Source organism: Arachis ipaensis, chromosome B4, assembly GCF_059453495.1.
Source record: "Arachis ipaensis isolate K30076 ecotype BB chromosome B4, ASM5945349v1, whole genome shotgun sequence".
Lineage (NCBI taxonomy): Eukaryota > Viridiplantae > Streptophyta > Magnoliopsida > Fabales > Fabaceae > Arachis > Arachis ipaensis.
This window is the reverse complement of record NC_142439.1, coordinates 72,987,074-73,059,162: the sequence shown is the minus strand read 5'-3', so window position 1 is coordinate 73,059,162 and position 72,089 is coordinate 72,987,074. Positions and strand designations below refer to the sequence as shown.

At 38.8% G+C, this 72,089-nt stretch overlaps 2 non-coding genes across 2 annotated transcripts; one reads left to right on the top strand and one right to left on the bottom strand.

Annotated features, from left to right (window-relative positions):
- Window positions 1-35,042: 35,042 nt before the first annotated feature.
- Window positions 35,043-35,149, top strand: LOC148567912 (small nucleolar RNA R71). The gene has a single exon (XR_015882819.1). It is a non-coding gene; the product is annotated as a small nucleolar RNA R71 (small nucleolar RNA).
- A 14,637-nt stretch (window positions 35,150-49,786) lies between these two features.
- LOC148567911 (small nucleolar RNA R71) lies at window positions 49,787-49,895 on the bottom strand. The gene has a single exon (XR_015882623.1). It is a non-coding gene; the product is annotated as a small nucleolar RNA R71 (small nucleolar RNA).
- Window positions 49,896-72,089: the final 22,194 nt, after the last annotated feature.

Below are 72,089 nucleotides of genomic sequence, written 5' to 3'. Positions count from 1 at the left end.
TCTGTTCCTGGCGCCTGAACGCCAGAAATGTGCCCATGTTGGGCGTTCAACGCTGGATTCTGCCCCATTTGGGCGTTCAACGCTAGATTCTTGCCCATTTCTGGCGTTGAACGCCAATCTTGCCTTGTTTCTGGCGCTGAACGCCAGTTTTGGGCATGGTCTGGGCGTTCAGCGCCAGCCTTCCACCCATTTTCTGGCGTTTTAGTGCCAGAATTATTTTTCCCTGGGCTCTTACTGTCCTCAGGTGAATCTTTGGTGGGTCGCTCATTTCTTGAATTTTTGATGCCTTGAGGTGGGGTATTTAATGTTTTCCCACTTCTTAATTGAACTGCTTGGCATTCTTCTGCTATTTGCCTTGATAGCTGCTGCTTTGTTTGCTTAAACTGTTCGTCCATATGTATATTAGCTATCCTTGTCTCCTGTAGCCTGTCCTTGAATTCAGCTAACTGCTTTGTTAGAAAATCCAATTGCTGATTGAATTCAGCAGCTTGTTTTACAGTACTGAATTCAACAGTTACTGTTTTAACCTCTTCATTCATGGAAGGGTTGCTGCTTAGATACAGATGCTGATTCCTGGCAACTGTATCAATGAGCTCTTGAGCCTCTTCAATTGTCTTTCTCATATGGATAGATCCTCCAGCTGAGTAATCTAGAGATATCTGAGCTCCTTCTGCAAGCCCATAGTAGAAGATGTCTAACTGATCCCACTCTGAAAACATTTCAGAGGGGCATTTTCGTAGCATCTCTCTGTATCTCTCCCAGGCATCATAAAGAGATTCATTATCTCCTTGTTTAAAGCCTTGGATGTCCAGCCTTAGCTGTGTCATCCTTTTTGGAGGAAAATACTGATTCAGGAATTTTTCTGTCAGCTGTTTCCATGTTCTTATGCTGGCCTTAGGTTGGTTATTTAACCACCTCTTAGCTTGATCTTTTACAGCAAATGGGAACAGTAATAGTCTGTAGACATCCTGATCTATTTCCTTATCATGTACTGTGTCAGCAATTTGTAGAAATTGTGCCAGAAACTCTGTAGGTTCTTCCTGTGGAAGACCGGAATACTGGCAACTTTGCTGCACCATGATAATGAGCTGAGGATTCAACTCAAAGCTACTAACTCCAATGGAGGGTATGCATATGCTACTCCCATATGAAGCAGTAGAGGGGTTAGAATATGACCCCAGAGTCCTCCTGGACTGTTCATTTCCACTTATGTCCATGATGGATATAACTTGGACTGATTTACCTTTTTATTTATTTTATTTTATAAGAAGTAAATACTTAAATAAAATAAAATAACTAAAAAGAATTTGAATTTTGAAATTAAAATTTTTTTTTTGTATATAATTTTCGAAAATTTGTTTTTAAAAATAGAGAGAAAAGATATTTTTAAATTTAGTGAGGAGAGAGAAAAATAATAAGATAGTACAAGATTTAAAAATTTTTAGATCTAATGCTCCTTGTTTTTGAAAATTTTGGAGGGAAAACCCCAAGGAACACCAAACTTAAAAATTTTAAGATCAAGACACAAGGAAAACTCAAGAACACTTTGAAGACTCACAAGAACACAAGAACATGAAGAAAGAACACCAAACTTAAAATTTTTAGAAAACCACCAAAATTTTCGAAAACCAAAGGGAATTCAACAAGAAAACACCAAACTTAAAGTTTGGCACACAATTTAATAGAGAAAATATTATTTATGAAAAAGAAGGTTTTGAAAAGAGTATAAAAGACTCTAACCCAATTACCAAGAACACAGATTAACGCTCTAGCCAAATGAGTTATGGAATTTTCGAAAATTTTAAGAAAGATTATTTTTGAAAACACCAAACTTAAAGTTTGGCACAGGATTTAATAGAAAAATTATTTTTGAAAAAGGTTTTAAAAAAATTATGATAGCCAATTACCATGAACATAAACACCACGTTCTAACTAACTGAGTTATAAATTTAAAGTGTTTTAACAAGGGATAAATAATAAAAGACTCTAAACCAAAAAGAAAGATTTTTTTCCTAATCTAAGCAACAAAATAATCCGTCAGTTGTTCAAACACGAACAATCCCCGGCAACGGCGCCAAAAACTTGGTGCACGAATTGTGAATCACACTTTTCACAACGCGTACCACTAACCAGCAAGTGCACTGGGTCGTCCAAGTAATACCTCACGTGAGTAAGGGTCGAATCCCACGGAGATTGTTGGTTTGAAGCAATCTATGGTTATCTTGTAAATCTTAGTTAGGAAGTCAATTATGTTTATCAGTTGAATTGTGAATAACCAAGAGAGCATAAATTAAAGGTTACTTGTTGTGCAGTAATGGAGAATATGTTGGAGTTTTGGAGATGCTTTGTCTTCTGAATCTCTGCTTTCCTCTGTCTTCTGATTCACGCACGCACGTCCTCCTATGGCAAGCTGTGTGTTGGTGGATCACCGTTGTCAATGGCTACCTTCCATCCTTCCAGTGAAAACTACGCTCACGCGCTCTGTTACAGCACGGCTAATCACCGGTTGGTTCTCGATCCGGTTGGAATAGGATTTACTATCCTTTTGCGTCTGTCACTAACGCCCAGCCTTCAGAAGTTTGAAGCTCGTCACAGTCATTCAATCCTTGAATCCTACTCGGAATACCACAGACAAGGTTTAGACTTTCCGGATTCTCATGAATGCTGCCATCAGTTCTAGCTTATACCACGGAGATTCTGATTAAGGAATCTAAGAGATACTCATTCAATCGGATATAGAACGGAGGTGGTTGTCAGGCACACATTCGTGGTTTGAGGAAGGTGATGAATGTCACAGATCATCACCTTCATCACAGTTAAGCGCGAATGAACATCTTAGATAGGAACAAGCGTGTTTGAATGGAAAACAGAAATACTTGCATTAATTCATCGAGACACAGCAGAGCTCCTCACCCCCAACTATGGGGTTTAGAGACTCATGCCGTCAGAGAATACAAAGTTTAGATCTGAAATGTTATGAGATACAAAATAAGTCTCTAAAAGTTGTTTAAATATTAAACTAGTAGCCTAGGTTTACAAAAATTGGATAAACTATGATGGATGATGCAGAGATCCACTTCTGGGGCCCACTTGGTGTGTGCTGGGGCCCACTTGGTGTGTGCTGGGGCTGAGACTTAAGCAATTCACGTGCAGAGGCCATTTGTGGAGTTGAACGCCAGTTTTTATGCCAGTTTGGGCGTTCAACTCCAGCTTTTGATCCTTTTCTGGCGCTGGATGCCAGAATTGGGCAGAGGACTGGCGTTGAACGCCAGTTTACGTCGTGTATCCTTGTGCAAAGTATGGACTATTATATATTTCTGGAAAGCCCTAGATGTCTACTTTCCAACGCAATTGGAAGCACGCCATTTCGAGTTCTGTAGCTCCAGAAAATCCACTTTGAGTGCAGGGAGGTCAGAATCCAACAGCATCAGCAGTCCTTTTTCAGCCTGAATCAGATTTTTGCTCAGCTCCTTCAATTTCAGCCAGAAAAATACCTGAAATTACAGAAAAACACACAACTCATAGTAAAGTCCAGAAATATGAATTTTTCCTAAAAACTAATGGAAATAAACTAAAAACTAACTAACACATACTCAAAACTATATGAAATTAACCCCAAAAAGCGTATAAAATATCCGCTCATCAGTTACATTCATTTCAACACCAATCATTTATTTTCCTTATTAGTTGTTGCATTTGCATGTTTGTTTGCATGTATGTCTTGCTTAGTTAAAGTAATGAGTTTCTCTTCAAGACCCTTTTTACAGTACTTCACTAATTTAAGTTGAAAATTTTTGTTAAACTTGTTTGAGGATTGTAATTTGGAACATAGTTTTTTAGCTAAGAACACACAACCTGTGAGATTTTGAGCTTTATTATATGGTTACACTATTTAACCATAATATTTTTTCTTGTATGTTTTCTTCTCTATGATTGCAATCTCTGCTTTGTTCCATTCTATATGTCCATTGTTTGGTGTATTTACATACTTGCATATGATTGAGGCCATCATTTGTTACTAGCTCACTTATCCCAAATAGCCTACCCTTTCAATCACCTTTGTTTTCCACCTTGAACCTTTTAATCCCTGTTTGTTCTATATTTTACCACATCACTAGCCTTAAGCGGAAAAATAATTAACTACCCCAAATGAATCTTTGGTTAGCTTAAGATAGAGATTGTGTATTAATTAAGTGTGGGGAACAGTAGGAACTTAGGTTGATGAAAGTGTACAGTGTTTCATTGACAAAATATTGGGAATTTGGGTACCTACTCATGTAAGACCAGAAAAATTAAAAAACTCATGTGCATTGATATGTTATGTTTGCTTTTATGATTCAAAAAAAAAAGAAATAATAAAAAAAAATATCTAAATTTAGGGGAATGAAAGCACCCCAATGTTAAGTTCAATAAAAAGATTAATGCATGTGAGATAAAATAGAAGAACATTTAAATACATGAGTAGGTGAAAAGCACAAAAGTGAGACTATGGGTAGTTAGGCATGATTTTAGAAGCATAGGGAATATGTGTGCATTAGGTGAGAACTTAGGTTAATCAAGGATTCAATTCTTAGCTCACTTGGCCATACATGTATCCTCACCCTTACCTAAGCCCCATTACAACCTTGAAAAAGACCTCATGATGTTTGCATGTGTGTACTAAATATTTGTTGATTGGTTAGATGAAGAACAAATTTTAGAACGCATGAATAGAGAAGACTAGAGTGGATTACCCTATACACTTGAGTGATCAGAGTGCATATACACTTCCTGTGAGGGTTCAATGCTTGATTCTATATTCCCTACTTTCATGAGCTGTTTTCTTACAAGTTTACATATCTTTATTGTATGATTTGAATTAGTGAAATCAGATTTATATTTGACTTGGAGACCTTGTTTACTTTAAACCAAGTGGACAGAAGCATCTTAGCATATAGTTGCATTCATATCTAGGTTGCATCTCATGAGTCTTACTTTCCCCTATTCGTTCTTTCTGTCTCCTTGAGCTTAGCATGAGGACATGCTAATGTTTAAGTGTGGGGAGATTTGATGTACCACTATTTCGTGGTATATTTTGTACTTAATTGAGTGGATTTTATCCACTAAACTCACACTTATTCATTGAATTCGCATGTTTTACATTTTCCTTCCTAATTCTGTGCTTTGATTGAAAACATGCTTCCATGGCCTTAAATCACTAATTTTAATCCTCTCTTATTACCATTCGATGCCGTGATCTGTGCGTTAAGTGTTTTCAGGCTTTATAGGGCAGGAATGATTTAGAAGATGGAAAGGAAGCTTGAAAAAATGGAAGGAATACAAGAAACTAAGGAGCTGACCAGCGAGGAACGATGCGCGCGTGTACCTCACGCGTGCGCGTGACTTGGAGCTTTCCATGGAGACGCTTGCGCGGACCTGACGCGTACGCGTGAAAGGAGAAAGAGCACAATGCCGCATGCGCATACCTGACGCGTACACGTGACTGACGCGTACGCGTGACATGCGCCATGTGCAGAAAACGTAGAAAATGCTGGGGGTGATTTTAGGCTGAGTTTGGACAAGTTTTCGGCCCAGAAACGTAGACTAAAGCCAGGGGACAAGCAGAGACTCAACACAACATTCACACTTTTCATAACACACATTAGTTAGGTTTTAGATGTAGTTTTCTAGAGAGAGAGAGGCTCTCTCCTCTCTCTAGGTTTTAGGATTCTTAGTTTATCCCTTTTAATTTCAAATTTTTATCTTAGTTTAGTTTAGTTTTCTCTTCTACTTTTAATGGTTATAGTCCTTTAGTTTATTTATCTTCTCTTGTTGATTTGTTTATTTCCCCAATTTGGTTTATGAACTCCATGTTAGATTCAATTTCTTATTTAATGCAATTTGAGGTATTTCAGATTTATGATTGCTTTCTTCTATTTATTTTATTGATGCTTTCAATTGGTTATTTGGATTTTAATATTCCTTGCTAGTTTTCTATGTTTTATTGTTGTGCCTTCCAAGTGTTTGACAATATGCTTGGGAGGATTTTAAGTTAGATTTTTATATCCTTGGCTTTGGTTGAGTAATTGGAGACTCTTGAGTTATCAAACTCTATTGTGGATTGATAATTGTAAGTTGCTGGTTGATTTGGATCCCTCTAAAGCTAGTCTTTCCTTAGGAGTTCACTAGGACTTGAGGAATCAAATTGATTGGTCCACTTGACTTTCCTTCATAGTTAGAGGTTAACTAAGTGGGAGTAACGAGCAATTCTCATCACAATTGATAAGGATAACTAGGATAGGATGTCCAGTTCTCATACCTTGCCAAGAGCTTCTTTAGTCATTAATTTACTTTCTTGCCTTTTTATTTTCTTGTTCCTTATTCAAAACAAAAAAAAAAGATACTTTTCCATAACCAATAATAAATACACCTCCCTGCAATACCTTGAGAGACGACCCGAGGTTTGAATACTTTGGTTATTATTTTTATTGGGTTTGCTTAAGTGACAAACAAGTTTTTGTATGAAAGGATTATTATTAGTTTAGAAACTATACTTGCAACGAGAATTTATTTGTGAATTCTAGACCACACAAAAATCCGTTCATCAACTACCAATTGCATGAGAATAATAATAAAAATTCATCAAGCATCCAAGAAACATAAAATATCAAAATTGCATTAATGGAATCAAAATTGACAAAAGTATATATAACTAAGAGTAGCAAAATTAAGAAAATAACAAAAGACTAAAATTAAAGTGAAACTAAGTTGAAAATCCTAATTTCTAGAGAGAAGAGAGAGCCTCTCTCTCTAGAATTCTAACCTAAAACATGATAAAACTAACTAAGAATGATGTATGTGGGTTGTGGTATGTTGCCCCCTTGAATAACCTTCCAATTCAGCTTCACGTCTCTCAAAATTTGGCCAAGAGGCTCCCAAAATCACGAGCCACGTGCTTCATTAATGAGGTCACGTGCCCAAGTTTGTGTGTACGCATAGGTGTGTGCGTATCAACATTTGTTGAATTCTTCACTTGTGCGTACGCATAGAAGGTTGTGCGTATGCACACTTGAGTGTGCTCTTCCCCTTTGTTTTCTTCATGAAATCTCCCATTTTGCTTGCTTCCTTCCACTTCTACCAAGCTATTCTTGCCTATTTGACCTGAAATCACTTAACAAAATATATCATGGCATCAAATGGAATAAAAGTGGAACAAAATTGCTCAATTTAGGTACAAAAAAGTATGTTTTCACATTTAAGTGCATTTTAGAGAGAAAACACAAAAGTATGCTATTTTGGTGAAAAAGTGTGAGTTTATGTGATGAAATCCAATCAATTAAGGCTGGGTTTGGTAAAGCTTTTTGAAGAGGTGCTTGTGCTTTTTAAAAGTACAAGTACCTCATTTTGCATTTGGTAAATTAAAAAGCCCAAGTGCTTGTGCTTGCGGCTTTTAAAAGTTAGGGGTGCTTTTGAAAGCACCTAAGAGGAAGCTTTTTAAAGTTGGCTTGTGCTTATCAAAATTAAAAAAAAAATCTAATATAATAAATATTCAAAATTATCATTATTAATTATTAACACCAGATTTCATTTATTTTCCCACACATATTTTCCGCCATTATATTGCGATTGAAATAGTCATATATTTCTAATTTCTCAACCTAACCTTCACAAATTCTAACACAATCTTCATATATTTTTTATTTTTCAATCTAATCTTCACAATTTCAACACAAATACATCTCTATCATGTATTAGGCATGAACTTCTATATATTTATATTATTTTGTGCGTTGTTTTTGTATTTTTTAGTAGATGTTTGTTTTTCTCTGTTCTTTAAAACGTGAATGAGACCTGATTTATGAAAACCAATCATAAAATTTTCGTACACCAACTTCATGAACATTAGTCAAAATTATAATAACAACATATATATACATATGTAAATATAGATATATAATTTTACTTGAGATATGTGTCCCAGTTTTTATGATTTGTAAAAGTGAGTCAATATATAGTAATAGACGTATCAGTACTAACATTGGATTACATACAAGTTTTATTATTGACTAATGATAACTCTATTTATATTAATATAGAGAGTAAATCAAATAAATATTTAAATTATTGGTCTCTAAAATTTGAAAAAAAATTATTCTTCGTTATAAATATGTTTATTATAATTTTTTTAATTTTTAAAAGCTGTTTTACCAAACACAATTGCAGTGCTTGTGCTTATTAAAAGCTGTTTTTAACGTGATTTTACTAAACGCAAGTGCTGCGGCTTTTAAAAAGCTGTCTTTTAAAAGACAGCTTTCATAAGCTACTTTCAAAAAGTAAAAGCTTTACCAAACCAAGCCTAAATCTAAAATTTACCATAAAATATGAATTCATCAAGGATATTTACATAAGTATATACAAACCCAAGTTTCCAAAATACTCGAATAAACCTTAGTTCTCTATCAAAGTCTCTATGAGGTACAAGATTGACATATACAAAAAAGGAGAAGTCTAGACATATATATATATATATATATATATATATATATATATATATATATATATATATATATATATATATATATATATATATATATATATATATATATATATATATATATATATATATAAGTTCTCTATCAAAGTCTCTATGACGTACAAGATTGACATATACAAAAAAGGAAAAGTCTAGACATATATATATGTATATATATATAATAACATAGCAAAAGGCGTAAGCCAAAATCCCATCTTCGCAACAAATGAAACTCCAGACGCCTATCGAGGTGCCTTGATAGGTCGAATTTATGCCGGTTTAGAATTTCTCAATAGAAAATAACTGTTTCATTGTAAGAATAGTCCAAACTGGCAATCGATCCTCACATCAAAGTTTAGAATAAAGATGTCACAATTAAATCAAATAACCGGGAGTTTTACTTTCCGGGTCGTCTTCCCAAGGAGTTAGCAATTACGAGTGCACAAGTTTGGTTGTGTAGTAGGGGTTTCCAATCATAGAGCGGAAATTAAGGAATTAAAGAATCAACAACTCAAACAATGAATTAATAGGAACCAAAATTAACAAACAAGCAATGGAATAATAGTAACTAAGTAATAATATTGCAAACAATAAATCAAAAATGAATCAAAGAACAATTAATACTAAATAGGAGAGAATAAGGTCAAAACTAGTGAAAATGAGGTTCAAAACATAAGGGAACCTTGACTTGGTGTAAGGGATTAAGGAATTCTTTTCTTGTCATAACCACAACTATGACAATTAAAATGAGTTAATCCCACTTAGTCAACTCTTAACATCGAGAGTAAGGTAAGTGAGCATAATTGTCCTTAATCCATAAATCCTAGCTAACTTACTAATTAACTTAGTAAAAAGCTACCGTTAGTGAAAACAAGAGCAACTAACAACCTAAAATCACCACTAAATGTTGGACATTATGACTCTAGTATCCTATATATCCATTTTCCCATGCCAAGAAGTGAAAATCTACTTCATATTCAAAATTGACATTTTCGCAAACACTTGGTGGGCATAATAACTAAACATAGTGATATTGCAAAAATACTTGAAATTATGACCAACCAATGAGTAAAATCAACAAAGGTAACTCAATCAAACGTATAATAACCAACAAACATCAAATTAATCACCAAGAACTTAAAGATTCAAAAGGTATAAAGTATAACTTCAACTATAAGAAAGTGTGACAAAAGTGGTATAATTAAAGAGAAAATTGAGTATTACTTATAATGATGGTAGCTAGAATCCAAGATCAAAAATAGAAATTGTAGACTTCTAACATAAACCCTAATTAAACCCTAAGAGAGTTGAGAGAAAATACTAAGAGAAACTAATAATAAAGCTTCCTAAAACTATCTAAATATTGTATGAATAAATGTTGTATGTTGCCCCCTTGCTAGCCCTTCCATATGAGCTTCAGACTTTGTAGGATTGGACCAAAAAGCCTCTAAAATTGCGAGCCATGTGACTTTTTAATGAAGTCACGCGTCAGTACTTTTGCATACGCACAGGGTTGTGTGCGTACGCACACTTGCTGAATCTCGTCTTGTGTGTACATACAGGAGGTTTTGCGTATGCACACATTGGAGTGCTATTCTCCTTTGTTTCTCCATGTGTTCTCTCATTTGCATGCTTTCCTTCCACTTTTCCCAAGCCATTCCTGCCTATTTAACCTGAAATCACTCAACAAAGTATATCAAGGCATCGAATGGAATAAAAGTAGAATTAAATTGATCAATTAAGGCACAAAAAAGCATGTTTTTATGTTTAGGTACAATTTAGGGAGAAATCACAATATTATGCTATTGAGGTGAATAAGTGTGAGTTTAAATGATGAAATTCACTCAATTTAAGCTAAAATTTACCATCGAATATAGGCTCATCAATTTTTTCACACTTAAAGAATAGAATGTCCTCATGCTAATCACAATCAAAGGAGAAGGATACACGGGTATGCAACTTATGGAATGAAACTACTTACATACATGTAACTATGCTAAATGCTAGCTACTTTCTATGTATACTACGAGTTCCTATTGATTTGGTAAAACAAGCAAACAATTTTTAATTAAACAAAATAGAGAATTAGGTCCAAAACAAAGAAATAGTGCAATGTGATCAAAATCCAAAGAATTGATTCGAATTTCAATATTAAGCAACTTACAAGAAAACACCAGACAAGAGGTGGAGACATAGAATTGAGCAATCGAACCCCTCTCCGGATGTGTTTACACTTTAATCGCTTAGTGTTTAGGGTTTAACCACTCAATTCTCCTCTAATCATGCTCTCTAGGATTTGCTCTTCATCTAACAATCAACAAGTACTTGATGCATGTATGCAAATATCATGAGGTCTTTAGAGGGCTGTAATGGGTTATGGTTAAGGTAGGATGAATATGGTTAAGTGGACTAATAAACTGAATCTTTGATTAGCTTAAGTATCCACCTAAGTTATTTCAAATTAATCACAAAATGCAATTCTAAGTACCCACTACTTTCTTTTTACACACAATATTTCTTTTCTTTGGAGTAACCTTTGTCCCCTTTTTGTTATTTTTCTCATTTTATTTTTTTCATTTTTTTATCTATATCTTTTTCCTTTTTAGAATTAACACACACACACACACAACAAATCCATATGGTTTAAGCAATAGACACATGATCCAAAATTTTCAGTGAATACTCCAAATAACCTTTTTTTTTCTTTACCAATGCTTTCCAAAATTCCTCCATACTTAAATGGCACACACACCTCAATTTAAGCTAATCAAAGTTGAAAATTAAGGTAATTCATAGTTTTTTACTTAGGGTTGGTGATGTGGTAACAATAAGAACCAAATGGGATTAAAAAGCTCAAAGATGGTTCACAAAGGTAGATATACCGATATGGCTATATGGATGAGTAAGCTTAACTTCAAAAATGGCCTCAATCATGCTAAATGCATTCAAACATCAAATATCGGAAATAAATAATTAAGCAAACCCAAGATTACATTCATAGAAGGAGTATATCACACAATGAACAAAATTTGTGGTTAGAATACACAACCATACATTAAAAGCCTAACAACTCATAAGGTTGTTTGTTCTATCTCTTTTCATGCTCCACAAAATAATTCAAGCAAGTTCAAAAATAATTTTCGAATTAATTCAATGGAATGCCCTAAAAGAGATTTTTTGGAAATTTTTGCTATTCTTACCAAATTTATTATCTACACAAATATGCATGATGTATTGGATGCATTTCAAAACATCTAGCTCATTTTCCAATTTCACTATCCAAAGAAATTATCAAGAATATTTAGAAAAACATGAACTAGATACTATTTACTATTCACACATCCAATCATATTTACCATCTATAACATATATACTAAGCAAAATGCACATGCAATAACTACAATAAGACTAAAAATAGACTAAGATATATATATATATATAAACAAAATAAGAGATGTACGGTGCAAAAGTCAAGAGTATCAACAAATATCCACAAAACATAGTAGCTAAAGAAAAACAAAATGAAGTGCAAAAGTGTTCAGAAGATATTTACGCCCCATAATTGCGAATCCTCTCCCACAGTCAATCGCTGCACGGTCCTCCATGCATGCACACAATCTGGGGGGAATAGAAGCTATGAAGCTCTACCTTCAGCTGGTGGAGGCTGGGGCTCTGGATGGTGATAGACAATCAAATCCAAAATCGGCTCGGCCTCTCCCTCCTCATCATCCTCCTCCTCTACAACCAACTCAGGTGAAGCAGTAGGAACTGGGCCAAGATCTCTTCCCTCGAACTTCACCACTAACCAGTCGAAATGTCTTGCATTAAGGCGCTCATTGCGGCGGACTTCTTACAGTAGCTCCTGAACCATCTCATATAGAGGTCGGGCAGAAGGTGTGGGTGCTGATGAAGATGGTGGTCCTGACGATGATGCGGGCTTGGATGCCTTCCTATTCTTGGATGTCTTCTTGGAATGTTAAACTTCTACTTCTGGTTCACCTTCCACATCAAATCACGACACAAGGGCATGATAGCTATCTTCTTACACTCCAGAATAGCCTAAATGAGCACAGCAACTTTGACTCAGATGTGGGTAGCGTAGGTGCTAGGGAGCATGTAGTCAGCCAGTATCTGCTGCCAAATCCTCGTCTCGGGAGTAAGATCAGAACATGCAATGTTAATGGGGTGGCTTTTTCCCCATACTATACTCCCAACAGGCTTCAAGATAGCCAATCTTCTTCAAAATGGGATCCAAAGAGACCTTACCCTTAATCACATCCGCCTTAATCTTCTGATATGCATCTCGTCGGTAGGTGGGATGTGAGGGATGTTCTGGAGGGCTTCAAAATCTTGATTGGAAGTATCCAATCGCTTCCTTTGGAAGAATATCGTCTCAACTTCCCAAGCCAAAAGATTGGCATAGAACTCCCACACTATAGATTCATTGATTTCCATGGGGTCTTGCTCAAAAAACCCCCACTGAAAGGAGGCAATTCTGTCATGGATGCCAGCCGCATACTTTTCTAGTATATTGAGCTTCCTCTCCCAATGTATGGCTCTTTTCTCAAGCTTTCCAAACTGAATGTCGGCTTTTTTATTTGCAAAGGTGTTCCGCGTGTCGCTCCGGCAATCGGAGGGACATGGAATAATGCCTCGAGGACCCACTGAGGGTGTAGCTGGCTCCTTGCCTTTGTGACGCATCCTAAAAAGGAACAAAAGAATAGAATTCAAGATCACAAGATAAGTGGCATAAGAAGACAAATGAGGAAGCAACAACAATATAAAAAAATATCAAACACTTAATTTAGGAATATTGCATATGAGTGTGGTTTAACAAAAGACAATGTGTTTATTCTAAGTGTGCGCGCAATTAGAACACACACATTGCCGGTTAAAATGACAACCACACAACTAGAAATTTAAAGTCCAAGTTTCTCAATTAAGCGGCTTAAGTTGCGATTCACATGATAAGCAAAACTTAAGGCGTAAGCAAGCTTAAGCAAATACAACATAAAAGGAATTGAATTCTTTAAAAAAATTGGTATTGAAGTTGTGCCAATAAATGTGCAAGTTTATATAAGGTAGCATAACAACAATAACCAAGTCAAACAAGAAAAAGACCATTTATTCATCTCAATAATAAAGAAATCACATTAGCAAAGCACTTGAGTTGAAGTAAGATGAGTTTGATTAAAACATCAAATAATAAGCACTTTGTTATGTGATTATAATGATTTGAAAATCATGATGAACAACGAGTCAATTCAATTCACTTAAGCTCAATGCATTTATAAAAAATTTACCCATTATGTAACAAAGTATGAATGTTCAACTATATGGGTGTTTGCAAGTTCAACAAACTAAGAAATGCATTGCCAAATTCAAGTTCAAGCATCATTAAAATCTTTTCAAAATTGCACCTCGGCTTGCCCATTAGTCTGGGGATGGTACGTTGTTACTACTTTGTGAACAATCTCATAATTCTTCAGTAATCCTGCTAATCTCCTGTTACAGAAGTGAGTGCCTTGATCACTCACGATTGCTCGTGGTGATCCAAAGCAATAGATAATATGGTTTCTAATAAAGGAAACAACAGTGTTAGCATCATCAATGCGGGTAGAAATTGCTTCCACCCATTTAGAAACATAATCTACAGCTAACAGTATATAAAGGTAACCACTAGAGTTTGGAAATGGACCCATGAAGTCAATGCCCCCAAACATCAAAAATTTCACAGAATAGCATAATCTGTTGGAGCATCTCATCCCTCTTAGTTATATTACCAAATCTATGGCATGGGGAACAAGATTTACAAAAGGCAGCAACATCTTTAAAAAGAGTAGGCCACCAGAATCCACAGTCTAAAATTTTTCTAGCTGTTCTTTGAGGGCCAAAATGTCCTCCACTCTCAGATGAGTGGCAGGCCTCTAAAATGGACTAGAATTCTGATTGGGGCACACACCTTCTAATTACCTGGTCAGCACCATACCTCCATAAATATGGGTCATCCCATATATAATATTTGGACTCGCTTTTTAGCTTGTCTCTTTGATGCTTAGTAAAATTAGGAGGGAAGGTATGGCTAACTAGATAATTAGCTATAGGTGCATACCAAGGAACTACTTCAGACACTGCATGCAAGCTATCAAATGGAAAAGCATCATTGATAGGAGTGGAGTCATCCTTAATGTGCTCAAGGCGACTCAAGTAGTCTGCCACTAAATTCTGGTTACTACTCCTATCCTTAATTTCTAAATCAAACTCTTGCAGCAACAGTATCCAACGAATCAACCTTGGTTTGGACTCTTTTTTAGCTAATAAATATCTTAGAGCTGCATGGTCAGAGTTCACTACCACCTTAGTACCAAGTAAATAGGCTCGAAATTTATCCAGAGCAAAAACAATAGCCAGAAGTTCTTTTTCAGTAGTAGTGTAATTAGACTGAGCTGCGTCTAAGGTCTTAGAAGCATAAGCAATTACGAAAAGATCCTTACCTTCGTGCTGAGCCAGCGCCGCTCCTACTGCATGGTTGGAGGCATCACACATAATCTCAAATGGTTGGCTCTAGTCTGGTCCTCTCACAATTGGAGCTTGAGTCAGGGTGATCTTCAGCTTATCAAATGCTTGCATGCAATCCTCACTGAACTCGAACTCAACATCTTTCTGCAGCAGTCTGGATAAAGGTAATGCTACCTTACTGAAGTCCTTAATGAATCTCCTGTAGAAACCTGCATGGCCACGGAACGAGCAAACTTCCCTCACGGAAGAGGGGTAGGGTAAACTAGAAATGACATCTACCTTTGCTGGATCTACAGAAATACCAGTATTAGAGACAACATGTCCTAGAACAATCCCTTGTTTGACCATAAAGTGACATTTTTCAAAATTCAAAACAAGGTTTGAACTAACACACTTGTCTAATACTCTAGCTAAACTATCCAAGCAAAGGATAAAGGAATCACCATAAACGCTAAAATCATCCATGAAAACTTCCATACAACTTTCAATAAGATATAAAAAGATACTCATCATGCATCTTTGGAAAGTAGCAGGTGCATTACATAAGCCAAAAGGCATCCTTTTGTATGCATACGTTCCAAAGGGACATGTAAAAGTAGTCTTCTCAGATCTTCAGGAGCTATATGAATTTGAAAATAGCCTGTATAACCATCTAAAAAGCAGTAATAGGGTTTACCTGACAAGCAATCAAGCATCTGATCAATAAATGGCAAGGGATAAAGATCCTTGCGAGTAGCTTGGTTGAGACGCCTGTAATCAATGCAAACTCTCCATGAATTCTGCACTCTAGTTGTCAGGAGTTCTCCATGCTCATTCTTTACTGTTGTGACTCCAGACTTCTTGGGCACCACTTGTACTGGACTGACCCATTCACTACCTGAGATGGGGTAAATGATATCTGCTTCAAGTAGCTTGGTCACTTCTTTCTTGACAACTTCTAAGATGGTGGAATTCAGTCTTCTTTGGGGTTGACGGACAGGCCTTGATCCCTCTTCTAAGAATATCCTATGCTCACAAACCTGAGGGCTGATGCCTACTATATCTGCCAAGCTCTACCCAATTGCTTTCTTGTGTCTTCTCAGCACATTAAGCAGCTGCTCCTCTTGTTGGGAAGTGAGTTCCCTTTCAATGATAACTGGAAGCTTCTGATTATCCTCAAGGTAAGCATACTTGAGGTGGGGTGAAGGGGCTTTAATTCTAATATCTACTCATGGCTGGGCTCTAGATAATCTGGGGCTAGTGATAATGGCAAAGTGTCCTCATTGTGTTCAGAGGGTGTCCCCACACTTGGACCATGCTCCATGTGCCTCTCTTCTGTTATTCTTGGTGAACTGCAACTACAGTTTCATCAATGATATCACACTAGAAGATGGAATGATCTTCCAGAGGGTGCTTCATAGCTTCATTCAAATTAAAACTCACTGCTCTGCCATCTATCTCAAAGGAATAAGTTCTTGAGACGGCATCCAGCTTGAACTTTAAAGTCTTCAGGAATGGTCTTCCAAGCAGGATTGATGATGGTCTTCCTGAGTCTTTAGGGGGCATTTCCAAGATATAGAAGTCAATGGGAAATGTGAGCCCCTTAATGCTCACCAGCACGTCTTCAGCAATTCCAACCACTGTAATAATGCTTTTATCTGCTAACACAAAATAAGCTGCCGACCTTTTTAAGGGAGGGAGCCTCAAAGCATCATATATAGACAATGGCATTATACTAACACACGCTCCTAAATCACACATGCAGTCAGAAAATATTACACCCCAATGGTACAGTTAACCATGCATGGACCTGGATCACTACATTTTTAAGGTATACCTCCCATTAAAGCAAATATAGAACTACCTAAAGGAATAGTTTCTAATTCATTAATTTTATCTTTATGTATGCATAAATCTTTCAGAAACTTTGCATATTTAGGTACCTGCTGAATAACATAAAAAAGGGGAACAGTTACCTCAACCTTTTTGAAAATTTCTACCATTTTGGGATCAAGTTCCATCTACTTTCTGGACTTCCTTGCAAGGTGTGGAAATGGAATAGGAATGGTGCCACTTTCAGCTTCTGCATCCCTTGGTGCTCCATTCCTTGGCTGAGTTCTTCCTCTTCAGCATCTTCCACTTCAACCAAGTCTTCAACTGGGGTGTGTTCTTGTGGGCTTGGCTCCTCCTGATTCCTCTCTTACAGTGTGGTTTCGGACCTCGAAGTAATGGCATTGATGCTACCTTTGGGGTTAGGTAAGGGTTGAGAAGGAATTCTAATGGAGCTTGAAGGGTTGTTGGTGGGACTAGGTAATGAATCTATCCGGGATATGAGAGCTTGTAAAGTGGCATTCAGACCATTTAAAGTAGAGTTCAGTATAGTCTGCATGTCTTGTTGTCCTTGTGCAAGAGAACGAAGCATCTCGTCATTCGATGAGGAAGGAGGATAAGTGATCTGAGGGGCCTGTTGTTGGTTGTGCTGGGGTCCTTGGGACTGCCTTAGGTGAGGTGCTCTGTAAGGCTAGTTCTAATTCTGCTATCTATTATTGTTATTCCACCTCTGATTTCTATTGTTGTCTCTGCCTCCTCTGTTATAGTTGTCCCTCCAGCCATGGTTGAAATTATCTCTCCAACCCTGGTTGGAGTTGTCCTGCCATCCTTGGTTATAGTTCCCACCTTAGTTGTAGTTGCTGCCTTGTTGATTGTATCCTTGATTCAGGCGGTCATAGAAGTTATGAGTAGCTGTCATGGTGTTGTCTTCTTGTTGGAGCTGCGGGCACTCGTCAGTGTAGTGACTATAATCAGCACAAATTCTGCATACTCTTTGGGGGACCAACTGTTGGCTTTGTTGTCGTGGGGGAGGATGAGTTTGTTGTTGATTTAACTGCATCTGCTTCAGTAGGTTGGTCATTTCACATATAGCTTGTGTGACGGTAGTAGTCTCACTGCTAGAGGAAACTTCTGCAATAGCCTTTGAGTGGCTGTTCCTGTGCCTGTGATTCTGAGTGGATTCAGCTAAGTCACTGATCAGTTGCCATGCTTCATCTGCGGTCTTGTACTTTTTCAGAGAACTATTACTAGCATCATCCAGTGTAGTTTTATCCCGAGGCTTCATGCCTTGAGTGAAGTAGCTGATCAACACTAACTTGTCAACCATGTGGTGGAGGCAAGCATCTAGAAGGTTCTTGAAGTGCTCCCAGTACTCATAAAGAGTCTCTGATTCACCTTGAACAATACAGGAGATCTCTTTCCTCAATCTATCTGTGACTTCAGCTGGAAAGTATTTTTCCAGGAATTCTCTGCTGAGCGTATCCCAGTTGGTAATAGTTGCTTCAGGTTGGGAGTAGTACCACTCCCTTACCTTTCCCTCAAGAGAAAACGGGAAGGCGGTTAACAGAATAGAAGTTTCATTTGCACCATGACGCCTAACAGTAGAGCAGGCTGTCTGAAAATCCCTGAGGTGCTTGATAGGCTCCTGAGCAGGTAAGCCATGAAACTTGGGCATCAAGTTGATTAGTGCAGTCTTCAGTTCAAAATCTGCAGCCAGATTTGGGTGACGCACTTGATACAGTTGCAGTGTAAAATCCAGGGCTCCAACTTCCTGGAGAGTAATCCTCCTAGGTGCTTCCATACTATCTGCACGTGAATCAACTGAATCAGTAGTAAAGGAGCATGTTTCTTCCTCAGATGGCGGTTCAGATTTGCCCTCAGATGAGACTGGTGAATCGATAACAATCACTTCACCACCCTCATAGGCTAACTGATGCCGAGCTCGCCTAATACGTGAAAGAGTTCTTTCAATTTCAGGATCAAATGCGGCTAAGCTCGGATCAGGTCGTGAACGCGTCATTCAATGAGAGAAACATATAGCTCATGGTAATAAAATAAAATAAAATACATAAATAAAATAAAAATATGTACAATAATTAATAAATTAGCACGCTATTGCAACTCCCCGGCAACGGCGCCAAAAAATTGATGGTAGGCGTAAGTCAGCCGATTAAGAAATCAATATAGAAATACGTTACGAGTATAGTTCTTAACCAGCAAAAATCCGCTAATCAATTTAAAAAGGTTGTCACAAAAATTTAGAATAAAAATACTGGGAGTATGAATCCCAGGTCGTCTCCCAACGAGTTGACAAGAAGGGTGCTATCTTATTAATCAGGAGTTTTCCGAGAAATTTTAAGAGTTGAATAACAGAAAGTAAAGGATTGTCAATTAAGGCAATATAAATTAAAAGAGATTTATATAATTAAATAAAAAGCCTTGACTGGGGGAATGATTAATTGGGAGTTCTATCCTTGTTGGAATTCTCTCAAGTGTAGTATAAAGAGGTTGTTATTTTCACTTAGTTAACCCTTACTAAATAAAGGAAAGTCAAGTGATTGAGCTAACTCTTATTCGCAAATCCTAGTCCTCTCCCTTTTGGGAAGGTCTAGCATTAGTAAATAGAGAATTAGCCAACAACTTCCAATTTAACTAATCACTTCAGCATTCCAACTCAAGTGTCTCCTCTTAATCAACTCTCATGTCAAGTTAGGAGTCTACTCCATCAACATGGATACCATCTTCGTTGTTGGGAGTAGGGAATAGAAAAGAGACATAATAATTTAAATAAAATAGGGATTGAAAATTAATTAAAAGTAAAAGTAATCCTTTGCATTAATAAATTCTAAAAACAATCCAATTGTAACTCTAAACAAGAATTAAGAATATGGAATAATAAAGGAATAAGGAAACAAACTAGAATAATATCTTCAACGGAGGCGATGACTCTTCAATATCCAAAAGCGAAAGCATAAAACTATAGAACTATGAATGTAAAGAAAACCAAGAGGAAGAGTAATTTCTCTCTAGATTCCAATCTAAAAATCAAAAACTATGCTAATGAGAATGTGTGTTGAGTCTCTCCATGTTCCCTGGCTCTAGTCTGTGTTTATGGGGCGGAAACTGGGTCAAAACTCGGCCTGAAATTGTCCCCAGCATTTTCTGTTATTTCTGCATATCGAGCATGTCACGCGTACGCGTCAGTCACGCGTACGCGTCACTGGTTATTTTAGCATATCACGCGTACGCATCAGGCACGTGCACACATCTTTGTGCAAACTCCAATCCACGCGTACGCGTTAGGTACGCGCACGCGTCGCTGCAAATTTCTCCATATCGCGTGCTCGCGTGAGCCATGCATGCGCGTCGATGCTCGCTGGTTATCTCCTTAGTTTCTTGTGTTCCTTCCAATTTTGCAAGCTTCCCCTCCATTCTATAAGCCATTCCTGCCCTATAAAGCCTGAAACACTTAACACACGGATCCCGGCATCGAATAATATAAAGGAGAATTAAAATACACAAATTAAAGATTTCTAGGAAGCAAGTTTTTAACCATAGAACAAAACTAGGAAAGAATTGTAAAATCATGCAAATCATATGAATAAGTGGGCAAAGACTTGATGAAACCACTCAATTGAGTACAAGATAAACCATGAAATAGTGGTTTATCACCCACCTAGATCTTAGCTTTCTGGGCATCAACTTGAGCCTTGAGTTGTATACAGGCACATTATCGCCTATCTTAAAGCTCTTTTTCTTAATACTCTGATCGTGGAATGTCTTGACTTTTCCTTATAAAACTTTTCATTCTCATAGGCTCCCGCTTCCTTAAGAGTGACTCTCCAAGGTGGTTCCGCCATGTTCTCATCACCTAATTCACTCATAGAAATTTCAGTACTTCCAACAGAAGAATACAAGGTCCCCTCGTTAAATGGAGAATGAGAATCACGGTTAAAAAGTGAAAGTAAATCGGGTTGCTCTTCAAGAGAACCTGATTAACTATGCACAAATGCTAACTGGTGGCGAGCTTGCCTAAGATAAGTTAAAGTCCTTTCTATCTCAAGATCAAAAGGGGCTAAGCTCGGGTTTGAAAGCGACCGTGTCATTCAACTGGGAAATAAAAATCATCCAATTTTCAAAACCAAACAAGAGTAAGAAAGCAACTAAAAGCAATCTAACAACTAACAACTACCAAACTATCAAACTAAAGGAACTAACTACTAATTAGGGTCAAGTGACAAACAAAAATCAAATATTTATACTATTTACATATTCACAACAAAAAATGTGGCACTCAATTGCATAAACTTTCCGACAACGGTGCCAAAAACTTGATGGGTTGGATCTATTTCGGTCTAGAATTTCTCAAAAGAAAATAAGTGTTTCGTTGTAAGGATAGTCCAAACTGCCAATCGATCCTCACATCAAAGTTTAGAATAAAGATGTCATGATTAAATCAAATAATCGGGAGTTTTACTTCTGGGTCATCTTTCCAAGGAGTTAGCATTTACGAGTGCACAAGTTTGGTTGTGAAGTAGGAGTTTCCAATCATAGACCAGAAATTAAAGGAATTAAAGAATCAACAACTCAAACATTGAATTAATAGAACGAAAATTAACAAGCAAGCAATGGAATAATAGTAATTAAGTAATAATATTGCAAACAATAAACCAATAATGTATCAAAGAACAATAGATACTAAATAGGATAGAATAAGGTTAAAACTAGTGAAAATAAGGTTCAAAACATAAGGGAACCTTGACTTGGGATTAGGGATTAAGGAATTCTTTCCTTGCCGTAACCACAACTATGGTAATTACAATAAGTTAATCCCACTTAGTCAACTCTTAACATCGAGAGTAAGTCAAGTAAGCATAATTGTCCTTAATCCATAAATCCTAGCTAACTTACTAATTAACTTAGTAAAAAGCTAGCGTTAGTGGAAATAAGAGCAACTAACAACCCAAAATCACTACTAAATGTTGGACATTATAATTCTAGTATCGTATATATCCATTTTCCCAAGCCAAGGAGTGAAAATCTACTTCATATTCAAAATTGACACTTTCGCAAACACTTGGTGGGCATAATAACTAAACATAGTGATGTTACAAAAATACTTGAAATTATGACCAACCAGTGAGTAAAATCAACAAAGGTAACTCAATCAAATATATAATAACCAACAAACATCAAACTAATCACCAAGAACTCAAAGATTCAAAAGGTATATATATATATATATATATATATATATATATATATATATATATATATATATATAAGAAAGTGTGACAAAAGTGGTATAATCAAAGAGAAAATTGAGTATTACTTACAATGATGGTAGCTAGAATCCAAGATCAAAAATAGAAACTGTAGACTTCTAACATAAACCCTAATTAAACCCTAAGAGATAATGGTGCCTACATACATAAAATATAAGGTTCTGAGAAAGTCAGATGCAATCCTAGAACTTCGACACTCAGATTTTTTAACTTAAAGTTGTAATTCGAAACCGTAACAAGGTAACCAGTCTAGGGTGCTTAAGTTCTAATCCAACTCCTAACTTAACCCCTCAAATTCACCCATTCCTCCAGTCCTCTCACACTCCGATGGAACCATCCTCGTCACTCCTCCATCGAACAAGGGACATCTCAAATGCACAGACAAACAAGGCAGACAAGGAAAACACAAGTAGAGTACAGTTATTAAGATAGCAAGTATGGCAAATAGGCATAGTGATTCACGAAAGCAAACCCAAATAATGCACAAGCAAACAAAACAAACATATGCACATGATGTACGCTTGTCCTATGGCTGATTAGTCTCATCTGTCGATTATCAAGCCAACCCGACATGTCTGGTAGCTAACCCTGGACAGTCCCTCCGGGGTGCATCCTCAAAAGTCTATGCATAGCTTTTTCTCAATCATATATATATCAAATTCAGCTCATTGGGGGAATTTTCAGGGAGTTAAAGTATCCGGCCACATCTTGTGACGTAGGGTCAATAGAGTTTCAAGTCTCAACCTGGAGCAAGTGGTGGCAAGCCACTGCATCTACCCGAAAAAACTCGTATCTCAGAAAATAAGAAGTGTATAAGCCAAATTAACATTTAGATTCATTCATTCACTTTCATTATGGCCAATACTTATCACATATTTAACATTTCTGCACTTCTCAATCATAATTCACCACATCTCAAATTTACTTCACTTCTAAGTTACCACTTCTTCATAATTCAACCCCTTCACTATGATTAAAACTAAGTTTTTGAGTCTTACAAAGCAACAATAGAGGTTTAGAGGTTTGAAATCATGTTTAAATCAGAAAACGCAAAGTTGCTAAAAAATAGGGTTCCGCGTACGCATGCTATGTTACGCGTATGCGGGGGTGTCATTTTCCTCACTCGCGTACACGACCCTTGTCCGCGTACGCGAGTCCCCCTGGACATAATTGATTGCTCGCATCGCGTGGCACTTGCCCGCGTACGAGCATGTAAATTTAACCTTCTGCATACGCAGGCACACTCTTGCGTATGCGAGAACGTCTGGGCAGAACCAAATTGTCGCATCACGTGTGTACTCACGTACGCATGCCCCTTAAATTTGTCAAAAAGCTATTAATGCTGCAGAATTTCATTTTACTCACCAAACATCTGACGCGCATAACTTTTTTGTTAAAAGTCATTTTTCATGCGTTCTTCAAATGGCATAAACTTCACAAACCCAATTTTCATATAAAACAAGTTTTAGGGAAATTGCGGGTTCGGAAGCCCAGTTATGACTCGTCGAAGTTCGGCAAAAAAACCAAATTTTGCACATTGTCAACTAAAATCACTAAACATTCTAACCATACCTCATTAATTTAACATACATTGTCAACTAAAATCACTAAACATTCTCCAAACTCATATTCAACTTATCCTAGGTCATCTAGTCTAAGTTTTCATAAAATATTATATATTAAATATGAGAAACCAAAACCATACCTTGGTCGATTTCTCTCTAAGCCAAAGACACCTCAAATTGGCACAAATCTCATCCTTTAAAGTTCCCAACTTTCAAGATTCCAGCAACTCAAAGCTCTACCAGGCTTCTAACCTCCACAATTGTGTTTCAAATTCACATATACACTTCCTAATTCATATTATCACATCCATACATAAAATTTCAATACCCAAACTCACATAACCCAAGAATTCACAAGGTTTGGAGAGTTCTTACCTTACTAGTGCCTCAATTGAACAAAAACCCGCTAATTCCTCAAGTCAATTCGATCCTAACATCAAGACATGAAAAGTTTAATACCCATTGGTTCACAATTTTGAAAATTGGGGGAAAAGAGAAGCTGAGAGTGAGATTGAGATTCTTTACCAAATTAGTTAGTGGGCTTTGTAGAGCTCAACGCAGTGGATGCATGGCCGCAAATGGTACAGTGATCGGAACTCAAAATTGTGAGATATATGGAATATAGTGAAGGGTTAGGGTTTGAAGTTCTTCTTCTTCTCCCTTCTATGAGCTTCAACGTGTTTCACTTTGTGTGGGAGGGGGATGAGCTGATGCTCATATGTTTTATGAATTGGGTTAGGCCTTAGGTCTGAATTGGGCCCACTTCGACCGATTTGGCCCGTTCGGTCTAATTTTGGGCCAAAATACTTTAAACTTAGTGTAAAAAAATCTTATTTTAATTATTTCTACCTCATTAAACTATAAAATTCAATTTTCTAATTTCTTCAATTAATAATTAATTTATTAGCTAATTATTTACTAATTTATTAAGAGCCTCTTGTCTTGTGCACAAAGGCCTCCACAAAAGTAACTAATGAGCAAAGCATCATCCATCCTATGATGGGGTCAAGACTCCAACAATATCTTATACCTTGTCCAATACTCATGGAGTGACTCTTGGTCCCTTTGCATAATAACAGAAATTTCCTTCCAGATGTAATAAGTTCTTTCCAGAGGGAAAAATTTGTCCAAGAACTCCTTTCTCAATGAATCCCAAACAGTCACCACTTCGTCAGGTTGAGAATAGAACCATTCCTTTGCTTTCCCCTCAAGAGAGAAGGGAAAAGCAAAGACCATAACATAAACTTCATCTGGGCCATATCTCCTAGCAATAAAACAAGCCACTTGGAAATTCCTCAAGTGTCTACTAGGATCTTGGCCCGGCAATCCATGATACTTAGGCAACAAATTGATCAAACTATTCTTCAATTCAAAATTAGCATCCAAGTTTGGATACCTTGCTTGTATTGGTTGAAGGATAAGAACAGGTGCTCCTTGCTCATCCAAGGTAATCCTTCGAGGTTCTACCATATCATTATCACCTGCAGTACTCAGAGGTATGTCAGCAGTCCTAACAAAAGAATAAGATGTTTCTTCATTGATTGAGGATTCTAAATCACTCTCGTATTGAACTAGTGTTTCGGAAGATCCCTCAAAAGAGGCCGATGCACTAGCCATATAATCCAACCGACACCTAGCTTGCCAAATGTGAAGTAAAGTTTTTTCAAGTTCAAGATCAAATTCAGCTAAACTAGGATCCAGTTGTGACTGAGTCATTCAACTTGGGAACCATAAGCTCATGCATTAAAAAGACTTAAGAATAAAAACAAAAGACAAATAAGCTATGTACACTATCTACATATTCAAATAACCAACAATAAGACACATATTGGAACCATCCTTAGCAACGGTGCCAAAAATTTGATGGAGAGATAAATGTCGGTTCAGATTTTTCACAAACTAATTCCGTTGCTCGTATAGTCCAAACCGACAAACAACACTCCAATCAAAGTTTAAATTGGTTGACATAAGTTCAACCTAATAAAAATAATTGAGAGTATTACTCCCAGGTCGTCTTCACAAGGATGGGGTATCAAAGTTAGTTAGAAGTTCAGGGTTGAAGGACATAAGCAAGAAATTAAACTAATAAAATTAACATGCAAGGAATTTAATTGACAAGAAATTAAATCTAACAATCAAAAACTATCTTAGTAATTATGAATCTAACAAGCAATCTATGAATTTGAATCTACTCTAAGCTAATTAAACCAACTAAAAGTAACTAAAGTAAGAATTGAGCAATTGAGGTTTTTGGTGTTTTCAAATAAGTTACAAAAGGACTCTTGGCTAAGGTGTAGGAATTGAGATCATTATCCTTGTCTAATAACCTTATATTAACAATTATGAGGGACCAATCTCATTAAGTTTACTTCTATGCTTGAAGTATGTCAAATAGGCTTAATCAACATCAACCCATAAGTCTCAATCTAGCTATTAATTAACTTAGTAGTAGACTAGGGTCAATGAGTATCAAATTGACCAATAAAGGTTCCCAAATCATCAATTCAATTAAATCCAATGACTCAAGGTCACTTAATCCCTTTAACCTCGGCCAAGAGCATAGAAATCTACTCCATAATTAAAGAAAACAATTTATCAAATACTTGGTGAGCAAGAAAAATGAACATCATGTAATTGAGAAAATTAAGCAAAATTAAATCTACCTATTACTAATTATTAGCAATAATAACAACTCAATTAACACATAATAATCATGAAAACTTCAATGCATTAATTAAAATTCATAATTAACAAGATCCATAAGCTATCAAACTAAGAGAAATTAGCTAACAAAGTTTCTAAGTGAAATTGAACTAGCAACACTACAATTAAAGCAACAAAATGAAAATTCAACAAGATTCAAATGAAAAATTTGTGACAAAATGTAATCAAGGGTACTAATCCTAGAGAGAAGGAAGAGTTTCTCTCTCTAGAAGCTTAGGAACAAAAACTAGCTAAAAATTAAGTGTAATGTGTGTATGTTTGATTGTGCCCATTCCCCTTCAATTCTTGGCCTTTCTCGATTCAGAATTAAGTTGATTTAGGCCAAAGAAAAGTCCAGAAATCGCTGGCACGTGCAATTCTAAAGAAATCACACGCTTCATGTCACGCATATGCGCGCGCCATGCGTACACGCAAGTTAAACTATGCACAGATCATGCGTACGCGTGAGCCAATTGTACATGTGAGTGCCAGATCCTCAAAACATCAATTTTTCATGTTCCTTCCACTTTTGCATGCTTTCTGATGCATGGAAAACTCGTCTCGTGACAAATTTCCTTCGGCAAGTGTACCGAATTCGTTGTCAAGTAAAAACTAACAATAGAGTGAGGTCAAATCCCACAAGGATTGATTGATCAAGCAACTTTAACTAGAGGAATGTTCTAGTTGAGCGAATCAGAATTTGAGTTGAGAATTGCAGAAAATTAAATGGCGGGAAAGTAAATAACAGAAAAGTAAATGCTGAAAATAAAGAGCTGAATGTAGATGACGGAAAGTAAATTGCAGAATCTTAAATGGGAATGGGGTAATTGCTCATAAAAGTAAATGATAGAAATTAAAGAGAATGGGTAAGATCAGAAATGGGGAGTTCATTGGGCTCAGGAGATGTTGCATTCTCCCGATCACTTTCATTTTCATCTCTTCCTCAATCAATGCACTCATTGATCTCCTTGGCAATCTTAAGTGATCGAATTACAATTCCTTGTAATTCAATCTCTCAAATCTTGATCAATAGCCAATTTCTTGGTCAATTTCTCATGAGAAGAGATGAAGTATGGTCACTGATTATACCACATGCATTTCCCAAATCAAGTGTTGAGAGGATTATAGTCACATATCCATCCAAACCCAATTTGGTCCAGCATGAGAAAGTATTTCTAGCATGATCTCTTCATTCCTCTTTTAAGGTTCAAAAGAGATCCAAGTTTGAATAGCTTCTTTTCCAAGATAACTACCCAATTGGATGAAGATCGAAAGCTTTCAAGTAAAATCAAGAGAAAAGATAGAAGAAGAATAATGAAAATTAGTATTGATCCATCAAATTACAACAGAGCTCCCTAACCCAATGAAAGGGGTTTAGTTGTTCATAGCTCTAGAAAATGAAAACAAAGATGGAGAATACATGATGAAACTAGAAGTGCAGAGAAATTAAAATACAGAGAGTAGTTCTATGCCAAGAGGCTCCCTATAATTTCCAACCCCCCATTTAATTCAAAGCTACTCCTATATATACTACTCTTCTGTTCTTCTAGTTGGCTCTTCAAGTCTTGGGTATGGGCCTTTGGATCTTGAGTTTGAAGCACTTCTCTTCTTCATTGGGCTTGGCTTTACTTGCAGAGAGAAAGTGTGAAGTGGGCAGAGACTTTAGCTCAGGACGTTAGTGGTGTTAACGTTCAGTGAAAATATGGGTTCGAGAACGTTAGTGACAATCACCTTTTTCGCTAACGTTCCTCACCAAAGTAAGAGCCATGTTAACTTCAACGTTTAGTGGCACAAACGTTGCCACTAACGTTGCCTCTATGCCCTTCGCACACGTTACTGGGACTTACCTTTCCCAGTAACGTTGAGAAGTCTCCCCCTTCCTTACGTTAGAGTCCACGTTAACTTAGTTAACGTGGCTCTTTTAACGTAAGCTTGCCAACCTTCGAGAACGTTAGTAACACTTACCATTGTCACTAATGTTCCAATGTGCCCCTATTCACGTTAGAGTTCACGTTAACTAGGTTAACGTGGCTTCTAATGTGGCCATGCTAGCCATCTCCAACGTTAGTGACAAAGTTGAGTGTCACTAACGTTGGTTCATCATTCCCTTATCCACGTTAGCTTCCACGTTAACTAAGTTAACGTGGGAGTTAACGTGGCTCATAGTGGCTTGTGTGGGCTCATGCCAACGTTAGTGACAATGTTGGGTGTCACTAACGTTGGCGATCACCTCACTTCTTCACGTTAACTTCCACGTTAACTAAGTTAACGTGGGAGTTAACGTGGCTTATTGGGGCTTGTGTGGGTTCCTTCCAACGTTAGTGACAATGTTTGGTGTCACTAACGTTGTCGACCACCTTGTTTCTTCACGTTAGCTTCCACGTTAACTAGGTTAACGTGGGAGTTAACGTGGCTTATTGTGACTTGGCCAACGTTAGTGACAATGTTGAATGTCACTAACGTTGGCTTCCCCTTTACTTCTTAGCGTTAGAGGCCACGTTAACTAAGTTAACGTGGCAACTAACGTGGCCACTTATGAGCTTGGTCCAACGTTAGTGATAATGTTAAGTGTCACTAACGTTGGCTCCATTTCCTTTCTTCCACGTTAGTGTTCACATTAACTTAGTTAACGTGACTCTTAACGTGGGCAATGATGGCTTTGAGAGCTTTATTGGAAATTACTTTTCTCATTAACTTTGCAAGTTACTCCTATTCCACGTTAGTGTTAACGTTAGTGTAACTAACGTAGCCACTAATGTGGTTCTTCTTTGCTTCCTTTGTCCTAAAATCAAGCAATAAAGTGCATCAAAGTTCTAGTCCAAGTCATGGGAAATGCAGCATCCAATTTGTCATTAAATTCATGCAAAATCTTCATGAAATCATATAAAGTGCACAATGTATGCTTGAATCAAGATGTAAGTGAATATCTACCCAAAACTAGCTTATTTCCTAAGGAAATGCATGAAACTACCCTAAAAACAGTAAAGAAAAGGTCAGTGAAACTGGCCAAAATGCCCTGGCATCACAACACCAAACTTAAAGATTGCTTGTCCCAAAGCAAGTACTGGAACAAGAGAATGATGAATGGAATGCCAAGAGAAATGAATCATTCTTGTGGAAGTCATGTCCCTGGTTTTATGGTGGTTTCATGCATAGCAACTTAGGTTCATTCCTGGCTTTCAGACCTTTATCATGTCCTAGAATACTCACTGTGATTGCATCCCATGAGACTTTTATTCATTGATCCTTTTGTTGTCATTTCAGGGCTTATTTTTGTTCTTAAGGTAAGTGCTCTGTAAGGGGGCAACTCTTTAAAATAAGCTTTCAGCCAACACTCCCGAACCAGTTGGTTCAAGGTGCTAGGTGTTGAAGCACCCCTAAGGACTTACTTGCTCAAGTCTCTCCCCCATACATACACACCACAGGCATATAGTTTATTTATTTTCTTTTCTTGAGACCTTGGTGTCTAGCACCTCTTTAGGTTACTAAATGCTCTGTAGTGAGGGTTACTCTTGATAGTGGACTTTCAGCTGATAATCCCGAGTTAGTTAACCCAAGTTACCAAGTGATAAGGCACCCCTAAGAGCTTATTCATCCAAGTAGATCCCTCACACAGGAGCACCACAGACACATGCCTCAAGATTAAAACCATTGGTGCATAGTCTTATTGCTTACTCTTTTTCTTTTATTTTTCAACCTTTATTGTTCTTTCTCTTTTTCTTATTAGGATCTTCTTATTTAGCTAGTCTCATGAGGTGTGTCTCAAGCATAGTATTCATGACAGATAGTTGTCCTCCCACCTTGTGGTTGAACCAACTTAGCTAACTTATGACTATACCATAAACTCATGAACTTATTCCATAGTATGAACTCCTCTCTGGTCTTTAAAAACATTCATTCTCTTTTCATTTGATTTAAAGGGACAAACATACAAGTAAGCAAAGTAAGGGTGCCGTGACATAAAGACTAGCACACATAGACCTCTTCAACACAAAAACTTAAAAGACAGAATTTAAAAAGGTTTAAACATAACATGGAAGCAAGTTCTGTTTCATACAAGATCTTCCTTATTCAAAGCATAGAAAAAGATGGACCAAAGAAGGAACGTCACCACCTTTTACTCTTGTGGATGCCCATGCTTTCCTCCTTGTTTGTCTTCTTTGTGTCCTCTTGCATTCCCTCGCATCCGTGCTAATCTTGCTTGCTTCCAATCCTCGAGTGCCTTCCTCACTGATTCATGACTCTCTTCCACCTTTTGTCTTTCTTCTCGTGCTAATTCATCCCTCATTTCTTCATACCTTGTGATTCCTGGATGCAATATAGGCAGCTGTCCTACCAAGTAACCGAGCCTGGCTTGAGTATTTATATGATGCCCAGTGTCGCTCAGGTAAACTCCTTCTGCGAATGCCCTTTGCTTGTCCAATAGTTCTGCCTGTTCTATTTGTCTTCGATGCATCTCATGTATATGTGCACCTTGATGTGTGTGGATGTTGATTAGCCTCTGGATGGATTCTTGTTGCTCATTTTGCCTTTGTTCCATCCTGTGGAATGTTTCACTCTATTGTTGCCCTTGACTCAGTTGCTGATCCATCATTTTCTTTTGCCACTCCCCTTGTTGAGTCATCCATCTTGAGAGTGACTCCTCTTGCTGCCCCATCATCTGTAGTTGAAGCTCTCTCTGTGCTCCTTGGCTTTCCAAATATTGTCGAGATAGCCCATCAATGGCTTCCTGCAATTTGTGCATATCCAAGGTGGCTGGTGCTTGCCCCTCTAAGACTTGTCCTTCCACTACTTGAGGGGCTGTCCTCTTCCTTTTCTTCCGTTGAGGCAGGGGGGATGCGGTAGCATGCATTCGTCGAACGGTTATTGGAATGCCCTCTTTTATCCACACGGGGTCCTCATCTTCAAACACCATCCCATCTTTCTTGCACAGTTGGTAAATAGTGCTGGGGTAACCTAACGTTCCTCTTGAGTCGCTTTTCTCTGCCATTTTTCTTATGCCTTCTGCTATGAGTTCATGAACCTTGATCTCTCCACCTTTGAGTATACAGTGTAACAGTGTGGCTCTCTTGAGATTCACCTCCGAGTTGTTCGCTGCTGGGAGGATGGACCTCCTTACAATTTCGAACCACCCCTTTGCTTCCGGAGTGAGATCTGCTCTCTTGATGAACCTTGGTCTCCTATCTGCATATCTTTCCCAGTCAGCTCCTGGTACACAAATGTCTTGCACAATCTGGTCATGATTAGGGTTGTTATCCATTCTTGAATGATAACTCTCTTCTTCAAACGGTATGGACCGCAGTTTTAATGCCTTCATGACACTCATGGGACCAAAATCCACAATCTTTCCTCTCACAAAGCTTGTATATGACTCATCTACCTTATCATATCGGACCGCATTTGCATAAAACTCTCTTATAAGATTTGCATTCACCTTAATGACCGGATTAGTGAGGAGCTCCCATATTCTCTTTTCTACCTTCTTTGTGATTTCGGGACACTCAGTTTTTCTAACTTGAAATCCCAGCTCATAAATGATCTCCTTATCCACCATCCACCCGTATTGCAATGCATGGTGCAAGCTTCTAAATCTCTTTTCATCATACGGGTGTTGCTCCATAGGTTCCTTTTTCTTCCTTCTTTTAGAGCTCGAAGATGCCATGAATGAGGGCTAATGTGTGAAGTTGGCAATGGTGTGGAGACTTTTGGTTGTTTAGGGTTGAGTGCAATGAAGGGAGTGAAGGGGAATCCGAAATGGAGAGGTGTGAAGAGTGGGGTACGGAACAAGGATCACTTATATAGAGAGGTTGTGAGTGAATGGAGGGTGTGGATTGATGGAGTGGTTGTTTGATGGATGGTTGGGGTTGTGCATGGAGAAAGGACAAGGATCATCACTTTATGATGGAGATTGCTCGGTCTTCAAGGGTCCCATTCTTTTCAATGTTGCATGGCAACATTTTCCAATGCCTTCCCTTTTTAGAACAAGTGTGTAGTTTCTCCTCATGAAGTGGACGAACCCTTCTCATTTAGTTGTCCAATCAATCTCCTTCAATGTTCCTCTCCTTTTCCTAAAAAGATAAAAGAAGAAAAGGAATAATTAATATCATAAAAAAATCAATTTAAATTTTACGGCTAGACTAATAAAGGGAAGAAAAGATTAGATTGTTTATTCATGAACTATAACTAACTAACTAATTGTGTATCCTTATATGCACATTGGTGGCACCATGGGATGACACCAAAATTAGTTTCGAGCATTGTGATGAAAAGGTTGTTGTTCAAAGCATCAAGACTAGCATGCTCTGGGTTGCATTCATGCTTTCTTGGCATGCTTTGAACACCAAACTTGTTCTTCACTATATACTGTATAATAAGGATTTCACCGAGTGTTTGTCGAGTTTGGGTTGGAGTTCATAAATATTGACTTATTCACTATTTTCTAAAAGTATATAAAACATGGGTTGCCTCCCATGAAGCGCTTCTTTAGCATCACTAGCTTGACGTTTCTCCCTCATCAGGGTGGTTGGTAATGCTTAACGTCCTCCCCTCTTGCCTTGGACTTATATCCATTGGTTGTATCAATGACCTCTACATGTTCCAAGGAGAGAACTCTGTTGATAGTGAAGACCTTAGGTAACTGAGATGGTACAGTGGGGAGATAAGGGGGGATATCTGGGAAGTAAGCTGAGATCACTTTATCCCCTGGAGAGAAGTCCTCTGTAGGGATCTTCTTGTTCCTCCACCCCCTTGGTACCTTCTTCTTTGTCCCTTTTGATGTTGCCTTGATTTTTGTGACTTCTTCTTCTAAAGGAATTTTGTTGTTGTCTTCACATGTCTCTGGTGGTTTAGGTTCCTCCAGCTTTTCCTTGAGCTGTGACAACTGCTTATTTTCTTGTTCATCAACCAAGGGCTTTCCCAGATGGGCTGGTTGTGCTTCAGTGCTTGCTTCCTCTTTCAGTATCTCATGATGATCTTTGCTTGGTTCTTCGTTCTCTTGGTCTGCTTCTTGTGATAGTTGGAAGACATTGAAGCTGAGTCATTCATCATGGATCCTCAATATTAGCTCCTCTTGCTCCACATCTATGAGTGCTCTGGCTGTAGCTAGGAATGGTCTTCCCAATATGATTGGGTGAGTGTGACTCTCTTCCATGTCCAAGATGACAAAGTCTGTGGGAAGAAAGTATTTCCCAACCTTTACCAACACATTTTCCACCACTCATATTGCTTGTTTATGAGTTTTGTCTGCCAGCCTGATGACTACATCTTTGGGCATTATCTCATTGATCTTCAGCACTCTTCACCAGGGATAAGGGCATTAAGTTGATGCTTGCTCCCAAATCGCAGAGTGCTTTATCAAACATTGTTTCTCCTATGGCACAGGGGACATGAAAACTCCCTGGATCTTTTCTTTTTGTAGGCAACTGCGGTTGAATGAGGGCACTGCACTCCTTGTTCATCACTATAGTTTGGCCTCCCTTGAGTGAGCTTTTCCTGGGAAGCAGCTCCTTCATATACTTGATGTATGCAGGCATTTGTTGAATAGTCTTGATGAATGGTATGTTGACATGCAGAGATGCAAACAAATCTAGAAACCTTGAGTATATTCTCTTCTCCACAGCACCATTGAGCAGTTGGGGAAAAGGTACATAGAGTCTCAGCAGCTCCTGTTGTGAGATTTCTGGTTCTTGATGATCTTTTTCCTTCTTCTCTACTGAGGTATCTTCAGGTTGTTCTGACAGCTTGCTTGGCTTGTCCTCAGTCTCCTTATCACTTATAGTGACCATCTTGCAATCTTCCCGTCTTACTTTCTTTGTTTCACCTCTCGGATTTTTCTCTGTGTCGCTTGGGAATCCATCTGTGGGTTTGGAAATTTGCTCAGAGACATACCCCACTTGAGATTCCAACCTCTTGATTGTGTCCCCTTGGTTCTTGAAACTGGCTCGTACTTCCTCTTTGAACACCTTGTTGTCTTGAATCTCCTTGCCTATGCCTTCAAGTAGATTCTCAATCCTTGAGAGTCTGTCATCCAATGATTGTAGCTTGGGATCAGAGGTAGAAGGATGAGGTAAGTTATTTTGGTTTTGATGTGGATGTGGAGAGGTGTTGTTATGGGGGTGTTGATATGGTCTAGATGTGAAATGTTGGTGAGCTGCATTGTTGGGATTTGGGCGTCTCTGATCAAGACTTTGGTCTTGTTGATTTCCCCACCCAAAGTTTGGATGATTCCTCCATCCAGGGTTGTAGGTCTTGGAGTATGGATCATGGTTTTGCCTCGGTGAATTTCCAATGTAGTTGGCTTGCTCCTGACTACCCTCTGCTTCTTCATTCACTCCTTCTTGGGTTGTTGATAAAGTGGTGATTGCTGCTACTTGGTTCCTCTCCATCTTCTTGGTGAGGTCAACCAGCTGCTGGGTAATGAGCTTGTTTTGGGCTAGCAGAGCATCTACATTGTTTAGCTCTATTACTCCTCTCGTGTTCCCTCTTTCGGAAACATAGAAGTAGTCATTCTCTGCTACAGTTTCAATGACATCTATGGCCTCCTCAATGGTCTTCTTCTTGTTCAAAGATCCTCCGGATGAATGGTCTACTACCTTCTTTGACTCATAAGAGAGCCCTTCATAGAAAATGTGCAGCTGCACCCATTTATTGAACATATCTGGTGGGCACTTCCTTGTTAGGTCTTTAAACCTCTCCCATGCTTCATACAGAGTCTCACCATCTTGTTGCCTGAAAGTTTGGACCTCATCTCTCAGCCTATTGATTCGTTGAGGGGGATAAAATTTTGCTAAGAATTTGTTCACCACATCTTCCCAAGTTGTCAAGCTCTCCTTCGGGAAAGACTCCAGCCACTTGGCTGCCTTATCCTTGAGTGAGAATGGAAATAAGAACAGTCTATAGGCGTCCGGATGAACACCATTAGACTTCACTGTGTCACATATTCTCAGGAAGGTGGTTAGATGTTGATTGGGGTCTTCTTGGACACTTCCTCCGAACGAACAGTTGTTCTGAACAAGAGTGATGAGCTGTGGTTTTAGTTCAAAATTGTTGGCATGGATGGTTGGATTTTGAATGCTACTTCCACAGTTTCCTGGTTTGGATTGATGTAAGAGCCTAAAACTCTTCTATCCTCCCCAGCATGATTTGCTCGTCCTCCTCCGCCATAGTTGTGAGCTTCTTCTTCACGATGGTTTTCCATGTTTTCTTCCATGTTTGGTTCAAAGTATTCCTCAAAGTGTTCCTCCTCTTCTTCAGCACCAACTACACGTTTTTCTCTTGCCTCCCTCCTTAGTCTAAGGAAGATTCTCTCAGGTTCAGAATCAAAAGAAGTTGAAGCCCCGCTTCTTCTCCCTGTCATACAACCAACAAGCACAAGCAAAGAGAGTGGGTGCAGAAAGTATATTTGTCAGAATTACTGTTAGTGTGAGTGATGCAATATATCAAACAGTTAGTGGGTTAGTGAAATGAATGGTAAATAACAAAGAAAAAGTAGAGGGAAGAGAAGAAATTAACTAAAACAGAAAGTAAATGACTCAAACAGAAAATTAAATCAAACAAAAATAAAATGCTCAATCTAGTTATCCTCCAATTTAATCATTGTTGATGCACAATCAATCCCCGGCAACAGTGCCATAAACTTGATGCACGGAAAACTTGTCTTGTGACAAATTTCCTTCGGCAAGTGTACCGAATTCGTCGTCAAGTAAAAACTCACAATAGAGTGAGGTCGAATCCCACAAGGATTGATTGATCAAGCAACTTTAACTAGAGGAATGTTCTAGTTGAGCGAATCAGAATTTGAGTTGAGAATTGCAGAAAATTAAATGGCGGGAAAGTAAATAACAGAAAAGTAAATGCTGGAAATAAAGAGCTGAATGTAGATGACGGAAAGTAAATTGCAGAATCTTAAATGGGAATGGGGTAATTGCTCATAAAAGTAAATGACAGAAATTAAAGAGAATGGGTAAGATCAGAAATGGGGAGTTCATTGGGCTCAGGAGATGTTGCATTCTCCGGATCAATTTCATTTTCATCTCTTCCTCAATCAATGCACTCATTGATCTCCTTGGCAATCTTAAGTGATCGAATTACAATTCCTTGTAATTTAATCTCTCAAATCTTGATCAATAGCCAATTCCTTGGTCAATTGCTCATGAGAAGAGATGAAGTATGGTCACTGATTATACCACATGCATTTCCCAAATCAAGTGTTGAGAGGATTATAGTCACATATCCATCCAAACCCAATTTGGTCCAGCATGAGAAAGTATTTCTAGCATGATCTCTTCATTCCTCTTTCAAGGTTCAAAAGAGATCCAAATTTGAAAAGCTTCTTTTTCAAGATAACTACCCAATTGGATGAAGATCGAAAACTTTCAAGTAAAATCAAGAGAAAAGATAGAAGAAGAATAATGAAAACTAGTATTGATCCATCAAATTACAATAGAGCTCCCTAACCCAATGAAAGGGGTTTAGTTGTTCATAGCTCTGGAAAATGAAAACAAAGATGGAGAATACATGATGAAACTAGAAGTGCAGAGAAAGTAAAATACAGAGAGTAGTTCTATGCCAAGAGGCTCCCTATAATTTCCAACCCCCCATTTAATTCAAAGCTACTCCTATATATACTACTCTTCTGTTGTTCTAGTTGGCTCTTCAAGTCTTGGGTATGGGCCTTTGTATCTTGAGTTTGAAGCACTTTTCTTCTTCATTGGGCTTGGCTTTACTTGCAGAGAGAAAGTGTGAAGTGGGCAGAGACTTTAGCTCAGGACGTTTGTGGTGTTAACGTTCAGTGAAAATATGGGTTCGAGAACGTTAGTGACAATCACCTTTTTCACTAACGTTCCTCACCAAAGTAAGAGCCACGTTAACTTCAACGTTTAGTGGCACAAACGTTGCCATTAACGTTGCCTCTATGCCCTTCGCACACGTTACTGGGACTTACCTTTCCCAGTAACGTTGAGAAGTCTCCCCCTTCCTTACGTTAGAGTCCACGTTAACTTAGTTAACGTGGCTCTTTTAACGTAAGCTTGCCAACCTTCGAGAACGTTAGTGACACTTACCATTGTCACTAACGTTCCAATGTGCCCCTATTCACGTTAGAGTTCACGTTAACTAGGTTAACATGGCTTCTAATGTGGCCATGCTAGCCATCTCTAACGTTAGTGACAAAGTTGAGTGTCACTAACGTTGGTTCATCATTCCCTTATCCACGTTAGCTTCCACGTTAACTAAGTTAACGTGTTAACTAAGTTAACGTGGTAGTTAACGTGGCTTATAGTGGCTTGTGTGGGCTCATTCCAACGTTAGTGACAATGTTGGGTGTCACTAACGTTGGCGATCACCTCACTTCTTCACGTTAACTTCCACGTTAACTAAGTTAACGTGGGAGTTAATGTGGCTTATTGGGGCTTGTGTGGGTTCCTTCCAACGTTAGTGACAATGTTTGGTGTCACTAACGTTGTCGACCATCTTGTTTCTTCACGTTAGCTTCCACGTTAACTAGGTTAACGTGGGAGTTAACGTGGCTTATTGTGACTTGGCCAACGTTAGTGACAATGTTGAATGTCACTAACGTTGGCTTCCCCTTTACTTCTTAACGTTAGAAGCCACGTTAACTAAGTTAACGTGGCAACTAACGTGGCCACTTATGAGCTTGGTCCAACGTTAGTGATAATGTTAAGTGTCACTAACGTTGGCTCCATTTCCTTTCTTCCACGTTAGAGTTCACGTTAACTTAGTTAACGTGACTCTTAACGTGGGCAATGATGGCTTCGAGAGTGTTATTGGCAATTAGTTTTCTCATTAACTTTGCAAGTTACTCCCGTTCCACGTTAGTGTTAACATTAGTGTAACTAACGTAGCCACTAATGTGGTTCTTCTTTGCTTCCTTTGTCCTGAAATCAAGCAATAAAGTGCATCAAAGTTATAGTCCAAGTCATGGGAAATGCAACATCCAATTTGTCATTAAATTCATGTAAAATCCTCATGAAATCATATAAAGTGCACAATGTATGCTTGAATCAAGATGTAAGTGAATATCTACCCAAAACTAGCTTATTTCCTAAGAAAATGCATGAAACTACCCTAAAAATAGTAAAGAAAAGGTCAGTAAAACTGGCCAAAATGCCCTGGCATCACTTTCGTTCCATCTTATAAGCCATTATTGCCTTATAGATTCTGAAATCACTTAACAAATGCATCATGGTATCGAATGGTAATAAAAGAGAATTAAAAATTAACATCTTTAAGGCCCAAGAAGCATGTTTTCAACTATAAAGCATAATTAGGAAGAAATTATAAAAGCATGAAATTTAGGGGATAAATGTAAGAAAAATTGATAAAACCCACCAAATTCAACACAAGATAAACCCTAAAATTGGGGTTATCACATACATATGATGGGCATTAGAGGAATAATAGAGGCTTGTGCGAGTGTTGTGCACATACCATGTATTTATACAAAAGCAAGGTCATGCGTACGCATGACCTATGCGTATGCACGATGATGAGCGGATATTTTATACGCTTTTTTGCATTATTTTCATATAGTTTTTAGTATGTTTTGTTTGATTTTATTAAGTTTTCATAGGTTTTTGTGTTAAATTCACATTTTTGGATTCTACTTTGATTTGTGTGTTTTTATGCAATTTCAGATATTTTCTAGCTGAAATTGAGGAGCTGGAGCAAAAGTCTGATTCAGAGACAGAGAAAGCACTGCAGATGTTGTCCGAATCTGACATCCTTGCATTTGGAAGAGCTTCTCTAGAGTTAGAGAAGTCAAAATGGAGTGTTCTTAATGGCTACAGAAAGCTGACTTCCAGAGCTTTTCGGTAATGTATAATAGTCCATACTTTGCTTTAGAATAGAAGGCCCAAAACTGGTGTCCAACGCTAGCCTCCTGCCCCATTTCAGGCGTCCAATGCCCAAAAGAGGAGACTAGCATCCAAACGCCCAAACAGGACCCCGTAGCCAGCGTTCAATGCCCTAGAAGCCTCCTAGCATGTGGATCTCATCAAAGCTCTTCCCAAACACTTACCAAGTGGGCCCCAAAAGTGGATTTTAGCACTGAAAGACTGTTTTACCCTTTCTTATGTAATCCTTAGTCATTCGTTTAATATTTAAGGGATATTTTACATAATCATAAAGACCTTTAGGCTATATTTCGTTTATATGATTGTATTTTTTATCAGTATGAGTTTCTAAACCTCCTAGGATGAAGGGAGGAGCCCTGCTAAGTTTTATCGATTAATGAAAGTACTACTGTTCTTTCTCCATTTGTGTTTGATTCTCTATTATAAGATGTATTTTTGTTCTTCATCAATATGAATGCGTTGAACTGGCATAAGGTTATCATATTCTACAAGGGTTCAGAGTGAGTCTTTCATCAGACAATGATGAACCACCAGCTTGATTATACATCTCTTAGACGGCTAATCCATGAGTTCGTTGGAGACTTCTCGAGACACAAATTCAGCCAAAGTATGGGGAGATTAGGGTCTCTGTGGTAGAGGCTAGAACCCAAAGGCACAGTATCCTCTGATCTGGAAGATTCGACCTTGTCTGTGGCATTTTGAGTAGGATCAATTAGGAGAATGAATTGCAGGAGCTTCACCTTCAATCAGACTGGATCCGCACTAACCCTGGGGTTCAGATCTGGAGGAGCATTGGCGACCTCTCAACCGGCGACAATCACATACAGCCTGCCATAGAAGAAATCATTCATAATTGAAGAAGACAGTACGACCAGAGTTAATCCAGAAGGACAAAGCATCTCCAAGCCTTAACCATCTTCTTATCACTGCTTATAATTAAACGTGTAATTCCATCTTTATTCCTTTTATGCTTTTAATCAAATCCAACAACTCTTCTATCTGCTTGACTAAGACCTACAAGATAACCATAACGTGCTTCAAGCCACAATCCTCGTGGGATCGACCTTGACTCGCTCAGGTATTACTTGGACGACCTAGTGCACTTGCTGGTTCAGCTGTACGAAGCGTGGGGATTCGTGCACCAAGTTTTTGGCGCCATTGCTGGGGATTGTTCGAGTTTGGACAACTGACGTATTATCTTGTTTCCTAGATCAAGTATTGTCTTTAATTTTGTTAAGAGTCTTTTATTTTATTTTTCTTTTTTTTTTGAAAAATCAAAAAACCTTTTTCAAAAAAAATTTCTTTTCTTTTTTTATTTTTTGTTCTTGGTTTGAGTCTTTTGTTTTTGTTCTTGTTGAAATTTTCGAATTCTTTGAGTCTTTCTTTCAAAAAAATTTCAAAAGTATTTTCTTTTGTTTGATTCTTGTGTCAATCTTTAAGTTTTGTGTCTTCTTGTGTCTTTTCTTTAAATTTTTGAAAATTGTGTTTTGGTTTTCAAAAAATTTTTAAGTTTGGTGTGTTTTGCATGTTCTTGTGTTCTTTGAATTTTTTGAGTTTTGTTTTTTTTTTTTGTTTTTCTTGATCTTCAAAGTGTTCTTAAGTTTGGTGTCTCTTTGTATTTTTCTTGTTAATTTTCACACACTAGGTCCCTTTAGATATAAAAATTTTAAGTTTTGTGTCTTTTACTTGTTTTTCTATTTCTTCATTAAATTCAAAAAAATCAAAAAATAAAATATCTTTTCTTATCTTCTCATTAATTTTCGAAAATTATAAAAAAAAAATTCAGATTTTAATTTTAAATTTTTATCTTATCTTATCTTAGTTTTCAATTTTCAAAATCAAATCTTTTAAAAAATCTTATCTTTTTCAAAATCTTATCTTATGGTTTTATCTTTCTTTAAAATTCAAAATTTAAAATTCAAAATTTAAAATTCAAAATTTAAAAATATTATCTCATCTTATTTCAAATTTTAAAATTCAATAGCAAAAATTCAAAAATTTAAATTTCAAATTTTAAAATTTTAAAAAATTAAACCTTTTCAAAATTCAAATCTTTTTCAAATCTTTATCTTATCTTGTCGACTTTTTTTTCTCAAAATTCAAATCGTTTCTATTTTTCTATCTTATCTTGTTTTCAATTCTTTCTTAATTAGTTAATTGTTTTCTCTGTCTTCTTTTTCAAAACTTCCTAACTACTTCCTCTTTCTTCTAATTTTCGAAAATTCTCTTCTTCTTCTCTCTCTTCTATTTTCGAAATTCATTAACTAATTTTCAATTTTTTTAATTAATTAACCTTAATTTTTGAAATTAATAAACAAATAAAAAAATATTTTAATTCTTGTTTATCTTTCCTACTTCTAATTCTTCTCTTCTCTACTGCTATTTATTCGAATTACTCGTCTTCTAGTTCTTCTATCTTCATTCTTCTTCCTCTTCTTTCTTCACATCTCACTGGGAGCTCCCTATACTCAAATCAGACATAGAAGCTTCCTTTTTTCTTTCTTTTCTTCTTTTCATATTTATGACTGACGTTGGGATTTTTGCCAGTAAAGAATGTCATAAAAACAGTTGCGTTGTTGATATAGTCTCTAAACCGACAGAAATCCCTTCGTACAAACGTTTTGGTTGTCACAAGTAACAAACCCCTTAAAAATTGTTAACCGAGTATTCAAACCTCGGGTCGTCTTCTCAAGGAATTTCAGGAAAATATGTTCTTATTATTGGTTATGAAGATTGTAAATTGGGGGTTTTGGAAGTTTGGGCAATGCGCACAGGTATATTTTCGAGCAATAAAAATAAATAAATAACTGTAAAATAAACTCTTGGCAAGGTATGAGAACCGAAAATCCTGTCCTTGTTATCCTTATCAGATGTGATGAGAATTGGATTTTAATCCCACTTAGTTAAGTCAAGTGGACTAATTAGCTTGATCCTCAAGTCCTAGTCAACTCCTGTGGAGAGACTAGTATTAGAGCAATCCTAGCTAAAGCAAAATCTGCCAATTTCAACCACTCCTGAGTCTGACAACTCAAGTGTTACCAATCACTTGACCAAAGCCAAAAAGGAGAAAAATATCTAAATTAAATTAAAAGCCTCAATATAAGCAAAGCAATCTTAAATCTGAAAATACCTCAAATAATATTAATTAAAAAAATCATAACATGAATGTAGCATAAGCCAAATAGGCAACATAACTAATATAAGCATTAAAGTATCTGAACGTAAGAGATAAATATAAAGTAAAAGAACGTTGAACCTGGGATTGAGAGTCCCTCCTAAAACTAAGAGAAATCCTAAATCCTAATCCTAAGAGAGAGGAGAGAACCTCTCTCTCTAAAAACTACATCTACTCCTAAAATTGTGAATGTTGAGAGCCTCCTCATGAATGGATGCATTCCCCTACTTTATAGCCTCTAATCTGTGTTTTCTGGGCCGCAAACTGGGTCAAAAACAGTCCAGAATTCGCTGGTTTCGAATTTTGTCACGCTGGTTTTTCATCACTGCGACGCGACCGCATGGATCACGCGGTCGCGTCGCCTAGCTTTAAGGTAACTATAACATATTATATATCAAATCGAAGCTCTGGACGTTAGCTTTCCAACGCAACTGGAACCGCATCATTTGGAGAAGCTAGCACTTAAACACTAGCATGTCCTCACACAACACTAGCATGTCCTCATGCTAAGCTCAAGAGAAGCTATAAAGGTGAAGAGGAATGATAGAATGTATGAAATGCAATCCTATCTATATGAATGCAACTAAATGTGAAATGATTCTACCTACTTGGTTAAAAAGTAAATAAGCTCTTCAAGACAAACATAAATCAGATTTCACTAATTCAAATTATACAATAAAAGACAAGTAAACTTGTAAGAAGATAGCTTATGAAAGCAAGGAACATAGAATCAAGCACTGAACCCTCACTGGTAGTGTATATCACTCTAATATCTCAAGTGTATAGGGTTTTTCACTCTACTATTCTCTAGTCATGCTTTCTAAACCTTGTTCTTCATCTAACCAATCAATAAATATTTAATGTACCAATGCAAACATCATGAGGTCTTTTCAAGGTTGTAATGGGGCTGAGGTAAAGGTAAGGATATATGTATGGCCAAGTGAGCTATAATATGAATCTTCAATTAACCTAAGCTCTCACCTAATATACATATACTCTATATACTTTTAAATTCATGCCTAGCTACCCATAATTCTCACTTTTGTATAATTCCCATACTTATGTACCAAATTTTGATATTTCTTTACTTTTATCACATGTGCATTGATCTTTTTATTAACTTAGCATTGTGGTAATTTTGTCCCCTTATTTATTTACTTATTTATTGAATATTTTTGGATTTTTTTTTCTTTTCTTTTTTTTTCTTTTTTTTCTTTTTGGTAGAGAAATAAACATAACTTATCAATGCACATCGATTTTCTATTATTTTTCTATTTTGATTTTTCATGAGTAGGTTCCCAAATTCCCAATATTCAAATAAATTGGAAACATGATACATTCCCTTATTAACCCATGTTCCCACAATTTCCCCCACACTTAATTGATACACAATCTCTATCTTAAGCTAACCAAAGATTCAATTGGGATATTTAATTGTTTTTTTCTGCTTTAAGGCTAGTGATGTGGTAAAATACAGAACAAGAGGGGGTTAAAAGGCTCAAAGTGGCTGACAAGGGTGATTTAAAGGGTAGGCTTATTTGGGATAAGTGAGCTAAAATAAAAATAATGGCCTCAATCATATGCAAACATGTAAATACACTAAATAATGGACATATAGATTGGAACAAAATATAGATTACAATCATAAAGAAGAAAACACATAGGAATAATATATTTATGGTTAAATAATGTAACCATATAAATAAGCTCAAATCTCACAGGTTGTGTGTTCTTTAACTCAAAAACCATGTTCCAAATACAACTTCAAACAAGTTTTAATATAAATTTTTTTTTAAATTTAAATTAGTGAAATTTTTCAAAGATAGGGTCTTAAAAAGAAACTTATTATTTTAACCAAGCAGTAACTAAATGCATAAAATCAAATAAATATGCAAATGCAACAACTAATTTAACGAAGAAAATTAAAACATTGGTGTTGAGACAGAGACGTACTAACCCACGGAGATCGGTATCGACCTCCCCACACTTAAAGATTGCACCGTCCTCTGTGCATGCTGAAATGTGCAGGTGGACGGGTTGTTTCAACTGTTGCTTTTCTCTAAGGATTGTGCAGATGGACTTGTCTGTCTCCCCATGTAAACGTCTTTCGGTTCTCTTCCTGGTGGCCATCCTGAAAGAAAAAGGGAAGAAAGGTAACCCAATAATAGAGATAAGAAAATAAATGAAGTATGGTTGGGTTAATGCCAAATGAAAAGGGTCTCAATTACATGGTAGCTACAACATCAAGTGAGAAAACAATAGAAGCCATGGCATGCCAGTGGTACAAAATTTGTAACATAGGGGAGGAGTGTGGGTAATGGAAGTATCAATACAAGCTCATGTCAATGCAAATAAAGTGCAAGTATCATAAAAGATTGGCATTGGCAGATAATTAATATCATCCCACAGTGTAAAACAAGTTACCAAAATAAATTTAAGAAAAGATGCAACAGTTGAATAAAAATTTTTTTTTTAACACCAATAGAAAAATAGAAAATTCAGAAAAGAAAATAAAAATATGCACAAATTTAAAATGCAATGAATGAAAATATGTAAATAAATTAAATAAAATAGAATGGAGGTGAAAGAAAATAAGAAAGGAAGAAGAAAGAAATAAAAAAAGATAAGAAAAATAAGGATTAGAGAAGAAAAGATAAGAAAATTGCTGATCTGGATAGGTTGTGTGACGCTGGCGACGCGGTCGCGTGGTGCGCGATAAGATTGGGTGACGCGGACGCGTGGGGCATGCGATCGCGTGACTTAATTTGTGCTAGTGGCGCGAGTGCAGCCTCGCGGTCGCACAACTCTCTGTTCAAAACTCAGTATTGCCAAAATCCAGGGTGACGCGGTCGCGTGGTCGACGCGATCGCGCGGGTGGCCTTATTTCCAATATGACGCGGACGCATGGGTGACGCGTTCGTGTGGCAGTGCTTGTGCTACTAGCACGGGTCCAGCCCAACTCCAGCTCAACTTTCGGCCATGCACCCTTTTGACGACGATTTTCAGGGCACGCGACCGCGTGGGTGACGCGGTCGCGTGGGAGGCCAAAGTTCCCATGTGACGCGGACGCGTGGGCGACGCGGTCGCGTGGGGTGATTTGTGCCATTGGCACGCCTCCAGCGCTGCTCCTGCGAAACTCTCTGTTCATATTAATATTGTCTCCCATCTCCTTGCGACGCGGACGCGTTGCTGATGCGGTCGCGTCGCGTGCTCGCTCTTTTTTTTTTTTAATCTGAAAAGATGCAGAATGCAGTGTTAATATGAATGTGATGCAAAACTCCAGGTTCAATATAATAAAATAAAATGAAACTCAAAAACAAATAAAACTAAATAAAAATGAAAAAGAACGATCATACCATGGTGGGTTGTCTCCCACCTAGCACTTTTAGTTAAAGTCCTTAAGTTGGACATTTGATGAGCTTCCTGTTATGGTGGCTTATGCTTGAACTCATCCAGGAATCTCCACCAGTGTTTGTGATTCCAGTAACCTCCGGGGTCCCAAACTAGGCATGTAAAACCCTTAAGAAGCTTCAAACAGATTCTTAAGCTCCCGGGGTAACAAATGCCAGAACAGATTCCAGGATCCCAAACTTTACTTTTACACCCGTTTTTGTCTCGATCTGCATTTTTCCAGCCGGGTGAAAGGTGATCTGAATTCTCACTGCAGCGACCAAACAGCTTCCTAGACCCATTTAGTTGAGCTTTATACCAACCTTTGCATTTGAACTTAAAGCTTCCAGCCATGATGAACCTTGCAGGACAATTCTTACCACTAGCCATCTTCCTCCTACTCTTAATGTCACAAAGAGCTCTAAGTTGACCATCCGTCTCCAGTAGCTCATATTCAAGTGGAATTAGAAAGCTAAGGGATATGAATTTTACCCACTTGAATGTTGTGAAGGATGATGGCAACTTAGGGGGAGGTATTTTTAATGAAATTGCAAGTTCCACTCCCTTGTGCTCTTCTCTGATAATTACCACCTCTTTGCAAGCTTCTTCAATTTCAACCTCTTCCTCTTGGTATCTTTCTTCCAATTCAATCTTCTCTTCATTGCTTTCCAAGGGCATGGGAGGTTGTGCTTCTTCTTCTTGAATCTCCATCTCTTGATCAACCTCTTCCAAGTCTTCAACTGTGATATGCCTTGGAGGTTGTACACCCTCCTTAGCATCAATTTCAAACGTCTTGGAAGGGGGTTCTATGACTGGACTTTTCCATGGAGGTTCTGCATCTCTTAAGTCTTCAACCACTTCTTCTTCTTCTTGAACAATGACAGCTTCTTCTACTTGTTCTAGTACGAATTCATTCTCTGTCTTGTCCACTGGGGTTTCTGGTATCTCCTTCATGCTACACTCTTCACTAGACTGTCCACATGGAGCTGTGGCTGGTCCTTGTATATTTGAGCGCCTAGAAGCCCATTGAATTAATGCTTACTCCAGTTGTTGAATGGTTGCCTGAAATTTAATTACTGTTTCCCTTAGGCGATCCTCTGCTTCTCGGGTTGCCGGACTTGGACATGATACAAAGGAAAGTGGTGGTGATTGGGAGTAATTGGATTGGAATTGGGGGTGGTTCTATATATGGTTCATATGGCTCATAAGGTGGTTGGTATGGTGGTTGAGGGTTAGGGTCATATGGAGGTGAATGGCGAAAAGGGGCTTGTGAGTTTGGTGGTCCAAAGTTATGTTGAGGAAAGGGTTCATAGGCATATGGTGGTGGTTGTTGATAATTAAAAGAGTGCTCACCATAGCCATTGCCTTGATATGCATCACAGAATGGTTGTTGATGGTCCATTGGAGGTGGTTGTTGCCATGAGGGTTGATTAAATCCTTTTGGCTCCTCCCATCTTTGATTCTTCCAACTTTGATGCATATTTTCATTATAGTTTCCATTCCTAACAACAACATTGGAATCAAACTTGAAGCGAGAGGGGTGAGAATTCATAATAACTAATAAAAATTTAAAAACAAAAATAAAAACAAATTGAAATTAAAAAGTTATTTAAATTTTTAATTTGAAAATTAAATTTTGAAATTTTGAAATTTTGAAATTTCGAAATTTTGAATTTTAAATTTTTGAAATTTGAATTTTTGAAATTTGAAATTTGAAAATTTTTAAATTTGAATTTTGAAAATTTTTAAATTTGAATTTTGAAATTTGATTTTTTTTTAAATTTAAATTTTGAAATTTGATTTTTGAAATAAGATAAGATAAAATAAAAATTTTAAAATAAAAACCAATAACCTCTTAACTTAAGAAAAAGCAAAAATAAAAATAAAAACAAATAAACAAGCAAAAATAAAATATTTACAATAACCAATAATAAGACACACGTTTGCAATTCCCCGGCAACGGCGCCATTTTGACGTTAGGATTTTTGCCAGCAAAGAATGTCATAAAAACAGTCGCGTTGTAGATATAGTCTCTAAACCGACAGAAATTCCTTCGTACAAACGTTTTGGTTGTCACAAGTAACAAACCCCTTAAAAATTGTTAACCGAGTATTCAAACCTCGGGTCGTCTTCTCAAGGAATTGCAGGGAAGTATGTTCTTATTATTGGTTATGAAGATTGTAAATTGGAGGTTTTGGAAGTTTGGGCAATGCGTACAGGTATATTTTCGAGCAATAAAAATAAATAAATAACTGTAAAATAAACTCTTGGCAAGGTATGAGAACCGAAAATCCTGTCCTTGTTATCCTTATCAGATGTGATGAGAATTGGATTTTAATCCCACTTAGTTAAGTCAAGTGGACTAATTAGCTTGATCCTCAAGTCCTAGTCAACTCCTGTGGAGAGACTAGTATTAGAGCAATCCTAGCTAAAGCAAAATCTGCCAATTTCAACCACTCCTGAGTTTGACAACTCAAGTGTTACCAATCACTTGACCAAAGCCAAAGGGAGAAAAATATCTAAATTAAATTAAAAGCCTCAATATAAGCAAAGCAATCTTAAATCTGAAAATATCTCAAATAATATTAATTAAGAAAATCATAACATGAATGTAGCATAAGCCAAATAGGCAACATAACTAATATAAGCATTAAAGTATCTGAACGTAAGAGATAAATATAAAGTAAAAGAACGTTGAACCTGGGATTGAGAGTCACTCCTAAAACTAAGAGAAATCCTAAATCCTAATCCTAAGAGAGAGGAGAGAACCTCTCTCTCTAAAAATTACATCTACTCCTAAAATTGTGAATGTTGAGAGCCTCCTCATGAATGGATGCATTCCCCTACTTTATAGCCTCTAATCTGTGTTTTCTGAGCTGCAAACTGGGTCAAAAACAGTCCAGAATTCGCTGGTTTCGAATTTTGCCACGCTGGTTTTTCGTCACTGCGACGCGGCCGCATGGATCACGCGGTCGCATCGCCTAGCGTCAAGGGAAATATAACATATTATATATCAAATCGAAGCCCCGGACGTTAGCTTTCCAACGCAACTAGAACGGCGTCATTTAGACCTCTGTAGCTAAAGTTATAGCTGTTTGAGTGCAGAGAGGTTAGGCTGGACAGCTTAGCAATTTCTCCAACTTCTTGCATTCCTTCCACTTTTGCGTGCTTCCTTTCCATCCTCTGAGCCATTCCTGCCCTGTAATCTCTGAAATCACTTAACATACATATCAAGGCATCTAATGGTAATTAAGAGAGGATTAATAATAAGCAAATATAAGATCAAAGAAGCATGTTTTCAATCAAAGCACATAATTAGGAAGGCAAATGTAAAACCATGCAAATAATATGAATAAGTGGGTAAAGAGTTGATGAAATCCACTCAATTGAGCACAAGATAAACCATAAAATAGTGGTTTATTAATGACCAAGAACATGGATTAAGAGCCTCTCTTTAATCTTGATCCTGAACCTGAACGGACTTTAAGGAGGGGCTTACAACAAGTTAAATCACAAAACTCCAGAAGAAACCTTTTAGAAATTTTGAACAAGAAGATGAAGACATGGCCAAACTTGAGGCAGAGGCAAGAAAGGTTCTTGGTGACTTCACCATGCCTACCTCTGAATTTTATGGCAGAAGTATCTCTATACCTGCCATTGAAGCTAACAATTTTCAACTTAAGCCTCAGTTAGTCTCTCTTCTGCAACGGAATTGTAAGTTCTATGGACTTCCACTGGAAGATCCACATCAGTTCTTAGCTGAATTCCTGCAGATCTGTGATACTGTTAAGACCAAGAGAGTAAATCGTGAGGTCTACAAACTGATGCTCTTTCCCTTTGCTGTAAGAGACAGAGCTAAGCTATGGTTAGATTCTCAACTTAAAGAGAGTCTAGACTCTTAGAAAAAGCTGGTCAATACTTTTCTGGCTAAATTTTTTCCTCCTCAGAGGATGAGCAAAATCAGAGTGAAAGTTCAAACCTTCAGACAAAGAGAAGGTGAATCCCTCTATGAAGCTTGGGAAAGATACAAGCAACTGATCAGGAGATGTCCTCTTGACATGCTCTCAGAATGGTCTATCATTGGCATGTTCTATGATGGTCTGTCTGAGATGTCCAAAATATCCTTGGACAGCTCTGCAGGTGGAACACTCCACTTGAAGAAAATACCTAGAGAAGCAAGAGAACTCATTGAGATGGTTGCAAACAACCAATTCATGTACACTTCTGAGAGAAATCCTATGAATAATGGGATCCTTCAGAAGAAAGGAGTTCTTGAAGTTGATACTCTAAATGCCATATTGGTTCAGAACAAGATCTTGACCCAGCAGATCAATATGATCTCTCAGCATTTGACTGGAATGCAAACTGCAGCTGGCAGTACTCAGGAAGCTTCTTCTGAAGTAGAAGCTTATGATCCTGATCAACCCACCATGGAAGAGGTGAATTACATGGGAGAACCTTATGGAAACACCTACAATCCTTCATGGAGGAATGATCCTAACCTTTCATGGAAGGATCAACAGAAGCTTCAGCAAGGCTTCAACAACAATCAAGGTGGAAGGAACCAGAATAGGTTCAACAACAGACCACTATTCCCATCTTCTCAGGAACATATGGAAACCCCTAAGCAGAGCCTTTCTGACTTAGTCACTCTGGTTTCCAGCCTCTCTAAGACCACTCACAGTTTTATAACTGAAACAAGATCCTCCATCAGAAATTTGGAGGTACAGATTGTTCAACTGAGCAAAAGGATTCCTGAGACTCCTCTAGACACTCTTCCTAGTAACACTAAAGTAAACCCAAGAGAAGAGTGCAAGGCCATCACCATAGAGGCTAAGGCCAAATCTGGAGAGACTATGATGGCATTGAACGCCAGTAAAAAGTATATCACAGGGCATTCAACGCCCAACCTGGCAGCAAGCCTGGCGCTGAACGCCAGTGAGGAAGTCCTCAATGGGCGTTCAACGCCCATCCTGGCAGCAAAGCTGGCGTTCAACGCCAGCTAGGGAACACTAGCTGGGTGTTCAACGCCCAAATAAGCAGGAACTCTGGCATTGAATGCCAGAGAGGAAGCCCTCACTGGGCATTCAACGCCCAACCAGACAAGGAAGCTGGCGTTGAATACGAGCTAGGACATCCCTGCTGGGCGTTCAATACCCATAATGGTAAGAGAACTGGCATTTAACACCATTAAAGGTAGACAGCATGGGCATTCAATGCCCAAAGAGCCATCAGAGCTGGCGTTAAACGCCAGTAAAGGCACACCCTCTAAGTGCTCAATACACAATCAAGAAATCCCTATCCAAGAACTAAAGGAAGACAAGGGTCACATAGAGACCATAGAGGTTCCTTTGCATGCACTTCTACAGTGCATTAGTTCTGATGAACACTCATCCTCTAATGAGGATGAAGATACTAGGGAAGAGCAAGTTGCTCGGTACCTAGGAGCTCTCATGAAGCTGAATACCAAGCTATTTGGTATAAAGCCTTTAGAGTAAGAACCTCCATTACTTTCCAAAGAACTTAATGCTTTGGTTTAGCAGAAACTATCTCAGAAGCTTCCAGATCCTGGATGCTTCCTAATTCCTTGTACCATAGGCACTATGACCTTTGAGAAGGCTCTATGTGACCTAGGGTCAAGCATAAACATCATGCCACTCTTTGTGATGGAAAAGTTGGGAATCTTTGAGGTGCATGCTGCAAACATTTCACTAGAGATGGCAAACAAGTCAATGAAGAAGCCATATGGCTTAGTAGAGGATGTCTTGGTGAAGGTTGAAGACCACTACATCCTTGCAAACTTCATAGTCTTGGATATAGGAGAGGATGAGGATGATTCTATCATCCTTGGAAGACCTTTCCTAGCTACTACAAATGCCATGATTAATGTGATAAAGGGAGAAATGGTTTTCCAACTAGGAGAGGACTACATCTTGTTCAAGATGTCTAATCCTAATTCTCCCTCTGAAAAGAAAGAAATCATGGTGCAAAATTTAGTGTTCCAACCCTCTCTTTCTGTGCAGAGCTTTACTGAGCCCCCAAACATCAATTCTATGTTTGGTGTTGGGCAACCATTAACAAGCACTGAGAATAAAGGTACTCAGAAAGAAAGTACCTAAAGGCTGAAGGGACAAGAAAGTCCCCACTGAAAGCCTCTTACTTGGCATGAGAGTTGTCTTCACCAAGAAACCAGTCATACCACATACAGTGAGTTGTATCCTGTCTCTAGAGCATGTAAAGCTCATTCATGAGAGGACAGGAAGAAAGTTCATTGTAAGGGGCAAAATTCTAAACCCATACTCACCTCTGTAAGGAGCTAACTGTCAAGCTAATGATGTTAAAGAAGCGCTTGTTGGGAAGTAACCCAATATTAATTAATTATTTTCATTTTGTTTTTTCTCTTTAAGTTTTTTTTTTAAGTTTATGATCATGTGCATCAGGCAGAGCAGAGACAGAAATGTTCAACAGTAAAAATAGAACACTTTGGATGGAGTGTTGCTGGCATTGAACGCCAGCCATGGAGCAGACCCTGGGCGTTCAAACGCCAGTACAGAGGGTAGGGATTCTTAAATTCCTACCTCTTAGGACCAGTGAGTCTCACAGCATCTTTACCTACCCTAGTTTTTTCTTCTCTCTTTCACGCTTCCCCGTACACTCTTCCCTATAAATCCTAGCCCAATCACATCCATATCACTTCTCCAAAACCATCATAACTCCCACCAACACCCACCCACTTCAAAATCAAATTTCCCTCCCAATTACCCACCTATGGCCGAACCTAACCCTACTCCACTCCTATAAATACCACTCATTATAACCCTTCATACACACACCTCTCATACACTCTAAAGCCCCATTCGGACGAGCCCTCTCTCCCCCTCCATCTTCTTCTATTTTCTTCTTCTTCTTCTACTCCATTCTTCTCTTTTCTTTATTTTTTCTCGAGGACAAGCAAAGCTTTTAAGTTTGGTGTTGGAAAAGCATTGCTTTTTACTTTCCATTACCACTTGTGGTACCCAAGGTTGGAGAATCCTCTAGAAAGAGGTAAGGAAAGGCAGTAGCCGCTACCTCTGAATCTTTGGAGATGGAGAGATTCAACACCAAATCCCATCAAGACGACTTCTATGAAGTAGTGGCCAAGAAGAAGGTGATCCCTGAGGTCCTATTCCGAGGGTTACCTGAAACTATAGGTCGATCTCGGACAAGATCTTTTGTACTGGTCAGAGATGACGTGTCCGGCTGGTGGATGGTGGCCGGAGCTGTCGTGTCCGATTTGTGGGACTGGCTGCACTGCTGATCCTTCATCACTGGAGGGTGAGGGGTACCTGCAAGAGACTCCGATGCTTAAGTTAGCATGGGTATTAAGTAGGTTTTTAGTAGAATCAGAGTATGAGTTATACTTGGGTGCTCCAGTGTATTTATAATGGTGTGGAGTGACCTTTTTAGATAAGATAAGTTAGTTATCTTATCTTATCTTATCTTATCTTTAGGTGAGGTCAGCTTATCTTCAAGGGAACCGCCTTTATCTCTATAGGCTTGGACTGCCTTTGGATTTAGGTCGTGTTCCTCTATTTGGGCCATTTACTGGGCTTTCCTGTCGATTTCGCCGATCTCTTTGAGAAGAGGTCGGATAGCCTGACCTGAAGAGGTCGATCGCTTTGTTACTGAACATTCCGGGTTGGATAGCTCGACCCATTGTGTGAACAGTGCCTCTGCTCGAGCTCGGTCTTTCTTTTTGAGGTCGAGTCCTAGTTCTTAAGACTTTGATCCTTCTCTGGTGAAGCCGAACTCGAGCATTTGTCGACTTCTTTCTTTGTAGAATCTTCCTTTTTTGAATGTGGAACGTTTTCTTCTGAAAGTGCGCGCTTTTATATTAGTGCTCTGTTCTTGGGAACGTGCGAGGGTTTAATACCTTCATTAATTGGTTTTAATTACCCCATTTCCCTTGGCTTTTTATTTTGAACTTTACACATAGAAACAGTTTCTCTTTTCCGTTTTTACTTGTAACTTCCTTTTCTTTCTCCCTTTCTGTTTCCTGAAGTTTGCGGTTTTCACATTTCTTCCCTGCGACATCATTTGGTGATTTCTTGGTGTCTCTCTTTGCTCGAAAGGCGATTCTGTCCCTCCGTCTTCGATCTTTTATGAAACTTCTTCCTTTGTTCAGGTTGGTTCTTCTTTTCATTGTTCTAATCCTTTTTTCTGATAAGGCTTTGATTCTGACTGAATGTACGTTGGGAAAGCTTGAGCCTTTTTGTAGTCTTGTGTTTGCTTGTTACTGTGATGTATTTTTTCTGGTTTCTTTTTCATCTTTATGCATACTCCTGGTATTTCTGTTGAGGCTTTCTAGGGCTTTACATGTTCTGTTGTTGCTTCTGGTTGTTTTTTGATACTTTAAAAACTGTATTTGTTTACTTCTGCAAAGATTGCCCCTTGATTTTTGCCCTGTTGATAGCTTTCCTTGCTGCTGAACCTTTGTAAGAGATGATCGATGCTTTACTTTGATTTACTTTGTTTGTTCGGAGGGGGATTTTATTTCTCTGAAGAAAAGGTCGCGTCTTTGATGATATTTTGTTGTTTAGTAGCTTCGTTCGTTGATCAAAACTAGGATAGTGAATCTGGGAGGTATTTTATTTTGGTGATCTGTGGCTTGTAGCTTTCTTCTCAAAGTGTCGCTTTAGTTGAAAGAAAAAGAAAAAATGGTTTATTGTTTTCTTGTTGGGACGTATCGAGATGTAGGCTTGTAGGTTTCTTGAGTCCCTGTCCTGCTAACTGCCTCCAAAGGATGCCCCTGGATCTTTTTGGTGTGGGTCCTAGGGTTTCCTTTTGTTGTTTGTACTGTGCTGGATTATGTTGGCCAAGTTGTTTTGATTTCGTCCGAGATGTTTTTTAGTAATCCAATCTTCTTTTCTTGTTTGTAGGACTAGTTGGCCATGTCTTCTTGCAAAAATATTGTAGAGACGTCCTCTAAGGTCCCTGAGGGAATGTCCGATTGGTTGGACTCCCTTGTTTTGATGTGTGTTTCTGTGGTCAATGCTGAATTCTGTGTTGAGCTTAGAAAACATCACCGCCTTTGTAAGAGTAGAGATCAAGAGAGGAATTATGAATTGGTAGCACCTGACTCCGAGGAGAGGGTTTGCTTCCCTACCCTGACCCAGGGGGAGCGCCCTTTCTTTTATGCTTACGACTATTTTTTTAGCCAGTTGGACATCACTTTTCCCTTCACTTCCTTTGAGACCGATTTGTTGTGGTCGTGTAATGTAGCCCCATCCCAGCTACATCCGAACTCCTGGGGCTTTATTAAGATTTTTCAGCTTCTTTGCCGAGAATTGGATGTTACCCCTTCTCAAACTCTTTTCCTTTATTTGTTTGTTTTAACTAAGCCTGGGATTTCTGCAAAAAAGAAAGCCTCGTGGGTTTCTTTTAGATCTGCACAAGGACATAAGGTTTTTACCATGTATGACGAGTCCTTTAGGAACTTCAAGAACTATTTTTTCAAGGTTCGAGCTGTTGAAGGAGCTCGTCCCTTTTTCCTGAAAGCGAATGATGAGCCATCTTTCCGTCTGCATTGGCAGCAGAATGTAGTAGTATCCCGCTACATGTGAGAAATGCTCGACGAGATTGAGCAGGCCTTTGTAACAGTTTTGGAGAACCTTTGGGGGGAACCTCCTTATCTGGATACTAAAAAGTCTTTGGGGGACCCCTCCCTCATCCGAACTGCGTTGGGTATTACTTGATATATATTGTTCTTGTTTTTACTCTGCTTTTTTATCTTCTTTCTTGGTCTGTAAAACTGCTGGTTTTCATTTCGCAGAGATGGCCAAGAATAACGATGCAATGAAAGCTTTCAAGAAGGCGAGAAAGGCTACTGCAGCTCAGAACATCTCGACCAAGACTGATGGGGAAAGATCTTCTCAGATGACGTCAAAACCATCTGTGCCAAGCTCTCCTAGTCCGAGGAGAATGATTCCTACTCTTCGAGTCCGTTTGGTGGATCCTCCGCAGTCTTCTGCTGCTGCTGCATCTTCTCCTCTGGCTATTCCTCCTTCCAAAAGACCTCGGACTGTTGAACCCTTTAATCTGGATGTGCCTGATTTTGATCCTATTGGCTTTGTCGACCAGCAGATTGGTCTTTATGGTGCCCTCTCTATGGATGATGTTTCTCTCCTTTGCCATTTAGATTTTATAACTCGGAGTAGCATCAAGATGGCGCATATGGGTGCTGCCCTGTACCGAACTGCCCAAGACCTTCCTCTGCATGTTACCAAAGCCTTTATGGAGGAGGCTAAGCGGGAGTTTGACCGGATAAAGGGTTTGAAGGAGGAGCTCGAAGTGAAGGTGTCCAAACTGGAGAAGGAGTTGGAGGGCGAGAAAGCTAGTTCTATTGTTTTGGCAGCTTCTGTAAGGTTGGTTGAAGACACAGCATTAAGGCACAAGGATAGCTACATCACGTCCTATAGGAAAGTGATGCGTCTTAGGGAGGAGTTGGAGTCGGTCCGGGTTGATTATTCCGAGCTCCAGGGTCACCTTGTGGGCAGTATAAATGCTGCTTATGAGAACCTGAAGGAGCAGGTTCAAGTTATTGCACCTGAGGCCGACCTTACTCTCTTTAGTCTGGACAATGTTGTAAAGGATGGCAAGATTGTCCCTGACGACCCTGATGACGATGATGTTGAACCTCGCTCCGTGCCTACTACCAAAGCCTCTGTGGTGCCGACTTCTTCAGTTCCTTCGGTTGAGGCCAGTCATCCCGAGTCAGAACCTGACTGTCGAATCTTGAATCGGGATGATGGGACTGTGAATGCCGTGCCTTTTCAGACTCATCCTCCTTCACCCCGTGTTGATGCTGCTAAGGAGCCTTTGGATCCTTAATGAATTTTCTAATTGCTTGTGTAGGTAGCCCGGTTTGTGGGCTTCTTAAACTCTTTATTTTGTAAATGATGTTTCTGACTTTCGCTGCACTCCTAGTTGCTTGTTTAGCAACTTTATTTTGAAAAACAAAGTAATTTCCAAGCTCTTGGGGTTAGTTTTGGTAACCTCTTGGGCTTGTTATTATCATAACTTGTATTTTTTCGTAACATGTCCTTCTGAACTTGTCTAGGTACCTTTCTAGGTTTTTGGGAGTGTTAGAATTTTCATTGTCTAATCTCTTTGGACTGGCTTGAGCCTTTGCCTGATGTTATTTCCAGTAATTTGTGTTGTTTGGACCTCGTTCGGGTCTTTATCCGAAATTACTTTGTATAACGCTAAAGCTTTCGGGAGGCCGATTTCGCCATGTCGGTTTTGTCCAAGTTGTTGTTAGTAATCCTCTTTTTTGGACCTTGCTTAGGTCTCTTTCAGGGATTACCTTATGTTTTGGGCTGACTCCATCGTGTTGGGTCCTCCTAAGTTATTTTTGTAATCCTCTTTCTTGGACCTTATTCAGGTCTCTTTCAGGGATTACTTTTATAACTTTTATGCTTTCGGCCGACTTTATCATGTCGGATCCTTCTAAGTTATTTTTGTAATCCTCTTTCTTGGACCTTGTTCAGGTCTCTTTCAGGGATTACTTTTATAACTTTATGTTTTGGTCTGACTTCGTCATGTCGGGCCCTTCTAAGTTATTTTTGTAATCCTCTTTCTTGGACCTTGTTCAGGTCTCTTTCAGGGATTACTTCTTATAACTTTTATGTTTTGGGCCGACTTCATCATGTCGAGCCCTTCTAAGTTAAAGTAATCATCTTTTATAGGGTTGGCCAGACCTCTTTCCAGGGTTTACTTATAACTTTGGTTGACTTAGTCTGACTTCTTAACATCGTCCAGTCTTTAAGTTATTATTTAGCAATCTATTAAGACCTCGTCAGGTCCTTTCTCCAGATCACTTTCGATAACTTTTTGCATTATTCTGTTTTCATCTTTGCCGATTTGTAGAAGGTGAGTTCAATCCTTTAGTCGACCTTTAGATGAATTTGGTTTTCATCTCTACTGGTCATTATCGTGATCGTGCAGTAAATTTTATTTTTCACTTTCTGCCGATCTGTTGCTTTATAATCATGCGATGAATGTTTCAGATTAATGCGTCTTGAAAACTTGTAGAACATCTAACATATTTTAAAAGAAAATGAAAATATGTACATGTAGAGTTTTTATCCTTTTAAGTCGGATAATTTGTGGATCTCAACTTGGTGCCTCATTAAAAAACCTTTTCAGGAAAAAGAGTACACCCTATGCTAAGATCCTTTACCATTCCTAACTATAGTACCTTCTTAGGTTGCAGGCGTGCCATGGCTTGGGAAGCTCTCGCCCCTCGAGTTCGGACAGTCTGTAGTAGCCCTTCCCAAGTACTTCTATGACTCGGTAGGGTCCTTTCAAGTTTGCTGCCAGCTTTCCTTCTCCGGGTCGAGTTGTTCCAATATCATTTCGGATTAGGATGAGCCATTCGACGTTTTAATGATTCTTCCCTGATCCGAGCTCTTTCTTGGATTTCAGGAAGTAGGTCGAGCTCTTCCCTTTGAAGTTGGGAGTTGGCTTCTTCATTGTAGTGGAATACTTTAGGCGACCCTTCCTCGATCTCCACTAGGATCATTGCCTCCGTACCGTACGCTAATCAGAAGGGTGACTCCTTTGTGGTGGAATGTGGCGTTGTCCGATATGTCCATAGGACTTGTGGGAACTCCTCAGCCCAAGCTCCTTTTGCGTCCTGTAACCTCCGTTTTATCCCAGCTAATATGACTTTGTTAGCAGCTTCGGCTTGTCCATTGGCTTGAGGATGTTCTACAGAAGTGAATTGTTGTTTTATGTTTAAGTCGGCCACTACCTTTCTGAAGCCTGTATCTGTGAATTGTGTGCTATTGTCTGTGGTGATGGAGTATGGGACCCCGAATCTTGTGACAATGTTTCTATACAGGAATTTTCGACTTCTTTGAGCAGTGGCGTTAGCTAGAGGTTCTGTCTCGATCCACTTTGTGAAATAGTCTACCCCTACTATGAGGAATTTAAGTTGTCCTGACCCCTGAGGGAAGGGTCCGAGGAGGTCGAGACCCCCATTTTACAAATGGCCAAGGTGAGGTTACGCTGATGAGCTCCTCTGGCGGGGCGATGTGAAAGTTGGCATATTTTTGACATGGTGGACATGTCTTTACGAACTCTGTGGCCTCTTTTTGTAGAGTTGGCCAATAAAATCCTGCCCGAAGTACTTTTTTGGTAAGTGCTTATGCTTTGAGATGGTTGCCACAAATGCCACTGTGTATTTCTTCTAATACTTCCCTTGTATTGGAAGTCGGCACACATTTTAACAATGGTATTGAAATCCCTCTTTTATATAGAGTATTATTTATGATAGTGTAATGTTGTGCCTCCCGTTTTAACTTTTTTGCCTCCTTCTCATCTGTAGGAAGTGTTTCTGTTTTGAGGTAGTTAATTATAGTAGTCATCCATCCTTGATCTAGACCTGTTATGGCTAGGGCTTTTTCCTCTTTCGAGATTGACGGGTTCTGTAGTATTTCCTGGATGAGGCTTCTATTATTGCCTCCTAGTTTGGTGCTGGCTAGTTTTGAGAGTGCGTCAGCTCGGGCATTCTGTTCGCGGGGTATGTGGTGGATCTCATATTCCCGGAGTTATCCGAGCTATTCCCTGGTTTTTCCCAAGTAATTTTTCATAGTGGGGTCCTTGGCTTGGTAGCTCCCCGTTATTTGTGAAGTGATCACCTATGAGTCGCTGAAGATAATGAGTCTTTGAGCTCCGACCTCTTTAGCCAACTTTAAACCAGCTAGTAGTGCTTTATATTCTGCCTGGTTGTTTGAGGCAGGGAACCTGAATTTGAGGGAGAGTTCAATTTGGGTTCCTTAGTTGCTTTCAATTATCACACCTGCGTCGCTTCCAGTCTTATTCGAGGAACCGTCCATGTAGAGATTCCATTCTGTGGGGGGTTTTTGGGGTGTCTGCAAATTTTGCAATGAAGTTGGCTAAGTATTGTGATTTGATGGCTGTCCGAGTATCGTATTGAAGGTCGAACTCGGACAACTTGACTACCCATTGTAAGATTCTGCCTGCTAGATCTGTTTTCTGCAATATTCCTTTTATGGGCTGGTTGGTCCGAACCTTAATGGTGTGAGCTTGGAAGTACGGGCGAAGTTGTCGAGATGTTAGTATAAGTGCATAAGCAAATTTTTCTATTTTTTGGTAGCTCAGCTCGGACCCTTGTAGTCCTTTACTAATGAAGTATACAGGTTGTTGCCCCTTGTCATCCTCTCGAACTAGTGCTGAGACTACTGTCTGACTTCCTACTGCGAGGTACAACATGAGTGGCTCTCTCTCTCGTGGTCGAGTTAGGATAGGTGGTTGTCCCAGGAAACTTTTGAAATCTTGGAAGGCTTGCTCGCACTCTGTTGTCCATTCGAACTTTTTTCCATTCCTTAGAGTGGCGTAGAAGGGGAGAGACCTTATTAGTGATCCTGCTAGAAATCTGGACAAGGCTGCCAACCTCCCGTTGAGTTTTTGTACCTCTTTGACACAATTTAGGCTCTTCATATTGAGTATGGCCTGACATTTATCTGGATTTGTCTCGATTCTTCTTTGTGTGAGCATAAAACCCTAGAACTTGCCAGCTTCTACTGCAAAGGTGCATTTTGCAGGATTGAGTCGCATGCCATGCTTCCTTATAGTGTCGAACACTTGGACCAGGTCGGACAATAATGTCTCTTCACTTTGTGTCTTTATTAACATGTCGTCCACATAGGCTTCCATGATTTTTCCGATATGATCTGAAAAGACTTTATTCATTAGCCTTTGATAAGTAGCTCCCGCATTTTTAAGGCCAAAAAGCATTACGATGTAGCAGTAGTTTGCTTTTGGTGTTAGAAACGAGGTTTTTTCTTGATCGGGTGGATACATTGGGATTTGATTGTATCCGGAATATGCATCCATAAACGAGAGGTATTTATATCCGGATGAGGCGTCCACCAAAGCGTCGATACTTGGGAGTGGATAAGAGTCTTTTGGGCAGGCTTTGTTGAGATGAGTGTAATCAGTGCACATTCGCCACTTCCCGTTTGACTTTTTCACCAAGACGACGTTAGCTAGCCATAGTGGGTACTTGACTTCTCTTATGAATCCTGCCTCCAGTAGGGCTTGTACCTGCTCTTCCACAGCTTGGGATCGTTCTGGCCCAAGTTTTCTTTGTCTCTGCTGTACTGGCCGAGATCCTGAGTAGACCACCAACTTGTGGCATATTAGTTTGGGATCTATGCCTGGCATGTGTGCAGCTTTCCATACAAAGAGATCGACGTTATCTCTAAGAACTGTACGGGTGATTATTTTATGTCTCCTTTTAGAATCATGCCAATATTGGTTGTTTTGTCTGGGATATCTCCGATCTGGACTTTCTCTACTTCACCTTCAGGTTGTGGATGGAGTTCTTCACACCTCTGAACTCCACTAAGTTCAATTGTATGGAATTCTACTCCGCTGCCTCTGAGGTTTAGACTTTCGTTATAACAGCGGCGTGCCATCTTTTGATCTGCTTTTATCGTAGCTATCCCTTCTGCAGTTGGGAATTTCATGCATAGATGTGGAGTTGAGACTATTGCGTGATGCACAGAAACTTGTCTCTCAACAAAGTTCCCTTCGGCAAGTATACCGAATTGTCGTCAAGTAAAACCCACAATAGAGTGGGGTCGAATCCCTCAGGGATTGATTGGTCAAGCAACTTTAATTAGAGGAATGTTCTAGTTGAGCGAAGCAGAATTTGGTTTGAGAGTTGCAAGAAATTAAATGGCGAGAAAGTAAATAGCAAAAAAAATGTAAATACTGAAAGTAAAGAGCTGAAAATAAATGACGAAAAGTAAATTGCAGAATCTTAAGTGGGACTGGGGAAGATGCTCATAAAAGTAAATTGCAAAAATTAAAGAGAATGGGTAAGATCAGAAATGGGGAATTCATTGGGCTTAGGAGATGTTGCATTCTCCGGATCAAGTTCATTTTCACCTCTTCCTCAATCAATGCATTCATTGATCTCCTTGGCAATCTTAAGTGATCAAATTACAATTCCTTGTAATTCAATCTCTCAAATCTTGATCAATAGCCAATTCCTTGGTCAATTGCTCATGAGAAGAGATGAAGTATGATCACTGATTATACCACATGCATTCCCAAATCAAGTGTTGGTAGAATTATTGTCACCATATCCTTCCAACCCCAATTTGGTCCAACATGAGAAAGTATTTCTAGCATGATCTCTTTATTCCTCTTCCAAGGTTCAGAAGAGATCCAAGTATGAATAGCTTCTTTTCCAAGATAACTATCCAATTGGATGAAGATTGAAAGCTTTCTAGTAAAATCAAGAGAAAAGATAGAAGAAGTGATGAGCGGATATTTTATACGCTTTTTGGGGTAATTTCATATAGATTTTAGTATGTTTTAGTTGGTTTTCAGTTTATTTTCATTAGTTTCTAGGCAAAATCCACATTTCTGGACTTTACTATGAGTTTGTGTGTTTTTCTGTAATTTCAGGTATTTTCTGGCTGAAATTGAGGGAGCTGAGCAAAAATCTGATTCAGGCTGAAAAAGGACTGCTGATGCTGTTGGATTCTGACCTCCCTGCACTCAAAATGGATTTTCTGGAGCTACAGAACTCCAAATGGCGTGCTTCTAATTGAGTTGGAAAGTAGACATCCAGGGATTTCCAGCAATATATAATAGTCCATACTTTGCTCAAGGATAGACGACGTAAACTGGCGTTCAACGCCAGTTCTCTGCCCAATTCTGGTGTCCAGCGCCAGAAACAAGTTGCAAGTTAGAGTTCAATGCCAGAAAAGGATCCAAAGCTGGCGTTGAATGCCCAAAACAGCCCTAGGCACGTGAGAAGCTTTAGTCTCAGCCCCAGCACACACCAAGTGGGCCCCAGAAGTGGATTTCTGCACTATCTGTTATAGCTTACTCATTTTCTGTAAACCTAGGTTACTAGTTTAGTATTTAAACAACTTTTAGAAATTTATTTTGTATCTCATGACATTTTGGATCTGAACTTTGTACTCTTTGACCGCATGAGTCTCTAAACTCCATTGTTGGGGGTGAGGAGCTCTGCTGTGTCTCGATGAATTAATGCAAGTATTTCTGTTTTCCATTCAAACATGCGTGTTCCTACCTAAGATATCCATTCGTGCCTGACTATGGAGAAGGTGATGATCAGTGACACTCATCACCTTCCTCAATCCATGAACGTGTGTCTGACAATAACCTCCGTTCTACATCAGATTGAATGAATATCTCTTAGATTCCTTAATCAAAATCTCCGTGGTATAAACAACTTTTAGAAATTTATTTTGTATCTCATGACATTTTGGATCTGAACTTTGTACTCTTTGACCGCATGAGTCTCTAAACTCCATTGTTGGGGGTGAGGAGCTCTGCTGTGTCTCGATGAATTAATGCAAGTATTTCTGTTTTCCATTCAAACATGCGTGTTCCTACCTAAGATATCCATTCGTGCCTGACTATGGAGAAGGTGATGATCAGTGACACTCATCACCTTCCTCAATCCATGAACGTGTGTCTGACAATAACCTCCGTTCTACATCAGATTGAATGAATATCTCTTAGATTCCTTAATCAAAATCTCCGTGGTATAAGCTAAATTGATGGCGGCATTCATGAGAATCCGGAAAGTCTAAACCTTGTCTATGGTATTCCGAGTAGGATTCTGGGATTGGATGGCTGTGACGAACTTCAAACTCGCGAGTGCTGGGCGTAGTGACAGATGCAAAAGGATAGTAAATCCGATTCCGGTACGACTGAGAACCTGCAGATGATTAGCCGTGCGGTGACAGTTCACCTGGACCCTTTTCACTGGAAGGATGGATGGTAGCCATTGACAACGGTGATCCACCTACACATAGCTTGCCATAGGAGGACGTGTGTGCGTGAATCAGAAGACAGAGGAAAGCAGAGATTCTGAAGACAAAGCATCTCCAAAACTCCAACATATTCTCCATTACTGCATAACAAGTAACCTTTAATCCATGCTCTCTTGTTTATTCGCAATTCAACTGATAAATATAATTGACTTCCTTACTAAGAATTGCAAGATAGGCATAGATTGCTTCAAACCAACAATCTCCGTGGGATTCAACCCTTACTCACGTAAGGTATTACTTGGACGACCCAGTGCACTTGCTGGTTAGTGGTACGAGTGTGAAAAGTGTGATTCACAATTCGTGCACCAAGTTTTTGGCGCCGTTGCTGGGGATTGTTCGAGCTTGAACAACAGACGGTTTATTTTGTTGCTTAGATTAGGAAAATTTTTCTTTTTGGTTTAGAGTCTCTTATTATTGTTCTTGGTTAAAAATATCCTTCTTCAAAACAAGTGTTACATTTACTGCCCAATTGGCTAGAGTGTTGGTTTATGTTCTTGATGATTGGGCACCAGCTTTATTAAAAATCTTTTTCAAAAATAATTTTTCCTTGATTAAATCTTGTGCCAAACTTTAAGTTTGGTGTTTTCTTGTTGAGTTTTTTCTTTGGTTTTCGAAAATTTTATTTTGGTTTTCTAAAAAAATTTAAGTTTGGTGTTCTTTCTTCATGTTCTTGTGTTCTTGTGAGTCTTCAAAGTGTTCTTGAGTTTCCCTTGTGTCTTGATCTTAAAATTTTTAAGTTTGGTGTTCCTTGGTGTTTTCCCTCCAAAATTTTCAAAAAAAAAAAAAAAACAAGGAGCATTAGATCTGAAAATTTTAAATCTTGTGCTATCTTATTGTTTCTCTCTCTCCTCTTTAAATTCAAAAATATCTTTTCTCTCTATTTTAAAGCAATTTTTCGAAATTTAGCTTTAAAATTCAGATTTTTCATTTTTAAAAAAAAAATTTAAAACCTTTTTAAAAAATAATCATATCCTTTTTAAAACTTCCTAACCACTTTCTCTCTCCTCATTTTTTCGAAAATTTTCAACCATTTTTGTTTATTTTATTTTAATTTATTTCATTTTCGAATTGAATAAATAAATAAATAAATAAAAATAAATTTTTTATTTGACATCATTTCCCTTTCTCCATTATGGATCTAAGTGGAAATGAACAGTCTAGGAGGACTCTGGGGTCATATGCTAACCCCTCTACTGCTTCATATGGGAGTAGTATCTGCATACCCTCCATTGGAGTCAGTAGCTTTGAGTTGAATCCTCAGCTCATTATCATGGTGCAGCAAAGTTGCCAGTATTCCGGTCTTCCACAGGAAGAACCTACAGAGTTTCTGGCACAATTTTTACAAATTGATGACACAGTATATAATAAGAAAATAGATAAGGATTCTATAGACTATTACTGTTTCCATTTTCTGTAAAAGATCAAGCTAAGAGGTGGTTAAATAACCAACCTAAGGCTAGCATAAGGACATGGAAATAGCTGACAGAAAAATTCCTGAATCAATACTTTCCCCCAAAACGGATGACACAGCTAAGGCTGGACATCCAAGGCTTTAAACAAGGAGATAAGGAACCTCTTTATGATGCCTGGGAGAGATATAGAGAGATGCTACGAAAATGCCCCTCTGAAATGTTTTCAGAGTGGGTTCAGTTAGACATCTTCTATTATGGGCTTGCAGAAGGAGCTCAGATGTCTCTAGATTACTCAGCTGGTGGATCTATCCACATGAGAAAGACAATTGAAGAGGCTCAAGAGCTCATTGATACAGTTGCCAGGAATCAGCATCTGTACCTAAGCAGTGACCCTTCCATGAAAGAAGAGGTTAAAACAGTAACTGCTGAACTCAGTCCTGTAAAACAAGCTGCTGAATTCAATCAGCAATTGGACTTTCTAACAAAGCAGTTAGCCGAATTCAAGGATAAACTACAAGAGACAAGGATGGCTAATATAAATATGGAAGAACAATTGAAGCGAACAAAGCAGCAGCTGTCAAGACAAATAACAGAAGAATGCCAAGCAGTTTAATTAAGAAGTGGGAAAACATTAAATACCCCACCTCAAGGCAGCAAAGAGCCAAGGAATGAGCAAACCACCCAAAATTCACCTGAGGACAGTAAGAGCCCAGGGAAAAGTAATTCTGGCGTTAAAACGCCAGCAATCTGGTGGAAGGCTGGCGCTGAACGCCCAGACCATGCCCAAGACTAGCGTTCAACACCAGAAACAAGCAAGGATCTGGCGTTGAACGCCCAAAATGGGTAGGATCTGGCGTTGAAAGCCCAAAATGGGCACAGTTCTGGCGTTCAGACGCCAGGAACAGACAAGGAGTTGGCGTCTAACGTCACTCCAGCTTCTAACTCTGGCACTCAATTGCCAGTGAGGGATCAGACACACACAAGTGCTGATGACAACCCCGCTAAAAAGGCTTCTTCAACCACTTCTGTAGGCAATAAACCTACAGCAACTAAGGTTGAGGAATATAAAGCCAAGATACCTTATCCTCAAAAACTCCGAAAAGAGGAGCAGGATAAGCAATTTGCTCGCTTTGCAGATTATCTCAGGACTCTTGAAACAAAGATTCCATTTGCAGAGGCACTTGAGCAAATGCCTTCTTATGCCAAGTTCATGAAAGAGATCCTGAGTCATAAAAAGGATTGGAGAGAAACAGAAAGAGTTCTCCTCACTGAAGAATGCAGTGCAGTCATTCTGAAAAGCTTTCCTGAAAAGCTTAAAGACCCTGGGAGTTTTCTGATACCATGCATATTAGAAGGTAATTGCACCAAGACAGCTTTGTGCGATCTTGGGGCAAGCATCAACCTAATACCTGCATCCACTATCAGAAAGCTTGGCTTAACTGAAGAAGTTAAACCAACCCGGATATGTCTCCAACTTGCTAATGGCTCCATTAAATACCCATCAGGCGCGATTGGAGACATGATCGTCAGAGTTGGGCCATTCGCCTTTCCCACTGACTTTGTAGTGCTGGAATTGGAGGAGCACAAGAGTGCTACTCTCATTCTAGGAAGACCCTTCCTAGCAACTGGACGAACCCTCATTGATGTCCAACAAGGGGAAATAACCCTGAGAGTCAATGATGATGAGTTTAAGTTGAATGCTGTCAAAGCCACGCAGCATCCAGACACATCAAAAGACTGCATGAAAGTTGATCTTATTTACTCTTTGGCAGAAGAGATCAACATGGCTGAGAGTCTCGAATCAGAGTTGGAAGACATCTTTAAAGATGTTCAGCCTGATTTGGAGGATTCAGAGGAGTTGAAAGAGCCTCTGAAATTTCCTCTGGAAGAGGAAAAACCTCCTAAACCCGAGCTCAAACCATTACCACCATCCCTAAAATATGTATTTCTGGGAGAAGGTGACACTTTTCCAGTGATTATAAGCTCTGCTTTAAATCCACAGAAAGAGGAAGCACTTATTCAAGTGCTAAGGACACACAAGACAGCTCTTGGGTGGTCCATAGGTGACCTTAAGGGCATAAGCCCAGCTAGATGCATGCACAAAATCTTATTGGAGGATAATGCTAAACCAGTGGTTCAACCACAGAGGCGGCTAAATCCAGCCATGAAGGAAGTGGTGCAGAAAGAGGTCACCAAATTACTAGAGGCTGGGATTATTTATCCTATTTCCGATAGCCCCTGGGTGAGCCCTGTCCAAGTCGTCCCAAAGAAGGGAGGCATGACAGTGATTCATAATGAAAAAAATGAACTGGTTCCTACAAGAACAGTTACAGGGTGGCGCATGTGTATTGACTACAGAAGGCTCAATACAGCCACCAGAAAGGATCATTTTCCTTTACCATTCATAGACCAGATGCTAGAAAGACTGGCAGGTCATGATTATTACTGCTTTTTGGATGGCTACTCAGGCTATAACCAGATTGCAGTAGATCCCCAAGATCAAGAGAAAACAACATTCACATGTCCATCTGGAGTGTTTGCTTATAGAAGGATGCCATTTGGGCTGTGTAATGCGCCTGCAACCTTCCAGAGATGCATGCTCTCTATTTTCTCTGATATGGTGGAAAAATTTCTGGAGGTCTTCATGGATGACTTCTCAGTATATGGAAACTCATTCAGCTCCTGTCTTGATCACCTGAAACTTGTCCTGAAGAGATGCCAAGAGACCAACCTAGTCTTAAACTGGGAAAAATGTCACTTCATGGTGACTGAAGGGATTGTCCTTGGGCATAAAATTTCAAACAAGGGAATAGAGGTGGATCAAGCAAAAATAGAGGTAATTGAAAAATTACCACCACCTGCCAATGTTAAGGCAATCAGAAGCTTTCTGGGGCATGCAAGATTCTATAGGAGGTTTATAAAGGATTTTTCAAAAATCGCAAAACCTCTAAATAATCTGCTAGCTGCTGACACGCCATTTGTGTTTGACACAGAGTGTCTGCAGGCGTTTGAAACGCTGAAAGCTAAGCTGGTCACAGCACCAGTTATTTCCGCACCAGACTGGCATTACCATTTGAGTTAATGTGTTATGCTAGTGATCACGCCATTGGTGCAGTATTGGGACAGAGGCATGACAAGCTTCTGCACGTCATTTATTATGCTAGTCGCGTTTTAAATGATGCCCAGAAAAAATTACACAACCACAGAAAAAAAATTACTTGCAGTGGTTTATGCCATTGACAAGTTCAGATCATACTTAGTAGGATCAAAAGTGATTGTGTATACTGACCATGCTGCTCTTAAATATCTACTCACAAAGGAGGATTCAAAACCCAGGCTCATCAGATGGGTGTTGCTTCTGCAAGAGTTTGATATAGAAATAAGAGACAAAAAAGGGACAGAGAACCAAGTGGCTAATCATCTGTCCCAGATAGAGCTAGTAGAAGGGACGTCCCTCCCCTCTCTTGAGATCTCTGAGACTTTTCCGGATGAGCATTTATTTGCCATTCAGGAAACACCATGGTTTGCCGATATTGCAAACTATAAAGCTGCAAGGTTCATACCTAAAGAGTACAATAGGCAACAAAAGAAAAAATTAATCACTGATGCAAAGTACTACTTGTGGGATGAACCCTATCTCTTTAAGAGATGTGCAGACGGAATAATCCGTAGGTGTGTTCCTAGAGAAGAAGCACAGAGGATCCTATGGCATTGCCATGGATCTCAATATGGAGGCCATTTCGGAGGTGAGCGAACAGCCACCAAGGTCCTCCAATGTGGCTTCTATTGGCCCACACTCTATAAAGATTCCCGAGAGTTTGTACGTAACTGTGACAGTTGTCAAAGAGCTGGTAATCTGCCGCATGGTTACGCCATGCCTCAACAAGGAATCTTGGAGATTGAGTTGTTTGACGTATGGGGAATTGACTTCATGGGACCTTTCCCACCATCATTCTCAAATACTTATATTCTGGTGGCAGTTGACTATGTATCAAAATGGGTTGAGGCCATTGCCACACCCACCAATGATACTAAAACAGTGCTGAAGTTCTTCCAGAAATATATCTTCAACAGGTTTGGGGTCCCTAGAGTACTAATCAGTGATGGGGGCACTCACTTCTGCAACAAACAGCTTTACTCTGCCATGGTCCGGTATGGGATTCGCCACAAGGTGGCGACTCCATATCATCCACAGACTAATGGACAAGCTGAAGTCTCTAACAGAGAGCTAAAAGGAATCCTAGAATGGACTGTAAATACCCGTAGAAAGGATTGGGCAAGAAGCTTGGATGATGCTCTGTGGGCATACAAAACAGCATTCAAGACTCCTATAGGGACCTCTCCATACCAACTGGTCTATGGTAAGGCATGTCACCTGCCCGTGGAACTGGAACATAAAGCTTACTGGGCAACCAGATTCCTAAACTTTGATGCCAAATTAGCTGGAGAAAAAAGATTGCTCCAGCTAAATGAGCTAGAGGAATTCAGATTCATTGCTTTCAAAAATGCCAAGCTTTATAAAGAAAAATAAAAAAAGTGGCATGACAGAAAGCTGTCATCTAGAATCTTTGAACCAGGACAAAAGGTTCTGTTGTTCAACTCTAGGCTCAGGCTATTCCCCGGGAAACTGAAGTCCCGGTGGAGGGGACCATATGTGATTACAAGTGTATCACCATATGGTTATGTGGAGCTTCAAGATATTGATTCTGATAAGAAGTTCATTGTCAATGGACAGAGAATCAAGCACTATCTTGAAGGCAATGTTGAGCAAGAGTGCTCAAGGCTGAAGCTAGACTAAAAGCTCAGCAAGGTCCAGCTAAAGACAATAAAGAAGCGCTTGCTGGGAGGCAACCCAGCCATGGGGCATCAATCCTCTAAGCATTTTGCCCTATTTTTATTTTTATTTGTTTATATAAAGTTCATTGATAACAAGGTAAAGAATCAATTGCATAAGTTCACAGGGTTACAGAAGGAATCTGCACACAAAATAGACAAGTGGGAAGGAATATGGTCCAGGAGTTCTATGCTAACACGTGGCAGACAGACAAGCAAAAACTATCTGGAACTGCTTTCTATGAATATCAGACCGTGGTCAGAGGAAAGATTGTTCATACCAACCCTGACAAGATCAGGGAGATCTTAAAGCTACCTCAGCTGAAGGATGATCCAGACTCTTTCAACAGGAGAATGATGAGAACAGACAAGGGTCTGGATAAGATCCTAGAGGATATATGTATCCCTGGAGCCAGGTGAACCACCAGCACGAAGGGTGTCCCAAATCAACTCAAAAGAGAAGATCTCAAACCAGTCGCCAGAGGATGGCTGGATTTCATTGGGCATTCTCTGCTGCCCATCAGCAACCGTTCTGAAGTCACTGTTAAAAGAGCAGTGATGATCCATTGCATCGTGATGGGAAAAGAAGTGGAAGTTCATCAACTGATTTCAACTGAATTCTACAAAATTGCTAATAAAAATTCTAAAGAGGCCAGGTTGGCTTACCCAAGCTTGATTTCTCTGCTTTGCAAGGATGCTGGGGTAAGGATGGGAATAACTGAGTATATCTCAATTGAGAAACCAATCACCAAAGCATCAATGGAAAAACAACAAGCGCAGGATGACCCCATCAAGAAGAAAACACAGGAATTTCTCCTAGAAATCCCTCAATCTGAATATTGGGAGTATCTTGAAACATCAGTTACCAAGATACAAGAAGCTATGGAACAAATAATAAAGGAACAGAAGGAACACAGTCAAATTCTTTGCTATTTGATTAAAGAACAGGAAGAGCAAGGGCGTGACTTGAGGGAATTGAAGCGTCAGAAGTTATCTCTTGAAGGACCAAGCACCCCACAGATCCGAGGAACATCCACTTCCCAGAACAAAGGTTGTTAAATTCCAATTGCTGCTTTAACTCTGTGATAGTTGTCGTTATAAGAGTTTACCTTAGGAGTCATATAGTAGTAATTAGTGTCTATTTTGATTTTACCTCCAATTAAGTTATAGTCTATTTCTCTCATCATCAGCAAACATGAATAAAATAGTAGATCTTTTGAATATGAGGCAATAAAATTCAAGTTTTTTTTAATAAGAAAAATTCTAATTAGTAACATGTGGTGGCAATGCTTTCTGTCTTCTGAATGAATGCTTGAACAGTGCATATGTCTTTTGAATTTGTTGTTTAAGACTGTTAAATATGTTGGCTCTTGAAAGAATGATGAACATGAGACATGTTATTGATAATCTGAAAAATCATAAAAATGATTCTTGAAGCAAGAAAAAGCAGCAAAGAACAAAGCTTGCAGAAAAAAAAAAGAAGAGAAAGCAAGCAGAAAAAGCCAATAGCCCTTAAAACCAAAAGGCAAGGGTAATAAAAAGGATCCGAAGGCTTTGAGCATCAGTGGATAGGAGGGCCTAAAGGAATAAAATCCTGGCCTAAGCGGCTAAACCAAGCTGTCCCTAGCCATATGCTTGTGGCGTGAAGGTGCCAAGTGAAAACTTGAGACTGAGCGGTTAAAGTCAAGGTCCAAAGCAAGAAGAAGAGTGTGCTTAAGAACCCTGGACACCTCTAATTGGGGACTTTAGCAAATCTGAGTCACAATCTGAAAAGGTTCACCCAATTATGTGTCTGTGGCATTTATGTATCCGGTGGTAATACTGGAAAACAAAGTGCTTAGGGCCACGGCCAAGACTCATAAAGTAGCTGTGTTCAAGAATCATCATACTGAAATAGGAGAATCAATAACACTATCTGAATTCTAAGTTCCTATAGATGCCAATCACTCTGAGCTTCAATGGATAAAGTGAGATGCCAAAACTGTTCGGAAGCAAAAAGCTACTAGTCCCGCTCATCTAATTAGAATCTGAGCTTCACTCAAAAACTCTGAGATATTATTGCTTCTTGACTTATTAGTCTTCTATTTTATTTGTCTAGTTGCTTGAGGATAAGCAACAGTTCAAGT